At 39.1% G+C, this 72089-nt stretch overlaps 2 protein-coding genes and 1 long non-coding RNA gene across 3 annotated transcripts; 1 reads left to right on the top strand and 2 right to left on the bottom strand.

Moving 5' to 3' along the window:
* Window positions 1-13925: 13925 nt before the first annotated feature.
* On the bottom strand, window positions 13926-15048 carry LOC116206431. The gene is made up of 2 exons (XM_031539305.1): window positions 14349-15048; window positions 13926-14089 (listed from the first exon to the last, which is right to left on the bottom strand). Exons 1-2 carry the CDS (start codon window positions 15046-15048, stop codon window positions 13926-13928), a joined length of 864 nt encoding a protein of 287 aa, XP_031395165.1.
* A 15632-nt stretch (window positions 15049-30680) lies between these two features.
* Window positions 30681-31839, top strand: LOC116197223. Its single transcript, XM_031527300.1, has 2 exons — window positions 30681-31027; window positions 31290-31839. Exons 1-2 carry the CDS (start codon window positions 31017-31019, stop codon window positions 31600-31602), a joined length of 324 nt encoding a protein of 107 aa, XP_031383160.1. The 5' UTR covers window positions 30681-31016; the 3' UTR covers window positions 31603-31839.
* A 382-nt stretch (window positions 31840-32221) lies between these two features.
* On the bottom strand, window positions 32222-33106 carry LOC116192634. The gene is made up of 2 exons (XR_004154117.1): window positions 32922-33106; window positions 32222-32523 (listed from the first exon to the last, which is right to left on the bottom strand). It is a non-coding gene; the product is annotated as an uncharacterized LOC116192634 (long non-coding RNA).
* Between the last annotated feature and the right edge of the window lie 38983 nt (window positions 33107-72089).

Genomic DNA, 72089 nt, shown 5'->3' with positions numbered 1-72089 from the left:
ATGAAACACTATTGGCATGGCTTATAACACTAACAACAACACTCACCCGACTTGTTTGATGAATATGTTCAAATTTGAATTAATGAGTATGATTTACATACTTGAATCTCATGATCTATGGGCACTACGATTTTCTAGCCATAAAGTTTGTATCTTTTTAATCTAATTGGAGGTATATGGAATTATCTATGACCATCTACTGTGGTTTTTCTCTATTTTCAAAATTCTTTTTCACGTTGAAGATAAACTAAGGCCATATGCATCCCAAAGCAAAATAACAATCAGATTAAGACCTTTGTTTTTCAATGGTATGGAACACTTCTCTTTGTGTCTTATTCTTGTTTTTCACCTTTTTAATTATATAATACAATAAAACAATTTGATGGCTTATTTATTTTACAATTTCAGGTTCATTTGGTATTTTTCTCATCCTTCGACTTTGTTTTTTGACTTTCATGAAAATGAAATATTATATCAAAATTTTTGGTATATCTTTGACCTTCATTAAGTTGTGTTCGATTTAGTTTAGTTTTTTTTTTTTTTGTAATATATGTAGGTGTTTTTACATGTGCAAGTGCCAATGGAGCTATCATCGTGGATCGAAGGAAAGTTGCTAAACTAGTTGAGATGAGGAAGAGAACAAACAATTTTCTTAGAGACGAGGAAAAATGTAAACGTAGAGTGTTCCAGTTATTAGTATAACATTATTTTGTATCGAGAAAAATGTATATTTATATGATAACATTTTGTAATAAAATTTATTAATTTTAACAATTTCACTTGTGTTTTATATATCATAATTTGTGTTGTCCAACAAAAAGAAACTAAATAATAATATGAAATGTGGGAATAAAAAGCCAAATAATCTAAAATGAACTTCCCAATTATCAATATGAATTTTCGTTAGAATTTATCCATTCTACACTAATTAAATAACAATTTGTGTAGTTTACCATGTACTGACGGAATTTTCTCATAACAGCAAATCCTCTTTGTTACTAAAAGATATCTATAGCAACGGAAATGCTACGCTAATGGTATTAGTAGGTCGTTCGAACATGTTCAGGTCTTTACGAACGAACACAATATCCGTTGGTTAAACCCTATATTAACGCTACTTGTGCCAATGGACATGTATGCCATTCTTATATGATATACTAACAGATTTTGGAGTTACACTAATGGAAATCACCCGTTGGTAGATGACAGTTTTGTTGTAGTGAGTCCTCCCACAATTGTGCTGGTATTTGTAAATCTTCACAATAAATGCTTCATTCTAGCAAATATTTTCCATGAGCAATTCTCATCAATGCATAAAACTTCAATGTTCTGCTTATTACTCCTCTTCTACAAAATCTCAAAGCCATGTACAATGACATAATTCCTTATAACCTCTTTAAATTGATATGGACTTGCAAAATCATGTCTTCTTCAAGTGTGATATTAATAACATCACAATTGGCATTGAAATGCTTATACTTCTTCTTCCCGATTTTCACAGCCATCTTTGCATTTGTCTCCTGATAAGCAATATTGGGATTCTCTTTAGCAGCTTCCTTAATCTTCTTCTTCCTTTTTAATGCCATGCTTTTCCTCATTGCAGCAACCTTGTTTTGGAATTCCATTCTTTTCTTCCTTCTAGCAATCAACTCATTATCATCTTCATCACTGACGCCCTCATAAACTTCTATATCAGTATGATCATCATCAGTATCATTCTCTATTCCCGCAACCTTATCCATTCATTCAAATCATGCACATCATCCATGTCATCCATATAATCATCTTCACCATTATGTTTAGCATATATATCATCATCATCCTCATTTCTATCAGCTTCAACAAAAACTCTGATCCGTTCACACTTCCAGCCAAACTGAACTGTTTCCATCACCTCAGGAGTGTTCATCTCCCTCAAACCATCTTCTAAAGAACTTCCAAGAGGTATGTACCACATTCTTTTGGATTCTGCATACCCAAATTCATCAAGCTTGTCCTTCAACACCATACATGACATCCTATCAATATCCGTTGTCAATATAGAACTTGATCCTCCATTATACCTCACTTGAAGGATGAGTTTCATGTACCATCCATGATGTAAATGCACACCAATTTGACTCCCCACCCTACAAATGTCAAAGACAGAGTAATCAATCAAATGAAAATTATCATGGCAGTACACAAAAAGTGACAAGTTCTGATTTTTACACTTACATTCTCTTCAATTGTGGGGTTAGTTGTACAAAATGGACAACAACACAAATGTGACAACTCCTTGCAACAAGAGCTCGCATTTTTAGACAAAAAGCTACATAGTCAATCAAAACTACAAAGGGACAAGAATATATCAGTGTCAACTCCAATCTTCGTCAGTATACTAACCTTCTCGATGAAGAATCCACTCCCTTTCAACGATCAACCCACAAACTTCAAGTTATATCACACTTACAACCCAAATTTTTTTTTATGCGATTGCTCTACTCCAACTCAGAAAAAAAAAATGGAAGAAGGAACCAAAGCACCTATGATCAATCGTTCTTCTTGGTTCACCACTCTTCATCCACCACAGAACGAGCAATCGGTCGGAAATCCTTCCTCTTAGTCCTCTTCCACCACTCGCACCACACAACGATGATGCAAAAGTAGGGTTTATCTCACTCACAATTGAGGGTTTCAGATTAGATAGAAGGAAAAGGAATGAGGGAAAACAGAGGGGAGGAGAAAGGTTTGTGTGGAAGCGAGAAAGACATCAAAAAGGATTGAGAAGGGACTAGGTCCCACCACTTATACACGTGCGTCTTGGCTGGCTTGAAAACACAAGCACGTCAACTTTTCGTCTAATATTTGACGGAATTTTGATGAAATGACACGGCATAAAAAAATTGAGACATATTGTGAAATTATTGGAAAATATGACGTGCTATGAAAATCTACAAAAAAGTTACATATGGTGTTATTTATCCTAATTAAAATAGATTTAATTCCTCCTTTTTAATAAAAATCTTGATAAATGTCAAACTTGCATGCTTACTGAAATCATTGGAAATTATTTTCCTAAGATTGAGAGATGTACAAAATTGCTTAAATTAGATTCTTACGAAACAACTGCACAATATATATAGCAACAAAACGGTGCAACATAATACAAAATGATGGTGTTAATTGAAAAGATTAATGGAATTGCGTGTACATCATATTTTCAAGTGGAGAATCACTAAATATTGATTTGAGGCATAATTATGCACAAGGTGACACTCACTTATCATGAGAGATTATGATTGGATTATTAGGTCGAGAAAATTGACCGATATTCGTCAATTAAAAGACTTGCAAGGGACCAAATTCTAAGAACGTCAAAAGAGATGTTATTAGGCCCATATTTATAATCATCAATGATGACATCTCAACTTGACGCTTGGTACAACTTAAGCTTTGAGTTCAACGAGACAAAGTCTCGTATAAATGATTGAAAACACTATAATATTTTCAAAAGATAACCGTTCCAAGTAAAGTGCTATGTTTTTCCGTAATGAACGGAGAAGGATGAGCAAATGCTCTTAAAGAACCTATAACATATTTTTTTTCTTGGCGTGCTTTAGTTACGGAGGCGCTTCCAATAAAATCATCATATAATGTATGAAGTGGTGCCGCTTTTTGGAGTTAGGGCTTAGTTCTTACAAACACTTACAAAAATGATATTTGCACCCGACATTAATAAGTATTGACTTTACTTTGAGAACTTGGAGGTAAAATAATCTTGTGAGTGATTGACTCCGGATTAGTCAGAAAAGATTGGTGATTCAAAACTTGCCCTACCATGCAATTCAGATTAATTCACGCATGATTTCATTAAGTAGAGGTTCAATCGAAAGATACCTTGCATTTATGCATGAGATTATGGGAATACTACAGGTTTGAAAATGGTAGGAAATTTTAGTGGAATTTTCTAAGTTCAGTAATTTGAAGTCGGCCCACAGTTATTATTTTTTTTTTGTACAATCAAAAAGTGGGACAAATTTATAAATATTGAAAGGTTTTGTACTATGCTGAGAGAAAGAAAATTATTGTATGAAAATGTGTTTGAAAAGGCATACCAGTTAGTTAATAGCTTATTTGCTTTCAAGTGTAAAGTCATCTTTTCTTACTTGAAGGGACTTTTTCCTTCAAAGAGACATAAAGTGTCTTTACAAATAGATGTTTTCCACAATAGAAAGTATATACAGAACATTTTTATGAGAAATTCTCGTCTCCCCTCACTGTCTCCAACACTGATGGCAGTAAGGAGAGAAGAGAGGACCAAGCCCCCAAAACAACGAGCGAACGACCCGAAGAATCTTAGGAATCCATCTAAGTTATTCGAAGTCAGAGAAGAACAACTCAAAGAATGAGTTACTTCTAGAATATAAATTGATTACTTCAAAGATGACTTGCCCATATCCTTACATGATCATCCTATTTATAGAACAAGGACACAAGGACTTTTTAGCTTCCCAAGACACCCCATTAACTCTAATTCTATCTTCTCGGATTTTTCAGGACACAACTCACGAAAATGACAATAACTTTTCCTAGACAATTCCAAATTACGAACAGTTTGATTCATTGGAAACTAGACTTCTAGGGCTTTCCAATGACATCTTATTTGACCATATTTAGTGCAAAAACGACTCAGAAAACTAAGCACAAAATGACTCTTCAGTTTCAGTCCAACAGCCTTTAATTATATTCTAGAACCATTATATGGTATTCTCGTTTTCTCCATCACTCTCCCCCGGTTGGAAGAGACTTGTCCCCAAGTCGGACCCTTCGTCTTCTTCAGCATAGGGCAATAGGTCAGAGACATTGAAAGTCGCAGAAACTCCATAGTCTCCCAGTAGCTCAACCTTATATGCGTTTTCACCCACTCTCTTCAAAATGCGAAAAGGTCCATCAGCTCTAGGCTTGAGCTTACCAAAGCGACCTTGGGGAAATCGCTCTTTGCGAAGATGAATCCATACCAAGTCTCCTTCCTTGAAAGTTGTCGGCTTCCTGAACTTGTTGGCTTGCTCCGTGTACTTCTCATTTTGCCGAATGATCTTCTTGCGAACCTCTTTATGCATACTCCGAATTTGCTTCACTCTTTCTTCAGCATCACTACTAAAAGAGTGATTAATTGGAAAAGGGACCAAATCCAACGGACCAATAGGATTAGATCCATAAACAACCTCGAATAGGCTCTTACTGGTAGACTTGCTTTGAGATCGGTTATAAACAAACTCCGCTTGAGGCAGCACCATGTCCCATTGACGAATATTTCCTTTCACCAAGGACCTTAGCAAGCTTCCCAAACTTCGATTAACCACCTCCGTTTGGCCATCGGTTTGAGGATGATGGGAGGAACTAAATTGAAGAGTAGTTCCAAGCTTTCTCCAAAGCGTACTCCAAAAGTGACTCATAAACTTCGTATCACGATCGGAAGTGATGGTCCTCGGAATGCCATGAAGCTTGACAATCTCTCTGAAGTAAAGATCTGCAACATGAGACGCATCCAAGGTCTTAAGGCACGAAATGAAGTGGGCCATCTTAGAGAATCGATCCACCACCACCATGACCGAGTCTTTGTTCCTTTGTGTCCTTGGTAATCCCACCACGAAATCGATGCTCATATCTTCCCAAGGTGCATTGGGGACCGAAAGTGGAGTGTAAAGGCCCGTATTTTGAGAATGAGCCTTAGCAATGTGACATGTTTTGCAGCGCTCCACATGTCTCGATACGTCTCGGATCATATTCGGCCAATAGAATTGCGCATCAATAAGAGGAAGCATTTTATCTAGGCCAAAGTGACCTCCAAGTCCTCCCTCGTGAGCTTCTTTGATGATGGCCTCCCTCAAAGAACATTGAGGAATGCACAACTTATTGAACTTGAAAAGATAGCCATCATGTACGAGAAAGTCCTTCCAAGGGCCTTTGGAACATTCACGCCATGTCTTGGAGAAATCAACATCCTCCTCATAAAGCTCCTTGATGATCTCGAACCCCAACACTTTTACTTGCATAGATGAAAGCAATCCACACCTTCGACTCAAAGCATCAGCAACTTGGTTTTGAGTGCCGTTCTTATGCTTGATCAAGAACGTGTAGGCTTGTAGGAACTCTATCCACTTGGCAGGGCGATTGTTGAGCTTATGTTGGTTATTAATGTACTTTAACACCTCATGGTCCGAGAAGAGCACAAATTCCTTCGAAATAAGATAATGCCTCCAATTGGCCAAAGCTCGAACAATGGCATAAAATTCCTTGTCGTACGTCGAATAATTCCTCCTCGGTCCATTCAACTTCTCACTAAAGAAAGCAAGTGGTTTGCCTTCTTGAGAAAGAACGGCTCCAATTCCTACATTCGAAGCATCGCAACATACCTCGAAGACTTTCTCAAAGTTAGGCAAGGCAAGAAGTGGTGCCTTCATCATCTTCTTTATTATTAGCTCGAAACTCTTTTGAGCCGCCTCGTCCCACTTGAATACACCTCCTTTCAAGCACTCCGTGATAGGAGCGACAAGAGTGCTAAACCCCGCAATGAACCTTCGATAGAAAGAAGCTAGCCCATGGAAACTCCGGACCTCTTGGAGATATCTTGGAGTCGGCCAATTTACGATCGCCTCCACTTTACTTGGATCCATGCGAATGCATTCTTGAGAGACAATATAACCCAAGAAATTGACACTATTTGTGAGGAAGTGACACTTCTTGAGGTTGGCATATAGGCATTGCTCTCGAAGCATGTTAAAGAGCTCTTGAAGATGCTCCAAATGCTCCTCCACGCTGGTACTATAGATCAAAATATCGTCAAAGTAGACGACCAAGAACTTGCCGAAGAAAGCTTTCAACACATGGTTCATGAGGCGCATGAAAGTACTCGGGGCATTAGAGAGGCCAAATGGCATAACTAGCCACTTGTAGAGACCATCTCTCGTCTTGAATGCCGTCTTCCACTTGTCTCCGGGATGCATTTGAATTTGATGATATCCGCTCCTAAGGTCGATTTTGGAAAAGACCGAAGCTCCATGAAGTTGATCAAGCAAATCATCAAGTCGCGGTATTGGAAAGCGATACTTGATGGTGATCTTATTCACAGCCCGACTATCAATGCACATCCTCCAAGATCCATCCTTCTTTGGCACGAGAAGAGCGGGAACCGCACAAGGGCTCAAACTTTCCCGAATCAACCCCTTATGCAAAAGTTCGTCGACTTGGCATTGAAGCTCCTCATGTTCCTTTGGACTCATTCGATACGCCGCCTTACTTGGGATAGCAGCCCCGGGCACCAAATCAATATGATGTTGGATATCCCGCATGGGAGGAAGTCCTGACGGAATCTCATCGGGCACTACATCCCGAAATTCTTCGAGCAAAGACTTCACTACGGGTGGAATATCCCCTCGTTCTTCATTCTCCTCCAAGAGCACGAGTGCATAAGCCTTCGAAGAACGATCCATGACTTGGAGAAATTGGGATTTGGAGAGATAAGAGCTCCCTTCTCCCGTGACGGCCTTAGACTTGTCTTCCATTCTACAAGGTGCTAGAATAATCTTGACACCTTCCTTGACAAAGGAGTAGGTGTTCTTAAAGCCATCATAAATCATCCTTCGATCATATAACCACGGCCGTCCAAGAAGTAAATGACACACATCTATGGGAACCACATCGCACATAATCTCATCCTTATAATGCGTGCCAATAGAGAATTGCACCAAGCAACGTTTATTGACATGAACGTCGTTACCTTTCTTGAGTCAAGAGAGCTTGTACGGGTTCGGATGAGCCTCCACCTTGAGGTGCAACTTTTCCACCATGGTAGTGGAAATGGCATTCTCACAACTCCCACTATCGATAATGATCGTGCACACTTTGCCATGGGAAGTGCATCGGGTGTGGAAGATGTTATGCCGCAACCACTTATCGTCCTCAACATATGCGGACTTCAAGATGCGTTGAACGACGAGAGCCTTCCCTTGATCACCATAAGTGACCTCTTCTTGCTCAACCTCATTCTCCTCGTCGCCGTAAGTGTCGTACACCGGCTCATCATTAGCTTCCTCCACTAAGGAAATAATCTTCCGATTCGGGCACTCGGAAGCGATGTGACCAAATCCTCGACACTTAAAGCATTGTTTTGATATCGTGCTTGAAGTGTTGTGAGAAGTGCCACCTTGTGCGGGTGTAGCCTTGGAAGAAGAAGCCTTACTAGTCGATGATGACTTCGGAGTCGAAACACTCCCCCGGTTAGAGACCCCGTCTCTTCCCAAGGTCTTATGAGTACTCTTTTCCTTAGATTGCTTCTCCACACGAACAGCCAGCTTGCAAACATCCTCGAAAGTCCAATAAGGTTGCAATTGGACCACGTTACGAATCTCGGATCGAAGACCGCCAAGGTACCGAGCAATGGTTTGTTCCTCGGGCTCCACGATATCGCACTTCATCATGAGATGCTCAAACTCCGCGGTGTATTCCTCTACGGTCAACTCCTCTTGCTTGAAGTTGTAGAGCCGAGAGAAAATATCTTGCTTGTAGCTTGCGGGAAGAAACTTCTTCTTGAGCTCCCGTTTCATCTTTTCCCACGTCACAATCCTCCGTTTTCCTTCACGTTCTCGATGCCTCTTCAAGTTCTCCCACCACACTGAAGCATGTTTTTTCAATTTGATGGCAACTAACTTCACCTTCTTTTCTTCGGAAATGTTCTTGAAGTCGAAGACTCGTTCAACGGTAGCCAACCAATCAATGAAATCTTCTGGGTGCATTTGACCTTCAAAGTCGGGAATGTCGACTTTGACGCCATAATCCTCAAAACGATTCCTCCGGCCAAGTCGAGGAGAAACTCTTTCGGTGGACGAATCAGAATCTTCGTCATGGAAAGGGTTAACCTCCCCAACCTCGCCAACATCCAAACCATGATGTGTCTCGTCACGGTTTCTAGCTTGGAGATGCTCAAGTTGCTGTTGGAGTTGTTGCACTTGCCTCCTCAGCTCATCCATCTCGACATCACGAAGGTCACGCTCCGTGGGAGCCACGTTGACGTCAGGTACTCTACGTCGACGGTTCGCCATGGAAAGAACCATGGCTCTGATACCAATCTGATGGCGGTAAGGAGAGAAGAGAGGATCAAGCCCCCAAAACAACGAGCGAACGACCCAAAGAACCTTAGGAATCCACCTAAATTATTCGAAGTCAGAGAAGAACAACTCAAAGAATGAGTTACTTCTAGAATATAAATTGATTACTTCAAAGATGACTTGCCCATATCCTTACACGATCATCCTATTTATAGAACAAGGACACAAGGACTTTTTAGCTTCCCAAGACACCCCATTAACTCTAATTCTATCTTCTCGGATTTTTCTGGACACAACTCACGAAAATGACAATAACTTTTCCTAGACAATTCCAAATTACGAACAGTTTGATTCATCGGAAACTAGACTTCTAGGGCTTTCCAATGACATCTTATTTGACCCTATTTAGTGTAGAAACGACTCAGAAAACTAAGCACAAAATGACTCTTCGGTTTCAGTCCAACAACCTTTAATTATATTCTAGAACCATCATATGATATTCTCGTTTTCTCCATCAAACACTCTTGAACTGCTCTTGTTTTCAATCTACAGCAAAAAACTTAAAACGAGATTTTGCGATCCTGTAAACATCTAATGGGTGCTCAAGGGATTGATTACTTCAGTGTAAGACGCAGTCGATCATTGCTTCTTTGTATCCGGGAGGTTTATTCTCAGAGATCACGATTACACACTATTTATGATGATGAATAAAACCTTAAGTCGATTATCTTATTTGCTAGTTTTCGTCAGCCTGGAGATCCCGCACCAACACCTTATTCAAATATGAATAAAGGGAGCTCCAATAGAACTTTTGACTCCCAAAGCTGCATACACCAAACAGAATTTAAATGCCCTGATGAGCACAGCATCCATATCTCAAAACTCTAATCAATCCCCTCCTCCACAAATAACACCATGATTGATTTAATTATTTCAAACATGACGTCTACTCCACTAAGGTCGAATTTGATTCTCATCATCTCACCAATATGATAATCAGACACCGCGCTCTTTTTTTGAGTGATGACGACACCCTTTAACATGTTACATAGCTCTAAAACATACATGGATATAGATATGACCGCTAAATATCTGAATAAATCAAGTTAAATGCCAAGAGTGAGACCTAATCGGCACGAACTGACTGCATAGGAAGCAACTACATCGCAATTTAACATTGTGAATAAAGTTGAATCATTATGTTTGAGGTACAAACAACTTGGTGAAGCCAACTAGCTTTGCTTAATTATTATCATAAGTTGATCTAACCAATAATATCAATCTATTATGGGGAAAAAAAAAAGCAAAACGGAGAAAGATGCTTCATTCAGCACAAATTTCACTTTTTCTTGGACAAATTATGTTTCAGAATATGAGATCTCTCATTAACAATAATTTTTTCTAAGATTCTAAATCAGTCACACCAATATTAAATATTGGACGGCGGAGATCACTTCATGGAGGCACGATCCGAGCCTATATAAGCAGCATGAAAATGAACAATTGGTCTCACAACATCAGCACACAATTTAATCCTCTAGACATATATATTACTTATTGTAATCGAGAGGGGGTTTGGTTAGCGTAGGGGGTTCTAATGGGGCTCTCTCTCACTCCAACATTGAGGGGAGATGAACGGTAGACACAGCTGCTAGTTTATGGATACCCTTATCCAGGTTAAGGATGGATACACATGTATCATAGAGATCAAGCGGGAGTGTTACTTGAGTTAGTCGTGGTTACGATAATGTATCCCAATTTCCGGGCACTGGAATAAGGGTTTGCATGAGCTAGGAGATGAGGTTACCTCGATCCTTTTGGTATTGGAGTGAAGGGAGCTCCTTAACTCTCATCTTCTTAATTAAGCTCTTCATTTAGTCTCCTTTGTTTTTCTTCTTCTTCTTCTTCTCCTTTTCGTTTCCTTGCTCTTCGAGGATAGAGATTACAAAAATTTCTAACGGAATCGATCCCCATTCCGGAAGAGGAACAATAGGGACGACCTAGTTCCTCTTCCGGATGAGTTTCAAGTTGTGGCAACCTAACTACATAATGGCAACTCCATCCTGAGAATCAATGATCTGGATCGGAATTGCCATCTCATGCTTTTAAATGTGGCATTTCACGGTTTGATTTGACTGTCCGTCCCCTAACATCCTAATTCCTATATATAGTTAGGTCGTCTATCCTTGTGCACTGCATTATTATCTTTAGCACGTAGGTCATCCATTTTTATTTTTCTTTTCATTTTCAAGAAATGCTTAAGTTATATTAATTCACTTATTCGTGCATTCTAATCTTCTCTTCGTCCTGGGATTTGGCTCAAGATTTTTTATTAGCTTCTTGTTATTTTTAGGGCTGATTGTCCATCAAGCAGCAACTTAATAAGCAACTCAATAATCAATATGTCCTTCCCCATTTTTCTTCTTGCCATTATTAATAAATCACGAATCACTCGAATCCTGAGTTTATGTATATTACGTTGTTCTCCTTATTCCTAATTAACCAAATACAGATTTTACAGTAGTACATCGTCACCAACTTCATTGTTGGACAGCATTAATGGCCAGCAACAGCAAAGGGATTTGGATGATCTAGCTACTGCAGGCTTCTTGGATATCGGCGTTGCTTCACAGGAGTAGACAAATTTGGACTCTCATCGTTGAAGTGCGTTAGGAAGTAATATAGTCATAATGACGATAATCATATGTATAGTCATGGGATCGGGACATTCGTCTTGAATGAATTTCTGATACATCTTCTATAACCTTTCATATATACATATATATCATATATCGTCATCTTAAGAAGGAAATTCTCTACAGGCGCACTGTTATTTCTTTTTCTTGGGTGAAGAGCAGCATATATAGTAATATTTATGATCACGTTTTTCTGCATTAGGGTTGTTAACTGTATAAGAGGTCATAGTAATAGAAAAGAAAGTTTTGGAGTAAAATGCACTTTTCCCCCTGACCTATGATGAGAGTTTGGGTTTATACACCCCGACCTTCAAATTTTTGCAAAACACCTCCTGACCTTACCGAAAAATAAGCAAGATGCCCCCTCAACCAATTTCAGATCAAAATTCCGGCCAAAAAAGAGCACATGCCACTCACATACCAAAATAAAAAGAGTAAAATTGTCTCCCTAAAATAATAAACTAGAAAAAGAAAGCAGCTCAGCGATTGGAATTAGGGCTTCATCTCCTCCAACCCCCCGCGCCTTCTCCAACCCAGCGTCCATTCCTCCAACCCGCACCTGCACCATCTCTGGCGGCGGTGACCCATCCTTCTTGTCGATGAGCAAAGAAGACTGTAGAGTCGACTGTCTCCACGAACCCATCCCGTGGGACCCATCTCCCAGCAGCGACGGTCTCCTCTCCCCGACGCGGTCTCCTACAAGGCTCCAATGCAGCAGCGGCAATCCATCTCCCCACTAGCTCCCCTAGCAGCCATGGCGACCCATCTCCCTGCACGGCCAATCTTCGGTGGGTGTCTACCTTAATTGGCCCATTTCTTTGCTGAATTTATCCTATTCCTCCCCCCCCTCCCCTTCAATCTGCGATTTGATGTAATCGTTATGCAATTCAATGTCGAATTGGTGTTACAATTATCTTGCTTGATGGGTAGGTGTTGATTATCCTGCGATTTTGGTAGTTCCTTTCTGCGTTAAACTAACTGTGAAGGTAGCTCTGCAAGTTATTCCGTTCAGTCTCAGCTGTTTATTTGGGGTTGAAAATTTACACTTTATCTGCAGAAGCAAAATTTACCGAACTGAAGAACATGACTTGGATCATAAAAATGGAGAAATTTGCTCCTTCTGAGGAACTTGCATGAGTTATTGCGAAAGGACCTGCAAGTAAATGAATGGAATGAGCAGGAGTTGGAGGCTATAATCTACTTGCAATGACTACTTTGCCTGAAGCGCAAACACTGGGGCTCCACATTGATGAATTTTGCCAGGTTGAAAAGGCTGCCTATCCTGCAGCAATTGCATCTTGAGTTGGGGGAGTGACCCTACCATTGTCACTAGTGTTTCTGGGTTTATTACTACACTCATTCTGTGAATTATTAGATTATGAATGATTAGTTAAGATTAGTCACCTTAGTTGCCTATAAGCTCAACTGCTGTACTGTTTCGTCTTGTTTAAGCAATAGGTTGTGTATAAGGAGGAACCTTGAATTTTGAGTTCTTAATGAGCAACCACGGAGTTGATGAAATTGTATCAGCTGGTTCAATGGATCAGCGATCGAGAAGCCAATCCCTATGAGAAATAGCTAATTTGTACTAGTAACCTACTCGCACTCATAATTGTTTAATCATCAGCAGAAGGTGGAAATAGAATAGAAAGAATGTCTTCACAAGAAAATTTTCTGATTAATTTCGGTCTACACATTGAACCTGTGAGATTTTCATCATTTATGAGTTATGACACTAAGTGCAAATTATGTAAAAGAAACATGTTGAACTCCTTGAGATTAAACAGGTATTGCCTGGTGAGATTATCCGAACTCCAGATTCTATCAACATTTTGTTTGGCAAAAGAATTATAATTAGCAGTTTTTAAGTCAAAATCAAGAAAATAAGCCAGAATACCCACCACTCAAAATGATTTCAGATTCGCTAGATAGATCAATATTTACATCAATCATCCACCATTTACATCATTGATTTTTCACATCAACAAAATGAGGTCATTCATCCATCCAACCAAAAAAAGAAGAAGCTAGAAACCGTATATGTTTAATCCTTGGAAGAAAAATATATAAAAAAACAAGTACAGAGCTAAATCAGTATGTTCCATAATAAAACAAAAAAAAATCACTTCGTTCTCCAAATTCACTTTGGGTAACAACTTGCTACTGAAGACTGTGAAGCCATCCAATTTCTTCGGACCTCCAATTTCTTCCTTGCATGTGTTGCTGGCTCCGATTCATTAATTGCAATGGCTGTTAATTCCACTGTTCTCTCACTTGCAAGCTTGGCAACAGACTGTTGTGTTCCTTGAAAAATAAAATAAAAAAATTATAGGAAAAAGATACACCAAATTTAGGCAAGCAAAATTAAAAGTTAAACCAACCTTTTTTTTCTTCTTCTCTGTATGGTCACGAAATGATGTAGGGATGTCCAAGCCTAGTTCATCTGTCTTATTGTGTTTCAACGAGGGACAAGTCCTCAAATTGTGCTTCTTCTGCTTACAAACACTGCAGGTCATGACAATCCCCTTCCTCCATATCTTCCCAATATTCACAATAGACTTACCCTTAGCTGTATCTACTACCTTCTTGCCTCCCAAGTTAATTTCATCAGGTTGCTTTCTTCTATTATTCTTCTTGAGCCTACCAGGTAACTTCTCATGTTCTAGAGGGAGCATAGGTGGCATCTCAGAGTCTGGCCAACTATTAGATCCATCAAGAGTAGTCATAAGATGACTATAGATCCTCAAGTAGGTTTCTTTGTGATAGCACTCATCAACATATGCTTCAGGCTCTTCTCCCATGTAAAAAATGGCTGCAATTGCATGTGCACAAGGAATACCATTAAGCTGCCATCTTCTACAAGAACATGTTCGCATCCTCAAATTGACATTCAGCCTATCACCATAAGAATCCTCAGCTTCAAACTTGGCATCTCCATTCCAATGAACAATGAAGTCATTTGATTTCTTCATGAGATTCTCCAAAAATTTCTGAATAGCAAGACAAATCTCCCTTGAATACTTCTTCATTTGGTCCCTCCAAACATGAATTCTCTTCATTAATATTAGTCTCACAGTCTCCAACATGTCAAGTATTGGTAGACCTCTTGCACCAAGAATCACTGCATTAAAACATTCGCACATGTTATTTAACAATACATCACATTTTGATTGAGTGCCAAAGTATGATCTAGACCAATTTGCAGCTAGTCTTTTAGCAAGCCACGAGAAGGCAGCTTTGTCTCTGTCTCTTAGCTCCCTCATCACTGCTTCAAAATCAGAAACCTAGAAGCCCTGACTGCTTTCCAAAGTATATTTTTCAAAACTAACCCCTTGTGTGACTGCTTAAAGTTGCTATACAAATGCATCACACAAAATCTATGTTCAAAGTTGGGCATCAAAGTTTCAACTGCATCTATTAGTCCCTTCTGCTTATCAGACATTACGATCCACAAACCACTTTCCTCTAAGCTGAGATCTTGTATTAAGAGTTGTAAAAACTAGAGCCAGGAGTTCTTCTTTTCCTTCTCAACCAATGCATATGCAAAGGGGTATATGCCATTGTTAGCATCAATTACCACAACCCATAGAACTATGCCTCCAAGATATGTTTTCAAGTGGCAGCCATCAACAAAAATCACACGTCTGCAGCCATCGCGAAAACTTTTTTTCAGAGCTGCCCAACACACGTAAAATCGCTTGAACTTCATTTCATCCCCTACAATTTTGGTATCAATTCTCACAGAAGACCATACTATTGGGCATCTGAACCGATCCCCATATGTCTGACTTTAATTTTAGCCCTGTAAATTTGATACTTGCTAAATGATAGCCTGCATTCTTTTTCATCACCTCCATCATTGAATTCACCATCCAATCAGGATCAGTTTTTATCCTGTCATGATACTTGTTAGCTAGCCACGTAGAATTTGCAGCAATCACCTTATGCTTTCTGTAGCATTTATGGACTCCGTATAGAGTCTTAATCATCACTGTATCGTCATTTGGAAGCTTAGATGCATATAACTTCTAAGGACAGGTCTTGGTTTTGCACTTAGCTTGTACCTTAAACCTGTCATTCTTAGTAAACTTGATGTCCCTTCCGTGCACTCTGGAGTGTTGTCTGATAGCAGCCCTCAGTATGTTAGTATCTGTGAAGCACAGCTCTATTTCAAATTTTGGATCATCCATGTCCAGCTTTGGATTAAACACTTTGTACCCATCGTAAGTCGCTTTTGTGTTCTCTTGGTTGATCTTCTCATAAACTCTCATGGCATTTTTCCCCTTCATTTCTCTCTCAACTGATTGACTATCCAACCCAACCCATTCTGCCTCAAAGTCTATATTGTTCATAAAGTCCAAGTCATCTGTCTGTTCCCAATCACTATCAACCAGCTCCTTAGAGTTCTCTGAATCATCTCCAATGGAAGCTTCATCATCCTCCCCACCATGGTTGTCAGAATCGCGATTCGAATCGTAGAATCGTACGATTCTATGATTCATGAGGGGTCACCGATTCCGATTGCAGGGGGTGAGCCGAGATTTGTGGATTCGGGCCGGAATCGCGCGTTGAACCGTAGAATCATAGAATCAGCCCAAGCCCGGGCCCAGAAGGGGCCGAAGCCCAAGCCCATATTTTTCCCCCCTCTTCCACCCACCCTTTCTTCCTTCTTTCCAGTCGTTTAACCCTAATTTCTCCTTCTTTCCAGTCCAACCTTCGAGCTTTCGAGTCAAAATCTTCCATCCACCTGCTTCTCCGAGCTTCGATTAACGGTCCACCTGTTTCTTCTTCCGACAAGCTAACTTGTCTGAGCTTCCGTCCACCTTCTCCAGGTGACAGAGTGGCGGGTACCTTCTCGGGTCTTGCGGCTACTCTGAGCTTCGACCGAGGGCAGGGCAGGTACAATCTTCAATTCTGATCTCTCATTCTCCCTTCCCCAAACTCATGCTTGCTCGATTGAGTCGATTATGTACAGATTGAATCGAATATGCTCCCAGTCCCTTCCCCATTGTATCTTCAATTTCTGTACTGTCTTAGCAAGTTGAGGGGCGGTGAGTGGCACCGGAATCCCAGGTCACGCAAAGTTGAAGCGGATTCAGCCGTCTCCGACTTAGCCGAGGATTCTGTGGAGAGTACAGGCTTTTCTGCATAAAGCTGTTGACAGTGTTTCTAGAGGAAGAGGTGTGACTAATAATTGGTTATCATTGTTAGAAGGTTACAGTGTTTCTAGTGGGAGAGTTGTGACTGATAATTGATTATCATTGTTAGAAGGTTACAGAAGCAAAGAAATATAAATAGTTGATGTCAATAGAAAGGAGTTTTGGATTGCCCTTATGTAAATTCTGTCGATATTTCTTCATAATGCTTTTGCACATCTAACTTTACACCCGGCTTTTCTGCTTGGAATTTTACCTAGTGTCTTAAAACTGATAGGGCCATAATTGTCTCAAGAAACCAGTCTTTTCTATCGGTGTGTATTGGGATGTGAATCCACTGAATGGAACCATCCAAAGTAACTCGTGGTAATTTTATAATTATGGCCATATAATTTTATAATTCTGGCCATATAAGCCATAATTGATTTGTTGGTTTGTGATTTTTATTTGAATGACCAATGATTAATTTTTTTTCTCAGGAAAATATGCTACATATATATATATATATATATTATTTTAATTACAAGTAGAATCTTACGATTCACGATTCTACGACCCTCGACTGATTCTAGGTAGAATCACGATTCACAATTCTACGACCCTCGACTGATTCTAGGTAGAATCGCGATTCTGACAACCTTGCTCCCCACTATCATTATTGTCCAAAACAACATCCTCAATATCCATAGTCACATTTCTAAAGGGCTCTTCATGTAAATTAGAAACATCAATTCCCAGATTAATTTCTTTAACAGCAGTAGGTTCATATGACTCAGAAAAACTAGCATGACAACTCTTCAAATCAGATGCACCCTCAATATCCATAGTCACATTTTCAAAGGGCTCTTCATGTAAATCAGAAACATCAACTCCTAGATTAATTTCTTCAGCAGCAGTAGGTTCATATAACTCAGAAAAACTAGCATGACAACTCTTCAAATACGATGCACCTTCACTAATATTACTATCTACCTTTTGATGCTCAATAAAAATCCCAACAACCCTCTCTGGATCGGCAAAGTCAGACAATTTCATTACATCATGGTCATGTTCCATAAGCTGTAAAGCATTACAATTATTTGCCCATTCCCTACTGAAGTAAAAAGCAGTAAATTCTGTTACTCCAACTTTTTCAGCCATATCATGAATTTCTATCATAGACATCTCATCACCCTCACAGTAGTCAAAGTAGTTGACCTTTCCCCCAACATAGCACCTCGAGTAGCCAATGTTATAAAACCAACTGGAATGGTGCATCTTAATGCTGAAGAAGTCGTTGTTATCCCTTGCAAAAATTCATAAAGTGTTATTTTCAATATATGGAAATAACTAAGAAAAATCAAATGAAAACAATGATAAAGTAAGAAATTAAATAAAAACAATTTCAAAAGAACATATTAGTGTCTTTCTTCTTTTCCATATTATAGTAGAGGTACAACAATAATAAAGTAAGGAATTAAAAAACAAAATGCCAGAGTCCCCATTTCAACAACCAAAACAAATGCATATATTAAAGATGGTCCAAACAACAGATCAGTACGTGTCTTTCTCCTTTTCCACATTAAAAAATCAACGCAACCACTTTTTCTACTATGTTTTGGAAACTTGTAGGACCACAAACTTTGTTATTCTTTTTGATATAAGAGATGCATATTCTCTCTCATCTTCTATTCCATTCCACGAAAAAGGGAAGCTTCAAGAATATTAAACTGACCATATTCTGGAGTTGATTTTTCATGGTTTCCATTTCTCAACTTCCAAACCATCGCAATCTGTCGATTGAGTCTTGGTATGTGCCTACAAGAAGAAGAACTACAATAAATATTCCTTCATGTTGTCCATTCATTTAATAGCAGGTCCTTTCTCAATAACCCATGCAAGTTCCTCAGATGGAACAAAATTCTCCATTTTTATGATTTAGATCATGTTCAACACAGATGCAGAGCTGCCTTCACTGGTTCAACACAGAGAGGAACTACCAAAATCGCAGGATAATCAGCACCTACCCGCTGTCTGCAGTGAAGTCTAGCGGGGAGATGGGTCGCTGCTACTGCACTGAAGCCTGGTAGGAGATTGCGTCGGGGAGAGGAGATTGTTGCCGCTGGGAGATGGGTCGCACATGATGGGTTTGTGGAGACGGTCGACTCTGCAATCTTCTTTGCTCGTCGACGAGAAGGATGGGTCGCCGCTGCCGCCGGAGATGGTGCAGGTGTGAGTTGGAGGAATCGACGCTGGGTTGGAGAAGGTGCGGGGGGTTGGAGGAGATGACGCCCTAATTCCAATTGCTGAGCTGCTTTCTTTTTTTCTTTTTTCTTTTTTTTTCGAATTTATTATTTTAGGGAGACAATTTTTACCCTTTTATTTTAACATGTGAGTGGCATGTGCTCTTTTTTGACAGGAATTTTGATCAGAAATTGGTTGAGGAGGCATCTTGCTTATTTTCCAGTAAGGACAGAAGGTGTTCTGCAAAAATTTGAAGGTCGGGGTGTAAACCCAAACTCTCATCGTAAGTTGGGGGGCAAAGTGCATTTTACTCGAAAGTTTTGCGTAGACATTTCGCCCAGAAAAAGAAAAAAAATTAATTAGACAATTTTCCTCAAATAATTAATTTAATAAAAAGTTATTACTTAAATTTCAAGAATTCTGCTAATGTGTTATTTTTTCCCCTCTCCGGTTACGCAAACGGCAATGGATGGATAGAAGAGAAGAAATAATATATGGAGAGATTCAAACAGGTGACAATGGATACAATTAGTCATGTCTCTACCATTACAACACTAGCAAATTTGTAAAGAATAATATATGGATATGAATATAAAAATCGAACTCATAATCTAAGTTTCAAGTCAAGAGCAATGATTCTGCACCAAATCTCATTTCTCTTTATAATCTTTAGTTAGTTTTGTGTATCTCTTTGTACTTATATATATATATATATATATATATATATATTATATGGTTTGGTCTTTCGGTGCCTTATTTTAGTGCGTTGATCAAGCTCAAGCCGACAGCTTTTCAACATCTGATCTGCTGTCGACTTTGTCACTTGCAAGATCAAACGAACCACATGAAGAAATAGTCTCCGCCGAACAAACGGCCTGAACAACCATATTGCATTGAGCAGCTCTATTCCCTTTTTTTTTTTTTGCGAACACTTTTTGTGTCTATCTGAGTGCTAATATCTATAGATTTCCACCATCCAATTCTAATTACCATTTTCTTTTTACTTTTTTAGGGAAATCATTCTTTAGTAAGTCTTGATGAGGATTCATTATTATATCCTCTTTCTTTTGGGTGCTTTCACCCAAAGCATTGTATACATGCATACATACGTCACTCATCACATATTGCTGATTTTCTTTGGGTGTTCTCACTTAATGCTATGACAGAAATTCCAGTAATAAGAAAAGCCAAACCCAATGCCTCTAATTCATTTCAGACAAGTTTGTGACTGTAATGAACTCCTTTCTCTAATTTTCCTTTTCTGCTGTCCTAATATTAATACTAAGTTCATATGTACACTTAATATATGACTATCATTATGGTCATATATATATATATTAGACGTGCGTTCGTGTTATGTGCAAATTTTTCTAAAACTAAAGCAAAACTCGTCACTTGCAGCAAAATATTAGGAGATAATTCTACACTAAAAATATAGATAGATATATATGAGGCAACAAATGTGCATGGCAAAGTTTTATATCCTGTGAACCAACCGAAGCCAAGCAAGAAGCCTATATATGCGCTATATAAAAGAACATTTTGAAAAAGTTTGACTAGCTGTAAGTCCCCCCCCCCCCCCCCCCCCCCCCCCCCCTCCCCAAAGAAACCAAAAGCAATCAAATGAGGGTGTTGCGCAGTAACGCATGCCCTCGCATGTTGATTTAGAGGTTGTAGGTTCGATATCTAGTAGGATTACCAATACCCCTTATTAGTTATTTATAATTTTTCTTTCATTAAACCGACTCCTTCACTCCTCTAAAATGCCTGAAAGTGAATTCTTCTGACTCACCGCTATTTTGTCCGCGTAATTGTCGATACGTGATACTGACTAGATGAGAGACTCCCCGAAATTGGCGTGGTACGTATGATGGAGTCGTCACTAGTTAATTTAGGCTAACCATAAACCTATGATTCCTAAATAGAGCACGACACTAACCACCTAGATTTTTTGTCAGTCTTCGGTCCAAAGAAGCTAAGCTCGGGGGTTCTATTACGGGTTAGAAACTCACAAACCAATAACCTGCCCTAATCGGTACTCTAATTGTCTAAAGTGCCCATTTTTATTACTTTTCCGAGTTGAATAATCCTAATCTCGTGGTCTTCGTCATGTCTTCGTCATACTTCTCTCGATTCACGCATCATGAACTCACCCTTCTAACCCCGCTCACAAGAGTTATCAAATTGGTTCATTCCATCACACAATCATTGCATTCAATTCTATTTAAAGTGCCTAGGAACCAATTTGGAAATGTAATAAAGGCGTGAGGGCTGTTCTGCCGATTCTAGAAAACTTTTGGCGCAAATATGTAAAAAAAACGAAAACTGCGCAAAAGCACAAGTAAAATGCCCAAAAAACACCCAAAATGCCCAAGACTCAGAGATCACAGCCCAGGGATCATTCTGAGATTGTCCCACCAGTTCTGGGACTGATTCGCAGCTCAATAAAGCCCCGTGGGCCTAACTGTAAAAGTCGGAAACGTTTGCAAAATACTTGTGAAATGCCCAAAAATCAATCGAAAGGCCCAAGACTCGGACCTCACAGCCCAGGGATCATTCTGAGAATGTCCCACATGTCCTGCGGCAGATTCACAGCTCTGTAAAGTTTGGGAGCCAATCTGTAAAAATGAAAAAGTGGGTTACACCACTTCAAAAAAGCCTAAAAATCACTCGAAAAACCCCAACTCAATGTTTACGGCCCCAGGATCATTCTGGGAGTGTCTCTCAAGATTTGGGGTCCGATTTACAGCTCGGAGAAGTTTGGGGACTAATCTGTAAACTGGAAAAAGTTTTTGAGAACGCATGTAAAGTGCCCGAAACTTATTCAGGAGTCCCAAACACCCAAATCAAGACCTGGGGGGGTCCAAAGGACGTCCCGAATATTCTGGGGTCACTCTGCAGTTCTGTAAAGTTCGGGGACCATTATGTAAAGTCTGGAAACGACACGGGCTGAGTTGAAATCGAATGGAAATCGGGTTTTTGGGATGGAAAAACACGTTTTTAACCTCAAAAAAACGTTTGGACTGATTCTGGGGGCTCAGAAAAGTTCGAAAGGGTCTCTGGACTGACTTGTAGCGGCCTTAAAAGTTTGTATAAGGGAGCTGGGGGGGGGGGGGGGGGGGGGGGGGGGGGCGCGGACTGACTTGTAATGTCCAGAAAAGTTCGAAACTAAGTGTGTAGTTCCAAAACTCGTGGGGAAGCATGAAAATGATTTGGGGTTGAATCGGAAATCGGGTAGGGGTTTGAAAACCTACTGTGCTAAACGAAAATGCGGAAAAGTTCGAGAAAAACGAGTTGCTAGGCACTTAAACACTCAAGCACGAAGGTATGAACTTTTATCGGTCCTAAGAGTCGGTTCTAGTGATTATGCATGATAACCTACTCTTCTCTCCCATCTCTCGGCTTTTCTACGTAAAAAGAAAAAAAAATTGAGCACAATACATACATGCTCACGCACACACACCTCCTAGAGGTCTAGCTACCCATAATCTAACAACCGAGACCCGACTATTAGCCACATGATTTTATTATAAGTGTTCGTGGGGAGTCTGATTTCACCAAGTCGCTTTATTCACATCCCAAACCGGAGTTTTAGAAATTATACCTAAACCTTAAATTGGAAACGCGGGAACTTAGGGAATCCTCCGAGGAGTCGGAGAGTATGATGCCTAGGCGTCGGAGAGTATGATGCCTAGGAGGGGGAGTCGGGCTTGAGTGGAGCCTCCAAGGATTAGGGATGGACCGCCTTCTCGAGCTCTTGACTTCTCCTCGATTGGGAACCTACAAGGCAATCGTTAAGGAAATCGAGTGTTTGGTGTGTGGGAGGGGATGTAGATGAATGTCAGCTCTTTTTCAACGAATGAGGGGAGCCCAAAAGTCCACCTTGCTGAAAATTCATCTTCTATTTATCGGGGAAAAGTGGTTGGAGTCATTTTGCTAGCTTTTTAAAAGTTATGGGATGAAAAACAAAAAATTCTTTAAATCTAGGCGCTTCTATGACGTCACAGCACCCATGGCGGGATGGAGGCGTGGGTCGTAACCGCGCCCGGCCTCTCGATGAGTCGTTTTCCTTCGGTGGTCTAATTTGCAACTTTTTCAAATCTAATTTAAATGTTCTCTCTAAAAATACCCTTTGCCCTTGGAATAAATAGGAAGCCCATTTTGACATTTTTCGATGTATTTTCTGGTGTTACTTCATCTGAAAATATATTTTAAATTCTGAAAAATATTTTTCTCTTGAAAATTAGTCTCAAAACATATTTGAACATGAGAAATTAATTTTCCCATTCCACTGTCTCCCAAAAAGTGATAGAAAAATGAGAAAAAAATTTGTTTTTTCGAAAATACACCCGCGATGACGTTTTTCGCTATGCGAGAATATCGATTTCTTGATCTTGAACTCTTTCCCTATTAGATAAAATGTGGAAATTAAGGCATTTGCATTTTTATCAGTCAAGAGTAACTATGGTGTCGAAATTTTAAAGAAATTACAGGTGGTCAGGTTCCAAAATAAAATATCTAGGAATTACGTGCTATTTTGAGAAATTGCGTTTCCTGTGTGTGGACCCGAAAAAAATGTTGGCGACCACCGTATTGATTTCAAAAAGGCGCCGAACGCTTGAGGATCTGTATGACGGATCAAGAAGGTCGTCTTCTCACATTATCCTCCAGTGTTTTCTTCTCGTTTTAGGTCCGCTCTTAGATTGATAATGTGCCCGGGGCTTGCCCCCAATGGTGACCGAGCCTGAGTCGGAAAAAGGTGCTTACAGTTATATGATGCGTGATAATGGTTCAATCAATAGTTCTCTTTATCTATGTAAATCAAATTATGATCACATGTTGGGTCGACCTATTCAATCCCAACCAATATCCCTCCAGACATTAGGCTTCCTTTTCTTATATACTCTACCTATGTCATGAGCGTGTGATATCGGATTATTATAAGAGTAAATAGGTAATTTGGTTCCTGACTTTTGCAAGTTACGTCAATCAGATCTCTGACTTATTTTTTTATATAAATTTGGTCATTGAGTTTGTCAATTTGCATCAATTTGATCCCCTACTTTCAAATTTACATCAAATAGGTCCTTTCTACATCAATTACATCCTCCACTGAATAAAATTATACCAATTACATCCTCAGCTGAAAAAAATGACATCAATTACATCCTCCACTAAATAAGTTGGGTTCTTTGTGACGCAAAATACATCAAGTAGGTCCTTTGTGGTACATCAATTCCTTCCGTCAAAATTAGTTTGGAGGTATTAACTAAGGAGTATGTTACATCATTTAGATCCTTACTTTTGTTTTTACATCATCCTTTTTCCTTTTTATAACGGAAAATTTAAAAAAATAGTGGGGGAGCTCCGTTGGAAGCTCTCCACATCAGTAACCTTGCCCTTGGGGGAGGTCACCAGAAGGGCCAGTACCCTCCGACGACCTCCGATGGGGGCTCCTTCAATTTTTTTTAAAGACGGCGAAACGACGTCGTTTTGAGTGGTGGACTCAAAACAAAGTTGTTTCAACCTTTAAAGGGACAAAAACGATGTTGTTTTGGGTCCATCCCTCTAAACGACATTGCTTTTGTTGTCTTTCTAAAAAAACATATATATATTTGAGGGGGAGCTCCGGTGAGGGCTTTTTCGTCGGTGATCTCCTCCCCAGGCGAGTTCGTCGAAGGGGGCTTTGAAATGGGGGAGAGTTTCGACAGGGACTACCCACTATTTTTCACTTTAAAATTTTTTTTTTCTGTTAGAAAGGTATAAAGGAAAAAAAAAAGAATGGATCTAAACAATATAACATACTCCTCAGTTAACGTTATAGTTAACACCGCGATGACGGAAGAACCTAAATGATGCACCAAAAGAAGCTCTTTATGTATTTTGGGTAAAAAAGGACCCAATTGATGTAGCGATAATTTAATTGATGCAGTTTCTTTTAGTGGAGGATGTAATTAATGTAATTTCCTTCAATGGAGGATGTAATTGATGTACAAGGACCAAATTAATGCAAATTGACAAACTTAAGGATCAAATTGATGTAAAACATAAGTTAGAAATCCGATTGATGTAACCTGCGAAAGTCAGGGACCAAATTGCGTATTTATTCATTATTATAAATGCAATTACTATATATATATCAGTGAGTGCCCTTTTCCTTTGGGAGAGAAGTATTTCCTTTTTTTTTTTATAAACGGGATAGAAGTAATTTCATTATGCAAAAATACATTGTTTCCGTTATCGCAAGTACTTTTCCAAAGCAGCAAAATTCAACTCTTTCATTTAATTATGGTAAATTATTTCTTAAAAATTACAAATCAATTATAATATATAAATTCGGGGCGCGGGGAAATGGTTTCGTCACGCAAGGTTAATCATAAAACCCGCAATTCCAGATAATGGACTTCTTCATTTTCAACTAAATGAGCTATTATGATAATTTATTTGTCTATATTCAACAATTTTTTATACTTTTCCGTATTATTTGTATGTATTTAGTATTATTTGAATGTATTTATATATAACTATGAGTTTTCTTGAAAAATCAAAAGTTTTTTGGATAATTTACATAGACTCATCAAGATGCGAGATATATTTTCAAATTCAATACACTAAATATCCTATAAATAGACGACATATTTCATTTCGTTTGCATAATCTTTCTATTCGTTTTTTTCTACCCTTTGAAGTCATAGATGATTTCACTCTATACATATAAAATTTGCATTCTTAAAAGATTATAGTAAGTATTTCCTTTTTGTCTTATTTCACTTTTTTTATCCCACTCACTATTTATTTGACATATTTACTCAACGCATACATTTTTTCTATTTATATTTTTTCGTAGCATATGTATTGAAATATTACCGCACAACGCGTAAATATCAATTAGTTATTTATTAAAAAGAAATACATAAAACTGCCAACGTAAGGGGCAGGTTAAAGGGTTAGTTAGTTATAATTTAATCACTCACACAAACTGAAAGTAGGAGATATTATATATATATATATATATATATATAAATTTCGCATTAACAATTATGAATTTAAATCAAGTCCACGTGCCATTCTCCTTTCCTATGATTACTTGAAAATAATGCAACGAAGATTAAATGTTATGTGACGGAGATGGACGACTGAAAATTTATAATTAAATTATCAACCATATCATGTGGTAAGGATATCGGTTAACTTCATAGAATCTTCTAAAAGGCTTTCGCAAACTGGAAGTTAGGCCTACGTACAAATCGAAAGCGAGAGAGATCGATTGCTCATAAGCATGATACTAACGATGCACCAACAGTTACAAATTTAAACCAATTTCATGCGTCATATGCACTTTTCCTAAAACTAACAGAAATTAAATGGTGAAGATTCGACGCTATGTAATATTGGAAACGAAAAAATCACCTAACAATTTTAGGAAATTTAATATCAATATTCTCAAACTAGTCAATCCCATGAGCATACATAATATGAACCAGAATTAGTGCCGGCAGTTATATCTTAATTCTTATGATATGGGAAATCTATAAATTAGTAATGGACCATAAATGTAAGCTTGGAAAGCTGGATACAAGAAAAACCTTAATATCAGCACAGATTTCGCTGCAATCTTACATATATATATATATATATATATATATATATTTGGGGGGTAATATGCAGTCTCACAATTTGATTGGTCCAAATCCAATCTAGAGATACCCTTAAATAAATAACAATAAATGCACCCCTTGAAGGAGAAATATTCTTGCCATATATATATACAAATAGGATCACCAATATATACCCAAACAAAAGCCAATCAGTCTCACCTTTCTCTGTAAATTTTAGTAGCGAATGACAAAGAAATATTCTGGGAATATATATATATAGATAGAGAGAGAGAGAGAGAGAGAGATCAGGTCTTGGCTTCGTGGCAAGGGCAAGAAAGGGGAGCTCACTTCACTCCAAAACTAAAAGGAGACGAGGGTGACTTCGATTGCTATTTCATGGATACCCTCTGTGTGCAAGTGAAACTAGGATCTGAGTGCTTGATTGCTGTTCATGCACGTCGAGGGTTTGCATGACATAGGAAACGATGTAGCCTTGATCCTTTTGGATTGGCGTGAAGGGAGCACCCCGCATCTTTGCTTGAGGGGCTGTAATGATTCAGGATATATATATATATATATATATATATATTTATGTTTCTGTATTTGTGTTTGTAAGTATGATGTGTATCGCATCGCAATTACAGGTTCGGGGCCGTCTGTCAATAGCATTCAGCAGAATCTGGCAACTGTACCGGGAAGTGATGGAGATGTTCAATAATTTGTGATAGAGAGGGAAAGGATGGAAGAGTAGATAATGAAAGCAACATATAGGCAGGGAGCAGCAGCTTGTATACATTTATTTACGGATCATATATATATATATATATATCTTTATGAAAATAAAAATTGTAACACCCACTAAATAATTTTTTTGCCTTGTTAAGCATTTCCTTATGTATAAGCTAAGCAACTTTTTTCAGCGATTTGGAAATTTCAATCTCTAACATACGAATGTTAGGTAGATTTATTGATATTCCAAGCCGCTACTTCCCTCTATCTTCCAGCGTAATTGAATTCGAATTTGACAGAGATATTTAGTATACTTGTCATCATATATTATATAAATTTGACTACCCCATAATAAATGGGGGTATAGTAGTCAATTTCTTACTAATATACATAGATTAATATGTCATATAAAATGAAGAAACTGCTGATTCAAATCACTTAATTATGAAAATTATGAATATTTATAATTATTTAAATAAAAATCATTACTATGAAAAACTGAAATCACATGTTGTCATTTTAATAGGAAATAACTATTCATAATGTTAGATAAATCGAGAATATCTATAATTTTATAAATTTAATTTATTCAAATGAATTTTTAAAATTATATCTATTATTTTTGTTTCAATAGTAAATAAATTTTCATAATTTTAGAAAAGTTAAGAATATTTATAATAGTATAAATTTATACTTATTAAAAAATTAAAATTATAACTACACTTATAATAGTCCAATTAAGTAATCTCTCACGGAAATAATTGAGTCGTTTAGCTAAAATCATTCAAATTCACGAAACTTAATATTTAATATTTGAGTAAGAGTAGCACAATGAATAGCATAATAATTTATATATTTTTACATATATCTAAATAGATATTTCACTCCCTCTTACTAAAGAGTGGTCGAGCGGTAAAATTATATAAATAAAATATAATCTAATAGGGTGTATATATGCCTTATGGTCAATATATCTTTGTGGAAAGATATGCATATATTATATATGTGGTAGAAATAAATTGCAGTCAATAAATTTATTACCTTAATTACTATAATATTAAGAAAATATTAATTTCCACCTCTTAATACTAAATAAATTTGTTTCAAATGATAAACTCCACTAAATTGTTTGCATTAAAAAGCCTCATAATATTATTTTACCATCAATATCAATTCAATCTAAATTTTACCACTAATGCCATCAATTGATGAAAGAATCATAAATTAAGTGACAATTAAGAGAAATGGCATTATCATGACTATGAAATTTGAATTATTTTAATTGCATAGTATTGAGGTAGTACTTGTTGTTGATATTTGATAAATTACAATTACGAACCAAATACTAATGTTGGCGAGCATGTAATATGTAACAATATTGAGAATATTTTTTCAAAATAGTATTGTATTTTTTTTCCTTGCTCGAAAAACAAATATTGTAGCATGTACCAGGGCGGACTTTACATTCTGTTGTTTCAAATTTAATATCTATAGTATATTTTCTTTTCCTATTTTATTGTATGTCCAATTACTTAATTAAAAACATAATAAGTAACATCACACTATTACCAGGGACATTACAATATTATAGTCCTTTTAACCGAAATAATACAATACTTTGTTTAAAGAGTGAAACTAACTGTAACTTAAGCCCACACAGAAACTAAAAACAAGAGATAGAGATCACCTATTCGCATATCACAGTTCTTGCGATATGCAAAATCCAAAATCTACAATGGCCCATAAATGGAAATTTGGAAAATGGAGGCAGAAAGCACCTTCTTAATTTCATACAACACCTTGTATTTGGAAGCATAATGCGCTCCGTCACTAAAATAAAGTAGTTTATTAGCAGATAAATGATCAATTTTAGTTCTAAAAAGTCACTTTTAACAACTAAAATATTTTTTAATCATGCATATATTTAGTTGCCATGTCTTTTAGCTATGGAGTTGTGGCAAATAATATGCAACTAAGTTTTTTTTAGTTGCTAAAAAGTCACTTTTAACAACTAAAATATTTTTCAATCATACATATATTTAGTTGTCGCGTCTTTTAGCTATGGAGTTGTGGCAACTAATATGCAACTAAGTTTTTTTTAGTTGTTATAGGTTATACCAACTACATTTTACCACTTAGTAAAGTGAAAATGTAGTTGTTAAAGAATTGGTTGCATTTCAGTTGTAACAGCCTAGTAACTAAAAAAATTGACAATTAAATATATGTATGGCTGAAATATATTTTAACTGTTAAAGGCGACTTTTTAGCAGCTAAAATTGATCATTTAATTGCTAATAAACTATTTTGTTGTACTGCGTCTAATCTTAGTTCGAACCTGATTGGCCCAGTAAAGGAGTAAATCTTTTTAAATAATGAATTTAGTCCATTCACAGTATTCTACTACAAGACATTGTTTAAGGTTTGGTTTAGGAGTGTTGTTAGTGAAAGAGAAATGTCGAACTAGAATTGCTAACAATATTTGCATATTTTCAAAAGTTATTTAAGTGTTTGTTATGTATGATATAAATTAATTTTGTGGTTTCTGATAAAAGATAAAATTCCTGACAAATACATAAATAAAATATAAATTATTATTTTCTACATAAATTATTATGGTACGTTATATGTTCTACATGAATAATTAACATATTTGATCAACAAAATCATATGATATAATCAATTATAAATTACACATATCATACATTCCATGTAATTTGATAAGTTATGGGAAAACGACCGAAAAATTCTGATCAGTAAAAGGAGCTAGAGGATGAATAATTGAATTTAGGAAATGAAGGGTATAAAATCTGGAAATTAAGTTTATCGAGAAACAAAAAGGGAAATTGTCACAAATATTAATTGCGGTAGAATAATCAATCCAAAAAGCAATATTTCCCTGTTCCAAATTATCAACGATGGGACTCAAAAGGAAGAAACGCCGTCCAAGGAAGAGTCCACCACACTCCTACGGGGTCGACCCACTAGGGTCATAATTAATTTGATTGGTCAAAATTCAATCTTGAGATATCCTTAATAAATAACCATAAATGGACTCTGCTGAAAGAGGATAATCCATCACATATTTAAGGACAAAATTGACAATGTAGTCCCTAAAATATACACCTCACTGCAAGTTCGTCCCTGAAATTTATTTTGTGTACTAATTGGTCCGGACGTTGCGAACGTTAGGACGAATTGGTCCTTCCGTTCGAAAAAATGAGAGGTCCCTGACTGAGATTGCCTCTGGACGCCGTTAATTGCACTGTTGATCGTCCCCTCAAGTGAAAAGGCTTCCCGCCCCTAATTGCCCCAAATTTCTGTTCGATCAAACCCTAATTGAGCTTGTTGCTTCCACTGCAATCATCAAATTCACACAGACGCCTCAAGATTTCTGCAATTGAGAGTGTCGCCCGTGATCTTCCGAAGTTGCAATCGTAGTTCTTGGTCTTTTTCCGGTGAGCAGCATCTGGGATCAACCGCTGCGGGAGTTGGCTCGCGCTCGAAGGTTGTTCTGCTGCGTTGCACATGGGCAGGAGGTCAGTTCAATTCCTGATTGTTGGTCGTTTGTGCGGTTTTGAGTTGTTTTTGGGGGGTTTCCCGGGACAAAAACAACCATGTGCAAGGTGCTTGCGTTGTTTTTGGGGGGTTTTCCTAGATGCTCTCTCATTACCAAGGTGCTTGGGTCGTTTGTCTTGATTGCTGGTTTAGGCTCTATTATAAGATTGCATATAACATAACCTCAGGCTTATAGTTGATTTATTTGGTTATTCATTTGATATTCTTTTGAATCTTATGCTGATGTGAGGTTGCAGTTATATGTCATGACGTGAAGCTGCTGAAGGAGAGATTCAACTCGGGTGTTTCTCTCAGCAAGTCTATTTCCTTTGGGCAAACAAGTTGCATCTTAGCATCCTCGAGCTCGTCCATCAATAGCAGTGCATCCTCAGATCGAATTCCTGATTATGGAGAGACCTGCAAAGCTCCAAATGATAGTAGCCTGGAATCGTCAATTGATGGTTCATCCTCACGAAAGGAATCAGAAGACAAGAACATCGCTGGAGCAGAGCAAAAAGAGCTATCGGATGAAGGGTGGGAGCTCTATGAGAATTGATGGAAGTTGATTGCAGGCAATGAAATGAAAGACGGGAATTTGTTAATAATCGTTTACGGTTCGGTTTGGTAGAGTACGAATTGGCATTTTGTACAGAGAATAGATCCAGAATAATTGACTGAGTCTTGCGTTCTGTTTCCTTTTGCGGGTGGTTGCTGCTGTTTAACTGATACTACATTGATGGAAATGTTCTTTGACTATCTATATACATATAGGCTGCATGTTTATTTTTTGCTATATAGTGTTATGCAGTACTTGAGCCGAATGCAATATAAAATAACTTTAGTGTCTTGGCAGCATAACAAAGATATTGTTTTGACCAGACAGTTGTTTCTTTTAACATCGAATGAATCTTATGTAACTTTTGTGAGCTTTTTAGTTGGTGAATCCAAAGATCGGAAATTGCTATATGGAATACATACGAGTTTGCACTGCTGCCATAGATCGTTTTCAATCGCTTTTACGTGCGGCAATTACACTACACCAAACTCAGTAAAGAGTACAAGCCTTTGAGATACAATAAAGTAATAAAATGAGTATTCAGTTGTACGCACAAAAACTTGATCTTTTCTGTTTCCTCTTACTGATGATTTTATGAACAAGAGCATTATTTCTGACAAAATCCTAAGTCCATTCCGCAGTGTTCAATTGAAAACAGAATCATACAAAGGCCTTTCTACTCATCATCCCAAGACTGACAAGACGAGATATACATATAATACAGACACCACGGAGTACGAAAGCTCCGCGACAAGCTGGTATATCCCCACACCAAAACAAAACAAGGCAAGAGTTTGACCAAACTAGCAGCAATTACAACTCTCTTGCACACTTTGTCGCTTTTAACACATCTTTTACTCAAGCTCTGTTCTGGCAAAATCATGTGCTTCATCCGTCTCCCAATGCTTTCTTTATGTCCGCCTGGGTCAAGTGCATCGAGGGCAATATGGAGCAAACATAACGAGTAAGATGACGAAAACTAGATGGCAATCAACTCAACTTTGCAATAAGCATACAAAATGGTCTACAAATGAGGGAAATTGTAAAACACCTATAGACCAAAACATTGCTGACTGACTTGTCAATGTTTACACTCATACATGCATAATATGGATGGACGTACATACAGAGAATTCAAATATTAGGCATGGTATTCAATATATGCATTTAAACCAGATCGATTGAAAAGTTGAATGATATGTGGGTCATGTCTTAATTGTCATGGACTCATGGGATCAACGATGGTGAACACACCACCTATATGAACAATTCTACTCTGATTCTCGACAAGCATCTCTGCAGAGAGGGAGAGAGTATACCTCAATAGCTAATGGGCAGGTAGTTGGACCATAGCGCTTGATGACTTGCCCTTCCTTGTTGACCAGGAACTTGGTGAAGTTCCATTTTATTCTAGAACCAAGAAATCCACTTGCATTTGATTTAAGGAACTTATACACCGGAGCTGCATTAGGTCCATTCACTCGCACCTAGAAATTGCAAGTACATTGAGAAAACGGCTGTGAAGAGAAATGCGTGAAGAGATAAAAAGTTCCATTAATCTTCATTATGGCAATAGATTTATCAGGAGAAAAGCACGAAAACAGAATCTCGATAAACTTGCTTATTTTTTTTCCTCATAAGTCCATTTCTATCTCTGGAATTCAGAAGTTCGAGCACATTCAATCAATCAATACCAATGCCACACGATCCGGTTAGGTTACGTATTTGCCAAATCATCACTCGGAATATCGGGCCCTTTATATTACTTTGCAAGGAAAATATGCAATTGGTTATCCAACATTAAGCTCATGATTTGCTAGTAACAGGAGAAGGAAAGGCAAGGAGTTTCCCTGAACAACCATGTGCAAACCCCCAAAAAACAACCCAAAACCGCACAAACGACCAAAAATCAGGAATTGAACTGGCCTCCTGCCCATGTGCAACGCAGTAGATCAGCCTTCGAGCGCTCGAGCCAACTTCTGCAGCGGTTGATCCCAGGTGCTGCTCACCGGAAAACGACCAAAAACCACGATTGCAACTTCGGAAGATCACGGGCGACACTCTCAATTGCAGAAATCTTGAGGGGTTTGGGTGAATTTGATGATTGCAGTGGAAGCAACAAGCTCAATTAGGGTTTGATCGAACAGCCATTTGGGGCAATTAGGGGCGGGAAGCCTTTTCACTTGAGGGGACGACCAACAGTGCAATTAACGGTGTCCAGAGTCAATCTCCGTCAGGGACCTCTTATTTTTTCAAACGGAATGACCAATTCGTCCTAATGTTTGCAACGTCCGGACCAATTAGTACACAAAATAAATTTCAGGGACGAACTTGGCGTGAGGTGCATATTTCAGGGAACAAATTGTCAATTTTGTCCATATTGAAGGACACTAACATTATCATATATCCTATTGAAGAGTCTTTTTGATATTTAAGATTTTCATTTTATTGTATTGGTCCTTGAACCTCTCTCCTAATAAAAAAAAATCCTTCAGTCTCTCGTTTCTCTTTTATATTTCAGGAAGAAGAGAGGTGGAGAGTGGGACAGGCAGGGAGCAACAACTAGCTTGTGCATATTTATGGATCATATATCTACTTATGTGGCATGTCACTAAATCGTAACGCCCACCAAACAAGGTGAGGGAAACGCTAGCAGTAAGCTCTCGTCGAATGAACGGAGGGCTCTCATCCACGAGAGCCCTATTATTATTATATAAGCAATATTTGAAAATAATTGACAATCAATAATTGCATGTGAAATTTTCGAGATTAAATAATAGGTCTTAAGAGAATAACACTTACTAATGAAGAATTATACGGGGCAATGATCATTTTGAATCCTATTATTTTCTCTCATTAATTGTTTTAAAATATTTAATTATACGAATAATTGGTTTTCTTTTCATTTCATTTATTGCTTTAATTAATAATTGTTTCCGATATCGAGAATATAATTGATGAACATGAAACATGAAAGGACATTGCATCACCACCTGAGGGAAAGGCTAGCGGTAAGCATTCGTCGACGAACGGAGAGCTCTGGTTCAAGGGAGCCTACTATATATATATATATATAATAGATATTGTGCAGACAGTGACAAACTCAACCGAATTACATCGGTCATGTATTTTCTTTTCATAAAAACAAGCTGAAAAGAAGTACTGATTATTAAATTTTATGCCACGAGACACATTTTGAAAATTATTAATTAATGTATCAATTACGTAATGTGACTCGCAAACAGTTAACCATATAGAAGACTCTTTTAAATAGTTTAAATAGTTGTAATGAAAAAGTCTTAAAAGTAATGAGTATATCATGAGCAATGTCACAGGCTAATATGATTCTTCAATTCCTCTTAATTTTTAGTAATATTAAAAAAAATAATGTTGATATAAATTTCTTTTTATATGTGTCTGGTTATACAGTATCACGTGATATATCCATTACACACAATATCTTCTTGTAACTTAGTCCACCATAGAAACCAAAAACAAGTGATAGGGTCTGCTTATGAGCTATCAGATATATACTAGTGACGCGGTAAAGGCTATGAATTTAAACTGATTTCTTTTGCCATTCACCTTTTGCAAAACTAACTAAAAGAAATAACGAGAATTACATGATATGCTGCAGAGACAAATCGACCCCCCAATAAATGTAGAAAAAGTAATCAATTTTCTCAAACTTGTCAATTGTACCCTATATTTCTTTTGGTGAAAGTGAATCATAACCTTTGAATATATATTTCTTGAAACAATATTAGTGGCAATATATCACAGTTCTTGTGATATGTCCACAATCTGTAATGGATCGTAAATGGAAATTTGGGAAATGCAGACAAAGAGCAACTCCTTAATTTCAGCAGAGAATTTGCAAGGATTACAACCTTCTTTTTTAATATATTACACCTTATATCTTGAAGTATAATGGGCCCCATCTAATCTATGTTTGTATCTGATAGGCTCACTAAAGAGGTAAATCTTTCTAAACAATGAATTTTGTCCACTCGCAATATTCTACGTGAGACTTTGCTTAAGTCTTAGTTTGGAAGTGTTGATACTGAAATAGAAATGCCAAACCAAAGTTTCTGAAAAATAATTGGTTATTTTTTCAGTAAGCAATGATTGCGTATTTTCAAAAGTAATCTAGGTGTTTCATATTTTATTGTTTAAATCTGCTAAAAGCAAATATTTGATATAATAAGTATTAGAAGAATTAATTTTATGGTTTCTGATAAAAGATCAAATTACTGATAAGTACAATAATAAAATATAAATTAGTATATTCTACATGGCTAATTAATATATATGAAAAAATCATATGACATAATCAATGATAAATTGCACATCATATATTACATGTAATTTGCGGGAGTGTGCTTGAAAATGATGTACAAGTTATGGGAAAACGATAGAAAAATTATGATTAATAAAAGGGACAAGGTCAAATTTGGTCATCAACCTTTAACTCTTTTTCTATCTTAGTCCCCTGAGGTATGTATAACCATACGCTTTTGGCGAGCTTCAACGCCTCTCCTGGGCAACATGCTCAAGCCCCTACGTTCCATTATACACATCCTCAGAACTTATATCATTAATACCACAGATTCCCTAGAATTACCTCGGATCGAATATCTGAGCGATATTATTCTTTTTGATGTGCAGGATCCTCATAAGAGGCAAGCACAGAGCATACTCAAATTCTTTCTGATGTGCAGGATCCTCATAAAAGGCAAACACAGAGTATACTCAGAGTTAGCTCCTGGTATTGAAGAATTACTTCGAACTCTAAGAACCTCTTCTGCCTGAAAGAGGAAAGCTTAGAAGGCCATGAAGAGAGTATTTCAGAAAGAAGAGTTTATTGCCCGTTCTGATCTGAAAATTACAGAAGACGAACCCGCAATTTATAGGCGAGTGTCGGTAGAAGAAGACAAACAAAGAACAGGAAACCCCCTGCTGTCATGCAGGATAGGTCACGGGCGCGAAAGTTGCGCCGGTTACACCAAATGAAAATATTTAACGCTACTACAGTAACTGCTACAGTGACTTTGCTACAGTGACAACCGACAAAATAGTAAATATTTTTAGGCTGAAGTAGTTAGATCGTCTCCGCTTTCGATGGAGTCGTCACTGCTGTTGTAATCACTGCTTAAGACCTTTTTGTTGACCATTCTTCTCTGCTTGTCTTTTATCTCGTGCAGAGCCCAATCAATGTCTTCAATGGTCAAGTCATCATCCCACCATTCACGTGCATGTGACTGTGTAGGTAAGACAGGCTGAGGCCAACTATCGAGATTATGCAAATTTGCAGTTCCACTTGGTCCTGCCCGGTCACTAGCCTGGGCTGCCTACTAGGTTTGGTCAATAGGAGGATTGAGATCCAATTGCATGAGATTTTCCAGTTGCATGAGGGCTTATGGATCAGAAGAATATGGGTCTTGTGAGTCAGGATGAGGGATAGAGTCAGGAAGATGCTGATCTTGAGAGGCGGGAGGAGGAGCTGGATTCTCCTCATTGTATTCTTTTAAGGCCTGCTCAAGACTGGGCCAAGTGCGCTAATAATCCCCTGGATAGTCCCAATCCATAGGAACTTAGGCTGGTGGCCATATGACCTGTGGGACTACGCCATTCTTTTTACAGATAATCCGTTGGAATTCTCTGTATGCAGAGTCGTTATCTAGGATATCTGTGAGCAAAGTTTGCCAAACCTCTGAAGAGTAAGTCCGTTGAAACTCTGATGGCTCTCTTTAGGCTCGAGTGCTTCTTCTCCTGGGGGGGCAACGTACCACATCTGCTGGAACATAACTATAACATGTCTTTCTCCATATGGCATTGGCTTCACCCTTCTTGCTTCTTCAGTGAAAAGTTCTTCCCATTGCTGAAGTGGTTTGAACCATTCGAGGAACTGGATAAAATGAGTGTCTGAATTCCTTTCTTTAGTAGAGTAGCTGATCATATTTCGCACAGCAACTTGACGGCCGAAAAACCCGAGCATTTCTATTAGCTTGAATTGGATGCCAATGGTATAGCAGTGGCATGCATACCAATAGAACCATTTCATGTTTCAGGATACGGCGCAAGTACGGAGTATCGGAATGGATGGATGTACGGGAAGTGGGGATGCATCCTAAAAGGAAGGAGAGTGAGTCATCCATAGTATCGGAATATTCTCCATTGATACCGCCAGAGGAGGTTGCGTGCCTCAGTCTGAAACTGTTTTTCTCGTACTAGGCCATGGACTTCAGGGGGTAATGTCCCCCCTTATTCTTCCAAGGCTTCTCCAATGAACACCTGCTGCTTGGTTTTGGGCTAGTAGAGTTGTGAACTGCAGCCTTGAGAACATGTAGATTACAGGCAAAACTTGTAGAGTATGCCGAGTCAGTGCTTATTCCTTCCTTGACAAGAAGTCCACCAGCGTATTGTGTTTCCCTTTGATGTGTTTGACTTCAAAGTCAAACTTAGAGAACCATTCTGCCCACCTGAGCAGTTGAGGGTGAGGCAGTTGTTTCTGCTTGAACTGCAACATCTTGGGGAAGCTAGACATATCCATTTCCACGTGGAATTTGTATCCCACCAGGTGGAACTCGAACTTCTTTATCCCATTCATGACCACCGGGATCTCCTTGAAAGTGGAGTGATAGTGTTGTTCTGACGGCTTGAACCTTCCACTCCTGTAGCCACAGATATGGCGCTTGCCATCTAGTTCTTCGAGTAGGACCGTTCTCCAGTATCTGTCACTTGCATCAGTATGAAGAATCCTTTTTCTGGTGGAGGGAATTTGGAGTGGGAGCAGGGACTACAGTTGAGCCTTAAGCTCTGTAATTACTTTTGTCTGGTTTGGACCCCACGCAGGGGCGTCCTTCTTCAGCATCTTTTCCAGTGGGCGAGTGAATTTGGCTATCTTCGGAAGGAAATCTCTGAGGTAGTTGACTGTGCCAAGAAACTATTGGATCTGCTTCTTGGTAAGTGACTCCTCAGGGTACTTGAGTAGCTTCCGAGCCACATGTGGCTCTGGTTGGTACTGGCCATTGGCAAGCTGCATGCCAAGAAAATTGATCTCACGTTGGCCAATTATCGTTTTCTTCTCAGAGAGCATGATCCCATAGTCTTGAATAATCTCTGAGAATCTTCGGAGCAAAATGATATGGGTTTCTTCTGATGGGCTGAACAGAAGGATATCATCAATGTATACAAGGGCCTGGTCCATAATAGGAGCAAAGACTCGGAACATTGCCTTCTGAAACAGCGACCGAGCTGTCTTGAGCCCAAAAGGCATGACCTTCCACTGGTAATGGGCATTTGGGATACAAAACCCAGTTTTGGGCCTGTCTTCTAGATGGATCCCGAGTTGCCAAAAGCCCGCCTTCAAGTCAAACTTCGAAAACACCTTAGTCTTTGAAAGGCTAGAGAAGAGAGCCTGTTTGTTCGGCAGTAGAAACTTGTCATCCTGTAGGAAGTGGTTGAGGGGCTGGTAGTTGATGACCAGCCGCAGCTTTCCTCTGACTTGCTCAGACCGCTTGTTGACATAAAAGGTCTCACAAGCCCATGGTGCATCAAAGGGCTCTATGAGATCTTGTTGGAGTAACTCAGCACATTCAACAGTGGCAAGTTTCTGATGCTCAGGGTTCATTCCTGAGTGACTGGCTTTAGTAGGATTGATGTCCTCGTTTTTCTTGAATGGCAGTTTGACAAAGAACTGCTCATTTTTCCATAACGGATGAGGACACTTCTTGAGGAACTCAGAATGGGAGTCCGCACAAGAATGGTGTTTTAGCTCTTGCACTAGTTCACTAAGGATCTGTTTGACTTCATCATCTTGTGCCATGAAGAGTCGAGGAGTTTGCACATGCGGTTGAAAGTAGTGCTTAAAACGGACTCCTTCTGGCGTCATCCTGAGCTTGTTTACTTTAGTGATGATAACCCAGTCGATGACGATATCCGTCCTGGGTAGGGCTGAACCCAATACCCTTGTAATGAGATAGCATCCAAGAAAAAACTGAATCTTGAGGGGTCGGCTGATGAGGTGAGTGGAGAATACCTTGTTGGAGGCGGTGCTGAAAAGCTTGATGTGTGGCTTCCAGCATTCTTTGGGTAGTACCTCCGGGTTCATGATAGTCTGGGCAGCTCCAGTGTCAAGGAACGCAATAACCTTGATAGGTTTCGTGTACTTAGATGTGAAGATTGAAACTGGAACGTGAGGAATTGAATTCACCAAGTTAATCATTTTAGTATCCCCTGTTGCCATGTAGCAAGTGTCTGAGTCAGACCCTGAAAAGTTAGAGTTTGAGTCAGTAAGAACTTCTAGAGCTGCTATGGAAGATGGCCCGGCTTCTTCATCCGGAGAGAAAAGGGATTCAACATCATCTTTTTCCAATGAGATCCCTGTTGCATTTTCTAGTTGCTGGACGAGCCTTACTCCTTGCTTCGGGGCCCTTGGACAGTTCTTAGCGAAGTGGCTTGGTCGATTGCAGATATAGCACCTAGAGGATTTGTACTTTCTTCCAGACCTGCGCTTCTTCCTCAGGTACTTCCATTTCTTTCCAATATATCTTCTGGACTTTGCTTTTGACATTTTCCACTTCTTATAGTGCTTCTTCTTCTTTGTTGGGTAGCTACAATCTTTCTCCCTGCTTGAGCACTTGATGTACAACTCGGGCCGTTTACAGGCCTTCTCCATTGACTTGTCTCCCTTTAGTACTTCTTTGATGGCTTGTTTCTTCATGCAGGCATCTTCGAGGGCCACGTGAATCTCCTGCTGGATTTCTTCAACAGTACAGTCAATAACTCTTCTGCCTCTAGCCTGTAGTAATCTTTCCGCTTCTCCTGCCAATGATGCAGGAATAGAGGATAGAAATACTTGCTTCAGGGAGATGTCTGCTCCGAGCTCATAGAATAGCCTTACCATGTGCTTGAAGTGTAGGTTCAGATGCTTCCTCTTGTAGGAACAACACTTTCTTTCAAAGAATTCTTTTCGTTTGAGTTCTCTGAGATCTCCAGGATGTCCCACAAAATAAACGTGCAGGATATGGATTGCTTTTGTAGGGCCACTTACAATGAATTGGACTTGTTCGTGGTCTGCCAGTCCAATCTACCAGTTTCGTAGAGTCCTAGTAAACCGAGATACGAAATCTGTCATGAGCTTATGGTTGTCACAAACTGTGAGTGCTTTATTAGTGAGATAGGCCAAAAACTCCTGGAGCCTGTCTGGCCATTTCAAGTAGGGAATATCGTCTAGAGTAAGAACAAAATTTCCCTTGGTTGGTGCTGCTGGTGCTGCTGCTTGTGGTGGATCCGCCATTTTAGATCTGGCGTTGTCCGAATCAACTCTATCTCCCCTTCCCATCATCTTTATCGGGGGATAAGAGCTTTTGTCTCCCATGAGTCTTTTAACTCCTCGGGAGAGGTTTCTGATGATTCTTCCTCTGATACTGAGTCAGATGTTTCTTCTTTAACCACCATCTGACTTTCTTCACATTGCTCCTTAAGAAAGGAGCTCAGAGGATTTTCCTTAAGGAAAACCATAAAGGCTCCCTGAGGATCTTCTTCTTCATCACTTTCGTTCTTCTTTTCCTTTTCTTCTTTTGAAGGCTTTGAGACAGACGGAACTAGTCCTGGAGGAGTTTGATACACCTCCTTCTTTTTCTCTTGGCGTCTTTGAGCTGCCTCTGTAGCCTGTCTTGCCCTTTCCCGTATTTCCACAAGTGTAGCCTTTTTAGGCTGCTGTACCTCTTGAGAAAGAGGGAACAGTGAGAGCCTTGCAGGCTTACTTCTTTCTTCAAGTGGTCTCTCCAAAAAGTTGAAGGGGCTTGTGGTCGGGGAAGTTGGCGGCGATGGTGCTGGAGTTCCAAAGAGAATCGCAATTTGGTTTTTTAGTTTGCGAATCTCTTCCTCTTTTCTATCCAGATCAATCTGGAAGTATGAGACATCAGGAGTGTTTTCGATCTCTTTGAGTCTCTTCTGTAGTGTCCGGAGGAGTGACTAGGTCTCTTGATGGTGCCTGTCAACCTTGCCATCAAGCTGGCTGACTTTTGCCGTTAGTGAGTCCACCTTAGTCCCAATGAACGAGAGTACACGGTTTTGTGAGACCGCGTTTTCAGACTGCCAATTAAGAATAGCCTCCTCAGAAGTGACAAATCTGGGTCTCCCTTGCTCATCTCTCGAGGTTGGATTTGGGACTTTAAAGGCATGAGTATGCCTCCCTTCGCCATCAGTAAACTGTCCCAACTGAGGAACTATTCATCATAACCAGGCGAGGTTGGACGGAACATACAGGCGGGAGCTGCCTGTGGAATAGCAGCGAGTTCACCTTTATGCTCCATCTTGTGGACAAGCCTCTCAGAAAATGAACGCTGGCACCATATCCTTGAGATAGTCCCGAATTTCTTCAAGATTTTCCCACTTCTGCTTTCTAACCCACTTGAGAATGGGCTTGTAGCAGGGTAGCACCTTTTTCTTCTTCTTTAGAATGGTTGATAAACTATCGTCTGCACTCGGATCTGGATCTGGCTTGGGATCTGCTTTCTTCTGTGCCTCCTCAGAACAAGGAGGGCCTTTTCATTTTTTCCTATAGCGGACATCACAGTCGCCACAGTTGCAGATATCCCAATAACAGTGTTTTCCTCCAGGTTCACGGAAGAAATACATTGGCATCCCATTACCCTTAAAAGAGAGAATAGGGGCATTTGTTTCTGCACCTTCGGGTTGTCCCACACTCCTTCTTCTGCAGGCTGCATCATCATCATTGTTTGGAACATGGGAGGAGCGGATGGCTCTAGGTTCTCAACTGGACAGTGGTCAAATGAAATCACAACCTTTCCATCTGGTCTTTTCCCAAACTTAGGCTCGGAGGACTGGATCGGCTAAGCATTTTGATGGAGACGCTCATAGTTGATGACCTAGGTCTCTAGGAGCAACTTCACAAGGTCTACTCTGAAGATCTGTCTGGCAACATGGACGCAAGTGGGTGCGTTAATGGAATCCATAGAAATGATGAGGGCCTCCTCGGACCCTGGGAGCGAAAGATCCAGAGCATGGTTCTGGACTCGGTAAGCCATCTGGTAGTGAAGGGTGGCCGCCACAAAGTCTTGAACCTGTGGGGCTCCAGTGATCTGGAGCTGGACCTTGAGGGCTGTCAAAAGCCGCGACTCTGAAAGAACCATGTTAAAGTTAGGAAACAGGGTGACAAAGACTGTCCCCAAGTTAAGGGTAGTCTCTATCGTCCCTATACAGGCATGCTGGTACTCCAGAAATCTGGTATCCAACAAAGCCATGCGTGCCACGACGAGCTAACCCTTCCTGCCATGATAATTGAGGGCAAGTTGGATTGCGCCGAAGTGAAGATGGGTGTACCCCTGAGAGATCCACTGTCGTGGAAACTCTAGAGGGATTTGGAGAGTCACGAACTGTTCAGCTTCTGAGGCCTGAATAGGATGCTGGTCAAACCTCGTAGACTAAACGTATTCCTTGTTAGGTATCCCTCCAATTTGGAGGAAGTTTGGCTCAAATTTTATTGGGCTTTTATCGGGCTTTAATAGGCCCAAGGACCCACTTTTGTTAGGGTTTATTTTTCAGCAAACCAGCTGAGGAATAGTAGCAGCAGATCAGCACAAAAATACAGAGAGCAGCATAGCTGTTTTTTCAGCGCGCAGCTGAAGATCAAACCTAGATCGGAAGGGTAAAAGAACTCCGATTGGGACGAAATTTTGACAGAGGCTTCACGACGTGTGGGGCTAAGTTCTGAACGGTCAGAATTTCTATTCGAACTCTATACGTGCTGTTTCAGTTGACTTTGTAATCCAACCAGTGTGGGTGACGAATTTAGTGTTTGGGTGATCCAAGAGAGTGTTTCTCTTGAGTTTGGTGATCCAAGGATTTACCCTTGATGAAAAGACATTGTATAACCTTCATTCATAGTGGATCATTGATTCGGAGTTGGTCCCGTGGTTTTTCCCCACGTCGGGATTTTCCATGTAAAATTCTTGGTGTTCTTTTCCTTACTGCTTGTTGGTTAATTTGATTAGTTCCTATCTTGATTACACTAGTAGGGGAGGAAGATTAATTGCTGCATTATTGTTTGGTTGAGTACATCCCTTCCCAACAAGTGGTATCAGAGCCTCGGGTTAGAGAAGTTCGAGTTTTTTTAGTGTTTTCGAGATGGAGGAGTCTACAGGATCTATGTTCAAGTTGAATGCAACCAACTACTCTATATGGAAGTCTCGGATGGAGGATCTTCTATTTTGCAGGGATTTGTACGATCCCATTGAAGGGGATTCCGCGAAACCCAAAGATAAGGATGACAAGGCTTAGGAACGCACAAATCGGAAGACTATTGGTTTGATTCGGCAGTGGATAGACAATAGTATTTATCATCATGTTGCTCAGGAGACAAATGCGAAAACTTTGTGGGATAAATTGACAAATCTCCACGCGAGGAAGACTCCGCAAAATAAGGCCTTTCTCATGAAGAAGTTGGTTCATCTTCGTTACCAAGATGGATGTGATATGGCTGTGCACATGAGTAATTTCCAGGATATTGTTAACCAATTGACGAACTTGGAGATAATACTACCCGATGAGCTGCAGGCTTGTCTACTTTTAGGGACTCTACCGGATAATTGGGATACACTTGTGGTTGCATTGAGCAATTCTGCACCAAATGGGAAACTATCGTTGGCCACGGTGACAGATAGTTTATTTAATGAGGAGACTAGAAAGAAAAGTTATGGGATTTTCATTCGGTCTGAAGCTTTGGTTATTGAACAACGGGGGAGAAGTCAAAACAAAAATTCCTCTTCCAAGCATGGTAACTCACATGACAAATCGAGGGGTAGATCAAAGTCAAAGACGAGGAAAGTGGTCACTTGCTATCACTGTGGAAAAGAAGGACATTACAAAAGGGAGTGTAGAGCTTTGAAGAAAAATCAGAATGGCAATAGTGAGAGTAAGAAGGAAGAAGGCACTACAGTAGTGACATCTGATGGAGAGATCTACATCGTTTGTGATGAAGCCTATGTGAATTTCACGTGTCAGGACTCTACTTGGGTTGCAGATACAAGTGCCTCATTTCATGTCACTCCTCATCGGGATTTCTTCTCATCTTACACTACCGGGGACTATGGTTATGTGAGAATGGGGAATGGACAATCATGCAAGATTATTGGTATTGGTGATGTCTGTCTAGAGACAGAGCTTGGCTGCAAGTTGCTTCTGAAGAAGGTGAGGCATGTTCCATAAATTCGCCTTAACCTAATCTCGACGGGTCAGCTTGATGATGAAGGCTACAGTAACGAATTTAGCAATGGGAGATGGAAGCTCTCCAAGGGTTTGTTGATTGTGGCACGGGGTCAGAAGACCGACACTCTCTACAGGTTGCATGCCAGACACAACTCCGGTCAAATTAATGTTATTGAGGATTATCCTATCGAGCTATGGCACAGGAGACTTGGGCATATCAATGAGAAAGGTATTCAAATTCTTACCAGAAAGCAGTCTTTGCCCGTTAAAGGTATGCACTTGAGCACTTGTGATCACTGTTTAGCTGGTAAGCAGAGGAGAGTTTCTTTTGTTAGAAGTCGTCCCTCTAGATGCGATCATATACTTGATCTTGTGCATACTGATGTTTGTTTCATGTCGGATAGATCTCTTGGTGGTGCTCTCTATTTTGTGACCTTTATAGATGATCACTCCAGGAATGTTTGGGCTTACCCTATAAGAACTAAAGATCAGGTGACTGAGATTTGCAAGAACTTCCATGTAGTAGTGGAAAGAGAAACGGGCATGAAGCTGAAATGTGTCAGAGCTGATAATGGTGGTGAGTATAGGGGTTGATAAGAGAGGATTTGTCCATGAAATGGGTAAAATTTAGACTCGATTTTATGTTGTTTTCATGGTATCTGATGCTTGGATGACGATTTCTAGGAAAACTTGTGCAAGAAAAGAATTGAAGGCAATTTGATGCATATTCGGGATGAATTGGAGACCATTGAAGTATCAAGATGAAACTTGCAAGGATATAAGGACTTCTGGTTAGTGGTGCACCACGTGCACAACCGATTTTATTTTGGGGGCTTCGACAGGCCTTGCCAAAATTTGGAGCCGTTGCCGGGGAGGCAATTTAATTCTCTTAATTGTTGAGCTAATATATGCCCCGTTCTTCTCATACAGGTGAAATTATCTTTGATCCAGAGATCGAGAAGACCGCAAGGGCGAATCGGAGAGCCAAAAGGCTAGCCGACGGGCTTGTGGAGCCAACCTCTTCTTTCAGCGACAGTGAGAGTGAAGAAGAACAAGAATTGACTGCAACCACAATGGCTAGAGAACGAACATGGAGGGAGCTAGCAGCTCCTGACTTGAACCAACAACCATTGTGTATTACATACCCAGAAACAGAGGCCGCCTTCGAGCTGAAATCAGGACTGATACACCTTCTACCTACCTTCCACGGACTTTCAGGAGAGGACCCACATAGGCATCTCAAGGAGTTCCACACCGTGTGCTCCACGATGAAACCCCGAGGGGTGACAAAGGAGCAGATTAAGATGAGAGCTTTTCCTTTTTCCTTAGCTAACAAGGCCAAGGATTGGCTCTATTACTTACCGCCGGGGTCCATCGCTACATGGAACGATCTGAAGAGACAATTTATCGAAAAATTCTTCCCAGCTTCGAGGCTAGGCACCATCAGAAAGCAAATCGGTGCCATTCAACAATTCTCGGGTGAGACGCTATATGAATATTGGGAGCGGTTTAATCAACTCTACGAGAGCTGCCCCAATCATCAAATCTCAGACCAGCTCCTGCTCCAGTATTTCTATGAGGGTTTGCTCCCTATGGATAGAACCTTATTAGAGGCAGCAAGTGGAGGAGCATTAGAGGATAAAACATTACGTGAAGCTCGAGATTTGATCTCTAGAATGGCAGCTCATTCTAAAAAATTTGGAGGTAGACAAGATTCAGTTTCTAGTAGAGTGAACGAGGTGGGAAGCTCGAGCCTAGAGGGCCAAATATCAGAATTAACAACTTTGATGAAGCAAGTGGTATTGGGCCAAGTACAAAACACCAAGAAATGTGGCATATGCTTCCTCCAAGGCCACACCACCGACGCTTGCCCACAACTACAAGATGAACCCGATTCGCAAGCAAATGCCATCAGCGGGTTCTCAAATCAGCAAAGGCGGTACGATCCATACTCCAATCAGTACAATTCGGGATGGAGAGATCACCCCAATTTGAGATATGGACAGCAGAATCAGCTGACACCACCACAAGCTTTCAGATAGAAGAAACCCGATCCTCCACATAACCAGGAATCAAACTCTTTGACATCATTGGAAGACATCGTGAAGAGCTTAGCAACTAGAACCCTTTCATTTCAAAAAGAGGCAAGGGCGAGCATTCAAAATCTAGAGAATCAAATGTCTCAACTCGCCACCACCGTAAGCAAACTAGAAGGTGCGAAAGGGAAGCTACCATCCCAAACGGAAATAAACCCAAGGGAGAATGCAAGTGCAGTCACGCTAAGGAGTGGGAAGGTGTTGGAACCTGCAGTTCCTTCTAAAAATCGGGCACAAGACAAAATTGATGAAGGTGAAACAAAGAAAGAGAAGTCGACCGACGAGACGAAGGAAGACATCATTAACACTCCCATCCAAAAGATAGTCATTCCTCCACCATTCCCAAGTCGATTTGCGAGAGCTAAGAAAGAGAAAGCGGAACAAGAAATTCTCGAGACCTTCCGGAAGGTAGAAGTGAACATTCCTCTACTTGACGGGATCAAACAAGTGCCCAGATATGCTAAGTTCCTCAAGGAACTATGTACCAACAAGAGGAAGCTGAGTAAGGGCGAAAAAATAAGTGTGGGGGAGAATGCATCGGCCGTCATCCAAAGGAAATTGCCACAAAAGTGCAAGGATCCAAGTATGTTTACCATTCCATGCACTATAGGTGAGAAAAGAATTGAGAAGGCCATGCTAGATCTAGGTGCATCCATAAATGTCATGCCTTTATCCATTTACAGGACTTTGAATTTAGGGCCTTTGAAGGACACTAAAATTATCATTCAGCTTGCTGATAGGTCTAATTCATACCCTGAGGGAATGATTGAAGATGTGTTAATTAAGGTCAATGAATTCATCTTTCCCGTAGACTTTTATATCATTGACATGGGTGACAAGCACAATTCTAACTCGTCACACATTTTGCTTAGAAGACCATTCATGAAAACGGCCCGAACAAAAATCGATGTGCATAATGGGACACTTTCTTTAGAATTTGATAAAGAAACGATTACATTCAACATATTCGATGCTATGAGACATCCAGATACTTTGGAATCTATATCTTGTATTGATGTAATTGATTCGTTTGTTCGAGATGTAGCAGAACAGATTTTTGTGCAGGATGAGGTCGATTGGGCAATCCAACAAATCAAGGATTATGATGCCCAATGGGAAGAAGATGGAAGAGCAAAAGATTCAATTCAACCTTTAAAATCACTTATAGATGTGTCGATAAGGTTTGAAAGTTCAGTTTTACCATTACCGACTTCCACTGATCGGATTCTCCCTTCTATTGTGCAGGCCCCCAAGTTAGAATTGAAGAAGCTTCTAGAGAACTTGAAGTACATTTATTTGGGTGAAAAGGAGACCTTACCAGTCATCATCTCAAAGGAACTAACAAAGGTACAAGAAGAACAACTAATTCAGGTTTTGAAAGAGAACCAAACAGCCATTGGATGGACGCTTGCAGACATCAAAGGCATAAGTCCCTCTGTGTGTATGCACCGAATCTTATTGGAGAAAGATGCACAACCAAAGCGAGACCCACAGAGGAAGCTTAATCCAACAATGAAGGAAGTCGTTATGAAGGAAATACTTAAGCTCCTGGACTTAGGAATTATCTACCCCATATCAGACAGTCAATGGGTAAGTCCGATACATGTGGTTCCTAAGAAAACAGGACTCACCTTGGTGAAAAACGAGCGGGGTGAGTTGGTTCCGACAAGAGTGCAGAACGGGTGGCGAGTGTGCATTGACTACCGAAAACTTAATGCGGCTACTAGGAAAGATCACTTTCCTTTGCCTTTTATCGATCAGATGCTTGAAAGACTAGCTGGTAAGTCATACTTCTGTTTTCTCGATGGGTATTCGGGATATTACCAAATAGTGGTAGCACCAGAAGGCCAAGAGAAAACAACTTTTACCTGTCCGTTCGGTACTTTTGCTTATCGTCGTATGCATTTTGGATTGTGTGATGCCCCTGGAACATTCAACGTTGCATGATGAGTATCTTTTCTGACATGATAGAAAACTGCATAGAAGTGTTCATGGATGATTTTACAGTCTATGGGGATTCTTTTGATCGTTGTTTAGCTAACTTGTCCAAGGTCTTGCACCGTTGTATTGAGTCGAACCTAGTACTTAACTATGAGAAATGCCATTTTATGGTGACTCACGGTATAGTTCTAGGTCATGTGATATCTTCTAGAGGCATTGAAGTTGATAAATCCAAGGTTGATCTAATTTTAAATCTACCATACCCATCTAACATTCGAGGTATTCGAAGTTTTCTTGGCGATGCAGGTTTCTATCGGCGATTTATAAAGGATTTTTCAAAGATAGCTCAACCATTGTGTCATTTACTTCAGAAGGACACTGATTTTGTATTCGGAAAGAATTGCAGGGAAGCGTTCGATAAGCTCAAGGAGCTCCTTACATCAGCTCCAATCATCCAACCACCTGACTGGAAGCTCCCTTTCGAAATCATGACCGATGCAAGCGACTACGCTGTAGGAGCTGTTTTGGGGCAACGAATGGATAAACACAGCCATGTGATCTATTATGCCTCCAAAACCTTGGATGCAGCGCAGCGCAACTACTCGACCACAGAGAAGGAGCTTTTGGCCATTGTATTTGCATTAGAAAAGTTTCGATCATATCTACTGGGATCGAAAATTGTTGTGTTTACTGATCATGCTGCACTTAAGTTCTTATTGGCCAAGAAAGAGTCCAAACCTCGGTTAATTCGTTGGATCCTTTTGCTGCAGGAATTTGACTTAGAGATCAAGGATAGGAAAGGATCTGAGAACTCTGTGGCAGACCACCTGAGCCGACTTGTGCGAGATAAGAACCCCTTCCTATCTCCGACTCCTTCTCAGATGAACACATCTTTCACGTGCAAGGAGAAGAACCCTGGTATGCCGATTTGGTAAACTTCATTGTAACAGGTACATTTCCCCCTGGATTAACTAAGGTAAGACGGAACAAGCTGCGTAGTGACTCTAGATATTACATATGGGATGAACCATATTTTTGGAAGTTGTGTAGCGATCAAGTCATACGTCGTTGTGTTCCCAACAATGAAATTCATTCCATCCTAGCACATTGTCATTCATATGCATGTGGTGGGCATTTTGGGCCCAAGAGAATAGCTAGGAAAATTATGGATAGTGGATTCTATTGGGAAACGTTGTTCCGTGATGCACATGGATTTTGTAAGGGTTGTGAAAGGTGTCAAAGAGTCGGGAATATATCTCGTAGGAACGAGATGCCTCAAGTGCCCATGCTATTTCGTGAAGTTTTCGACGTTTGGGGCATGGATTTCATGGGACCTTTTTCTAGTTCATTTGGTTTCAACTACATTTTGCTTGCCATTGATTATGTCTCTAAATGGGTTGAAGCAAAAGCTACTCGGACTAACGATGCTAAAGTTGTTGTAGGATTCTTGAAGTCTAACATCTTTAGCAGGTTTGGAATTCCACGAGCCATCATAAGCGATCAAGGAACCCACTTTGCAATCGCTCCGTCGAAGCATTGATGAAGAAGTATGAAGTCCATCACCGTGTAGCCACCACGTACCATCCTCAATCCAATGGCCAAGCCGAGGTGTCCAACCGGGAAGTTAAGAGCATTTTAGAGAAGACGGTCAACCCATCAAGGAAGGATTGGAGTTTGAGATTGGATGATGCGCTTTGGGCCAACAGAACTGCGTATAAAACTCCAATAGGTATGTCACCATACCATTTGATTTTTGGGAAGCTTTGTCATTTACCGGTTGAAATTGAGCACAAAGCCTTTTGGGCGGTCAAACAATGCAATATGGATTTGAGGCATTCCGGTGAGGAAAGAAAATTCCAGTTGCAAGAACTGGAGGAAATCCGCCTTGAGGCATACGACAATGCAGCCATGTATAAGGAACGCGCTAAATTGCTTCATGACAAGGTACTCCTTCGGAAGGATTTCTCCATTGGCCAAAAGGTATTACTCTTTGATTCAAGATTGAAACTCATGCCCGGTAAGTTACGTTCCCGGTGGAAAGGTCCTTTCGTGGTTTATAATGTGTTATCTAATGGGGTTATTGAAATTTAAAACTTGGAGACGAACCAAATTTTCAAGGTGAATGGACATCGATTGAAACCTTTTGTCGAGAATTTTGCAGTGTCTCTGTTGGAAGAAATGCGTTTATCGCACCCCATCTACATGGATTAGCAGGTCAACGGCATCGTCGAGCTAACGACATTAAACTAGCGCTAATTGGGAGGCAACCCAATCTTGAATTTTCCATTTTATTTTAGTTTCCCTTATTTTATTTATTTATTTATTTATATATATTTTTTTACGCGGACACATTGCACTGATCGAGTCTCATTCGGTTCTCTAGGAACATAGTCCACTTCCTACCTCTTCACTACTGCCGCAACGCCTAACTCTCCAGCTACCCATGGTGATCCAACACCCGCACCTGGACCGCTACGAGAAAGAACAGAGGCGCCAAGGTCGGATGTTGGAACGCATCCCTATCACCGTCACCACAGCCCCACCAGTCGTAGGGGAGTCTTGTTCCTCTCTCTTTTAGCTTGTGTCTCTCATTCTGTTTTATAGTTTGTGTTTGCATCTTGCATATTGTGTTGTGTTGTCCACATGGAGGACCATGTGAGTCTTAAGTGTGGGGGGTTTTATTCTATATGCATATCACTTACATCTCATTGACATTCACATGTTGCATTCTAGATAGTTGCATACTCATGACATTTGCATGATAGGGACCCCCATATGATTAGCAAGATTATACATGTTTGAGTGAGATTAGCTTAAGTCATGTGATAGATGAATTGCCTAAGAGAATTAGCCCATAGCTCGAGTTGTGAATCCGGTACCGAAGCGTGTTGATACAGTAAATAAAAAAAAACACCTATGTGAGGTCTTGGGCCAATGATTGATACACCTCTCTATCAATCATTTTTTTTTCTTGAGTGTGTCATTTCATGATTAAGTACTCTAGAACTTGCTTGGAATCTTGTTGAAATTTGTTTAATTGCAAGCATGGAAATGATGAAGGCATAGGATTATCGATTGAGCCAAACAACCTGCCCATCATGTTTATCCCCTTAGTGAGCCCCTTTGAGCCTTGATGATGTGAGCCTTTCCTTTCTTCATCCATATTGCCTTATCCTAAACTATGCACAAGACGTCTTTTTAGAAAAATCATGTTCCCTTTTTCTTCATGATCATAAGGAAAGTCGAGCATTTAGCTTAGATGAATGGGGGAAATGAGTGGTGAATATTTCGTGTGCGAGAACAATGGAATGAGGTTATTCATTCTTAAAAAAAAAGTGAGGTTATTTATTCTTTAAAAAAAAAAAAGGAAAAAAGTGCTCATCCATATCGGTATCAATTGCACATCATCATGGGATCTGGAATATAGGGAGAAAAGTGTTGATTTGTTTGAATCGTATTGTAATAGTCAAAATGCTCTGCTTTTCGTATGGTTGTCTTGTGCTTATATGAACCCGAATTTTTTCCACCTCTTTTTGTCCAAGCTACATTACATTCAGAAAAAAGTCCTTCAGATTCATGCCTTGCAAGTTATTTATAGTGGAGATGAGATGTAAAAGCAAGCTTATGGTAGTGCATTCTCATGAAATTGGATTTGAGTGACTAACACATAGACTAATCACTTGAGAGAGAGCGCATACACATCCCTAGTGAGGATTTACTATGTCAACATGTTAGGCGACGTTTCTTGGAGTAAAAGGGAAGTTCATTTATGCAATTTTATGCTCTCAAATGATTTAGTTGTATACTCATTTGGGTATGTATCGTCTTGTTAATACTGGGGAGCTAGATTTTTCTTTGATATCTTACTCGAGGACGAGCAATGTTTAAGTGTGGGGGAATTTGATAAGAGAGGATTTGTCCATGAAATGGGTAAAATTTAGACTCGGTTTTATGTTGTTTTCATGGTATCTGATGCTTGGATGACGATTTCTAGGAAAACTTGTGCAAGAAAAGAATTGAAGGCAATTTGATGCATGTTCGGGATGAATTGGAGACCATTGAAGTATCAAGATGGAACTTGCAAGGATACAAGGACTTATGGTTAGTGGTGCACCACGTGCACAACCGATTTTTATTTTGGGGGCTTCGACAGGCCTTGCCAGGGGTCCTTTCGAGAACTATTGCAGGACTCACGGTATCAAACTTGAGAAGACGGTACCGAAGACACCACAGCAGAACGGGCTTGCAGAGAGGATGAACCGCACAATTGTTGAGAGAGTTCGTTGTATGCTTTCTCAGGCGAAACTGTCTAAGTCTTTCTGGGGTGAGGCAATGAGGACAACGATTGATCTTATTAATCTTACACCGTCAGTTGCACTTGATGGAGATGTACCCCAGCAGGTGTGGACCGGCAAGAAAGTATCATACAAGCATCTCAGAGTCTTCGAGTGCAGGGCATCTGTTCACATTCCTCGATATGAAAGATCAAAACTCGATGCCAAGGCAAAACAGTGCATCTTCTTGGGTTATACACATGAAGAGTTCGGGTACAGGTTTTGGGACCCTGATAGCAAGAAGATCATCAGGAGCAGGAATGTTGTCTTCTTTGAGGACCAGACAATCGAGAATTTGCAAAAGTTAGAGAAGGCCAGAGTAGGCAATCCTCACGAGATCTCTATTCCTGTACCGGTTGATGTAGAGCATCCAGTGGAAGAGGTACCTGGTGAGTATGAAGAAACCACGACTGGGGGGTGAGATTCCTCAGGTAGATGATGATGTGACTACGGATGATACAGGCTCGCAGTTACAGTTAGAGCTTGCAGATCTACTTAGACGATCTGATAGAATAAGACGACCATCTACAATATATCCGCCTCATGAGTATGTGCTGCTGACTGACGGGGGAGAACCTGAGTGCTATGGTGAAGCTGTGGCACATGAGCACAAGGAGCACTGGTTGAAGGCGATGAATGAGGAGATGAACTCCTTGTCTAAAAATCACACGTATGACCTAGTGAAGCTACCGCAAGGTAAGAGAGCATTGAAGAACAAATGGGTCTACAGGTTGAAGACAGAGAACTCGGGACCTCGATACAAAGCTCGACTGGTAGTGAAAGGTTTCAACCAGAAGAAAGGACTTGACTTCGAGGAGATCTTCTCGCCCGTTGTCAAGATGTCATCGATCCGAGTTGTTCTCGCACTGGCAGCTAGCCTGAATTTGGAGATCGAGCAGCTTGATGTAAAAACAGCTTTCCTGCATGGTGACTTGGAGGAAGAAATATATATGGAGCAGCCTGAAGGATTTCGAGTTAAAGGTAAGGAGCATTTGGTGTGCAGGCTGAGAAAGAGCTTGTATGGGCTTAAGCAAGCACATCGGTAGTGGTACAAAAAGTTTGATTCTTTCATGTTGAGCCATGGCTACACACGGACAACTTCAGATCATTGTATGTTCGTGAAACAATTCTCGGATGGTGATTTTATCATTTTACTGTTATATGTGGATGATATGTTACTTGTTGGTCATGATATGAGCAAGATTGCAGAGTTGAAGAAAGAGCTCAGTAAGTCATTTGCCATGAAGGATTTGGGACCGGCAAAGCAGATCCTTGGAATGCATATTTCTCGTGACATATCAAGTGGAAAAATTTGGCATTCTCAAGAGAAGTACATCGAGAAGATTTTGGATCGGTTCAACATGGGTAATGCTAAACCAATTTCATCACCACTTGCTTCTCATTTCAAACTTAGCTCGAAGCAATGTCTTACAAGTGAGAAGGAGAAAGAAGAGATGAAGAAAGTTCCTTACTCATCAGCTGTAGGAAATTTAATGTATGCCATGGTCTGTACAAGGCCAGACATTGCTCATTCTATTGGTGTGGTTAGTCGTTTTCTCTCCAATCCGGGAAAAGAGCATTGGAATGCAGTTAAGTGGATCCTGAGATATCTCAGAGGAACATCCAAGGTGTGTTTACACTTTGGCACTGGTAAGCCGGAGTTAGTGGGCTACACGGATGCGGATATGGTAGGAGATATCGATTCCCGGAAATTCACTTCGGGATACTTGATGACTTTTGCAGGGGGAGCTATCTCATGGCAATCAAGGCTTCAAAAGTGCATCGCTTTGTCTACAACGGAAGCCGAATACATTGCGGTGACCGAAGGTTGCAAGGAGATGTTGTGGTTGCAAAAGTTTTTGCAGGAGTTGAGCTTGAAGCAAGAAAGGTATGTTTTACACTATGATAGTCAAAGCGTCATTCATCTTTGCAAGAATCCCACTTTCCATTCGAGGTCGAAGCATATCGATATCAAGTTTCATTGGATTAGAGATGTGTTGGAGTCCAAGCTGGTGAAGCTAGACAAAGTGCACACTGATAAGAATGGAGCTGATATGATGACAAAACCTCTCGCTAGAGAGAAACTTCATGTTTGCCGAAGTATAGCCGGTATGCTCGAAACCTCCAAATAGTCGAGATGAGGAGTTTGTTGGGTATCCTTCAAATTTGGAGAAAGTTGGGCTCAAATTGTATTGGGCTTTTATCGGGCTTTAATAGGCCCAAGGACCCACTTTTGTTAGGGTTTATTTTTCAGCAAACCAGCTGAGGAATAGTAGCAGCAGATCAACACAAAAATACAGAGAGCAGCAGAGCTGTTTTTTCAGCGCGCAGCTGAAGATCAAACCTCGATCGGAAGGGTAAAAGAACTCCGATTGGGACAAAATTTTGACAGAGGCTTCACGACGTGTGGGGCTAAGTTCTGAATGGTCAGAATTTCTATTCGAGCTCTATAGGTGCTGTTTCAGCTGACTTTGTAAACCACCCGGTGTGGGTGACGAATTTAGTATTTGGGTGATCCAAGAGAGTGTTTCTCTTGAGTTTGGTGATCCAAGGGTTTACCCTTGATGAAAGACATTGTATAACCTTCATTCATAGTGGATCGTTGATTCGGAGTTGGTCTCGTGGTTTTTCCCCACATCGGGGTTTTCCACGTAAAATTCTTGGTGTTCTTTTCCTTACTGCTTGTTGGTTGATTTGATTAGTTCCTATTTTGATTACACTAGTAGGGGAGGAAGATTAATCGCTACGTTATTGTTTGGTTGAGTACATCCCTTCCCAACATTCCTTGACCCAGTGAGAAGACCGTCGGATGAGCTGTTTGATAGATCTGATGGGAGAGAAAGAAGGTTGTTTAGAGAAGACGGTATAAGGGTTTATGAGAGGAAGATCAGTAGAGGAAATCTTATCGTCCTCACTGAGATATGAAACCTCATAGAGGGCGTCAAGTTTACTTCCGAAGGACTTCCGGAAAGGAGTCCCAACGGAAAGGCTCACATCAGTAACTGGCGGAGTACTTTCAGTGGAGGAAGTCATGGTGTTTGTAAACTCCAAGCTTAGGAGGGAAGAATTCTTTAGTAAATCAACAAAACCAGGCTCTGATACCAATTCTAGGTGAGGTTAGGGAAATGCAGTAGCATTAACAGCATAAGCCCCTGAAGTATGTATAACCATACCCTTTTGGCGAGCTTCAACGCCTCTCCTAAGTAACATGCTCAAGCCCCTATGTTCTGTTATACACATCCTCAGAACTTATATCATTAATACCACAGATTCCCTATGATTACCTCGGATCGAATATATGAGCGATATTATTCTTTCTGATGGATTTTCATTGGTCAAAATCCAATCTCCAGATATTCTAAATAAATAACCATAAATGCACACCCATTGAGTGAGAATAATTCGTACCATATATAAGACCCAAGGTATTATCATGTATCCCCAACCAAGAGCCTTTCAGTAACACCTTTTTCAGTTACAAATATATATATATATATATATATATAAGTAGAGAAGGGGATATATATTTATATATGCTAATATATTTTTATATATAGAGATGGGAGCTTGGTAAGTAGACGAGGCAGGGAGTGGAGAGCTCATCTACACTGCAAAACTGAGAGGATATGAAGGTGACTTCGATTGCTAATTCATGGATACCCTCTGCTTGCGAGTGAAATTAAGATCTGACATACTGCATCTTTGCTAAAGTGATGTTCTTGCACGTCGAGGGTTTGCATGACATAGGAATCGAGGTGGCCTTCATCCTTTTGGATTGGAGTGAAGGGAGCTCTGCATCTTTGCCTGATGATCATACCGACTAGAAATATTTTTGTATATTTGCAGTTTCAAGAACTGTTTTTTTTTTTTTGGAAAAGATTCCGTAAAATCTAGCAACTCTATATGGAAGTGACTGAGATGTTGCTTCCGACTTTGATACAGACGGAAACAGCAGAAATTTAAGGATCGAATATATAATAAAGGTGAGATATACGGTTCTTAATTATCATAAGTCAAGCTATGAGTTATCTTTCAATTCTTTACGCCCGTTCTATATAACTGTTTTTACTTTGGTTATCTATGATATGATCGCACGTGTGCCGACTTACTACATAATCAATTCAGGAAGAAAAGAGGAGGACAAGCAGAAGGCAACGGCTAGCTTGTGTACATGTATGGATTGTGTTCAAGAAGAAGAGAGGTGGAGAGGAGGACAAGCAACAGCTAGGTTAAGTACGTTTATGGGTCATATATCAACTTATGTGGCATGTAATTAAATTGTAACACCCACCAAACGAGGTGTTAATTATTTGCCTTGTTAAGCATATGAGTCTGATTTGATTTATGCATAAGCAAAGCAACCCTTTTCAGCAATATGGGAATTCCAACCTCTATCATGCTATGATTGAATGTTACGTGGATAAATGAACGACTGAAATAAAGTTCAAATTTAAAGTGTCAACCATAAAATTAGACCAGCGCCAACGATTAAAGACTTTTGATTAATTGCCTTAACTCGTTCTGTATAGTCCCATACACAAATCAAAAGCACTGAGAGAGGCTGCTGTCACATAAGACTCTTCTTAATGTCTTAACTAATTATAAGTTTCTCCTCGGACATCAGGATATTAAGAAGGGGCATAACAATATTAACAAATAAAAAATCAAATAAAATACATTATCTATGATTAATATAAAAGTGTGGAGCTCACCATTTTGTTTCTCCACATTTTATTTTCTAAAATGCCCTTGCTCTTTTCTCAATTGCCAAAACTACCCTTCCTGATAAAAGTGTGAAATTCCTTGTATTTTGCACTTGAAGAGCTAATGAATGGTATCTTCTCATCATTAAATTCCTTCCTTTTTTTTTTTTACTCATTTTACTCTATTTTCTCTCACACCCATTCACCTACACCTATTGGTCCTTTTTTTTTTTTTTTTGCTCGGTAGCCTCCACCCATTATTCATTGAAACTTTCGCCAAAGCATTGAATCGCCTTTCTACATCTATAACTCTTTATAAAAGAGTGAAGTTCACTGAACTGTTTCTCAATTTTTTAATTCCGAAAATACCCCTGATGATTACATAATATTACCATAAGTACCCCTCTAGAAAATGTCTAGGTCCAATGTTTTTGTGAAACCAATGAATTAAAAAAAATAAAAATAAAAACAATAGGCACTATGAGAAACAAATAAATATTATATCTCTCTTTACATAAATAAATAAAAAAAAACCAATGAATTAAAAAAAAAACTCCAACAGACACTCTTAGAAAAAAAAGATAAGATAAATAAATATTTATTATACTTCTCTTTACATTTAAAAAAAAAACTAATGTTTCCAATATTTTTCCATTGCCAGTATCCCCATTCCCCTTTAGTTCTTTTATTTGCCCTCCCATTCAACAGAAGAGACGCATCTGTTGATCTCTTTAAAAGTGGCGACCCTTTTGCTCGAGCAAAATCCGTCCCGCTCTTTCCTGCGTGACTGCCGTCAGCTATTCTCCTCCTCCGCCCAGCGTCAAGCTTTCTGATCGTCTCAACCACACCCATCCAATCGCGCCAGTCTCCCCATCCCTACGCTCTGTTTTTGTGCGACTCCGCCATTGATGGCCACCCCCCCCCCCCCGACCCTGGCCTGCTCATCCTCCAAACACCGCCTTGTCGCCCCGCCCGTAGGCGCTCCCCCTCCACACTGTTGCGCTTCAGCATTTGGCATATTGCGTCTTGCCCCTCTCCACCCAAGGGATGTGTTCCCCCCTTTGGAGGTGTCGAGCTTCTTAACCATTTCTCTCGACCCATGGCCGATCGTCCCAATTTAGCAGGGGCTTGCTTAAGATACTAATTCGATAGAGATAGAACAACACATCCTCTCCATTTCTCTTCCTCTCTTTGTTCATTTGGAACGCCCCCACCACGACTACAATGTGCCCGGCAAAAGGCCTCTGACAGTTGCTTTGTTCTTGGCATGCCCGCCCCAACTCAACACTCGCAGGTCAGTGCCCCTCTGCCTGCCAATTTTGTTGCGTCTGATGTACGATAGTAGAAGACAATATGAACGAAAAAGCAAAAGTGACACACGGAATTGATTACCCAGTTCGTCAGTAATTCTGACTACGTCTGGGGGCGCCGCCAAGTCAGGTATATCCACTATTTTTTTAGTTAGAGTTACAAGAGATATAAACAGCTGTTTTAAAGGGAACAAACCCTAATTACATCCCCAATGAGCCGAATACAATATGGATCGCCGATCTCGACCGGGATTCACAGTACTTCAGGCTCCATAACTTAACAATCTCCCACTTGGAGACTGAACACGAATGTAATTATCTCTTCATCTTCATAGTCAACAAATAACCCATAAATGACGGCGGCGCCAATCCTCGAACTCTTCAAGTTCCAAGGCCAGTTGAAGCCATGCATAGCTTCAACTTCTCTAGGTCACAACCTTAGTTAACATGTCAGCAGGATTCTCGCTTCCACGAATCTTCATCAGTTGCAAAGTCTTCTTTTCCAAGAGATATCGAATGTAATGATACTTCAACTCAATGTGCTTCGTTCTCGAATGAAAAGCTGGATTCTTAGCTAAGAAAATAGCGCTCTGACTGTCGCTGTAAAGAATACTGTTCTTCTGCTCTTTCCTCAGTTCACACAAGAAATTCTGCAGCCATATCATTTCTTTACTAGCCTCTGTCACTGCTATATACTCTGCTTCTGTAGTAGACAAAGCCACTTTCTTCTGCAACTTAGAAGCCCAAGAAACCGATGTACCACCGAAAGTAAACATGTATCCGGTTGTACTCTTCCTTTTATCAAGATCACCTGCCAAGTCAGCATCAACATAACCATTCAAAACCATGTTCTTGCCTTCGAAACATAGAGCCCTCTCTGTGGTACCTCGCAAGTATCTGAAGATCCACTTTACTGCTTCCCAATGTTGCTTACCCGGATTACTCATATATCTGCTCACAACTCCCACTGCATGCGCAATATCTGGTCTAGTACACACCATAGCATACATAATACTTCCAACTGCTGAAGCGTAGGGAACTTTCTCCATATGAGCATGCTCTGAATCACTTTTAGGTGAATCCTTCATTGATGGCTTAAAATGGCTACCCATAGGAGTACTTACTGGCTTTGTTGTATCCATACGGAATCTCTTCAAAACTTTTTCAATGTATTCAGCCTGTGAAAGGAACAGCTTTCCTGCCACTTTATCTCGATTAATCCTCATACCTAGGATCTGTTTAGCCTCTCCAAGATCCTTCATCTCAAACTGTTTGGACAATTGCTTCTTCAACTTATACACCTCTTGAGCACAAGAGCCTGCTATCAACATATCATCAACATATAATAGCAAAATAATAAAGCTATTGTCAAACCTCTTGAAGTAGCAACAATGATCAGCATTGCATCTGACAAATTCGATCTCATGCATGAACCCATCAAACTTCATATACCACTGTCTCGGGGCTTGTTTCAATCCATACAAGCTTTTTTGTAGCTTGCACACAAGCTCACTGCTACCTTCGGACAAGTATCCTTCTGGTTGCTTCATATATATGTCTTCGTTAAGATCACCATGAAGAAAGGCTGTTTTTACATCCATTTGCTCTAACAATAAATTCTCTGCAGCAACTATGCTCAAAACTAATCTGATAGTAGTTAGCTTCACAACAGGAGAGAATATGTCTGTATAATCAATACCTTGTTTCTGCTGAAAACCCTTCACAACCAACCTTGCCTTGTAACGCTTGTTTCCATCCGCCTCTTCTTTAATTCTGTAAACCCACTTGTTATGCAATGCTTTCTTACCCTTTGGAAGCTCAACTAGTTCCCAAGTGCTATTGGACATCAAAGAATTCATTTCATCTTCCATTGCAAGCTCCCACTTGCTCGAGTGCTCGCTCTGCATAGCCTCAGCATAACATTCTGGCTCAACACTATCAGTCAACAGAAGATAGTGTAAAGAGGGCGAGTACCTTTCCGGTGCGTGATGTTGTCTTTCTGATCTCCTCAACGGAACTATCGATGTACTTGGTTCTGCCTCAACAACCTCCTGGTCATTCTGAATTTTGCTAACACGTGAGTTTGGAATATCCAATTCAATAAACTGAGGGCTTTTAACCTGAGTACCTGCACTATCAATGTCTGGTGCACCCGACCTGTCTTTGTACAGAACATGCTCATTAAATATGACATCTCGACTTCGAATTATTTTCCGATTCTGATCATCCCAAAATCTATAACCAAATTCATCACCGCCATATCCAATAAAAGTACACTTCACAGATTTTGCATCCAGTTTGCTTCTAGCAGTAGCATCAACATGAACATACGAAACACAACCAAAAACTTTGAGAAATGATAGGTTTACCTCTTTACCACTCCAAACCTCTTCTGGTATGTCGTTGTCCAAAGGAACTGATGGACCTCTATTAATTAAGAAAGCAGCAGTGTTAACTGCATCTGCCCAAAATGTCTTCGGTAACCCACACTTCAATCGCATGCACCTAGCACGTTCATTCAAGGTTCTGTTCATTCATTCTGCAACCCCGTTTTGCTGAGGGGTTCCTCTGACAGTTTTCTCCATGCGAATGCCATTCACAGCACAGTACTCTTTGAACTCATCGAGCTCATATTCTCCACCATTATCAGATCTCAAACACTTCACCTTCAGGCCTGTTTCATTTTCTACCAAAGCTTTCCACTTTCTGAAAGCATCAAAAGCGTCAGATTTACGTTTAAGAAAATAAACCCATACCTTTCTCGTGGAGTCGTCAATGAAGGTCATGTAACATGATGCGCCACCAAGAGATGTGACCGGTGCTGGTCCCCATAAGTCACTATGTACCAGCTCCAATTTCTGCTCCTTCAAGGTTCTACCAGCCTTCGAAAAACTGACTCTTTTCTGCTTCCCGAATACACAATCCTCGCATAATCCAAGCTCAACTGTTTTTAGACCTGGTAGTTTGCCCTTTGAACATAACTGTTTCATCCCCTTCTCACTCATGTGGCCAAGTCTGCAATGCCACAAATCTGCATCGCTGTTTGCACTGGCGAGTGCAATGTTATCATGGTTGTTCATGGTCATGTACAGTGTACCCTCCTTCTTACCTTAAGCCACCACCATGGCCCCTTTGATTATTTTCCAGGAACTAGAGCCAAAGGACAGGTTATAACCCTCGTCATCCAACTGCCCTACAGAAATCAGATTCCTCTTCAAACCAGGAATGTGCCTCACACCACGCAACTGCCATACGAGTCCATTTGGTGTTTTAATCCGAACATCTCCCTTCCCTGCGATCTCCAAAGGCTTATCATCAGCAAGATAAACCTTACCAAAATTACCAGAAGTATAATTCTCCATAATATCGGCATTAGGGCAAGAATGAAACGATGCTCCAGAATCCAAAACCCACGATTCCAACGGACTGCTGACACTCAAGATCAGTGCGTCACTAATCTCCTCTGTTGCCACGTTTGCTGAGTTGTCGTCTTTCCTTTCCTTTCTCGGTGCCTTACACTGATTCTTGTAATGACCACGTTTCTTACAATTCCAGCACTCAATTGAACTTTTGTCTTGTCCTGACATAGATTTACTTCTCGACTTCGATCTGCCTCGATGCGAATTCCCTGATTCTGATCTGCCTCTATTTTCTATACTCAAAGCTGATCCCGAAACTTTCCCTGATTCTTTTCTGCGAATTTCTTCACTAATTATCAGATCTCGAACTTCATCAAACTTTAATTTCGCCTTCCCCGCTGAAGCACTAACAGCTGTGACCGTTCCGCTCCAACTTTCTGGTAGAATCGACAATAAAATTAGGGCTCTTACTTCGTCATCAAAATCGATAGCCACTGAGGTCAATTGAGTCGTTATCAAATTGAACTCATTCAGATGTTCGGCAACAGCAGTACTCTCCGACATCTTGAGGTTAAACAGCCGCCGCATCAGATGAACCTTGTTCGCCGCTGACGGCTTTTCGTACATATCGGCTAAAACCTTCAATATACCTTTGGTGGTTTTCTCCTTCGCTGTATGAAACGCCACGTTCCGCGACAGCGACAGACGAATCACACTCATCGCCTTCCTATCCAACACCTTCCATTCCGCTTCTGTCATCCCGATCGACTTATCCTCTAGAGGTTGCCACAAATCTTTACCGTAAAGATAATCTTCGATCTGCATCCTCCAAAACCCGTAATCCGATCCATCGAACTTTTCGATCATCAATTTTCCTCCGTCCATCGTAGATTGCTCCGATTCAAACCCGAGCTCTGACACCAATTGTTGCGTCTGATGTACGATAGTAGAAGACAATATGAACGAAAAAGCAAAAGTGACACACGGAATTGATTACCCAGTTCGTCAGTAATTCTGACTACGTCTGGGGGCGCCGCCAAGCCAGGTATATCCACTATTTTTTTAGTTAGGGTTACAAGAGATATAAACAGCTGTTTTAAAGGAACAAACCCTAATTACATCCCCAATGGGCCGAATACAATTAGGGAACAAACCCTAATTACTCGACCCGGATTCACAGTACTTCAGGCTCCATAACTTAACAAATTTCTCTTCAGACCGATTCTCATTCTTTGAAGTAATTGTTGCGCCTTGTCTTAAGAATGAATTATCTCACGTCTTCCTCGCCCCTTTTTTTTAGTTTTTCATATTGCCAATTCTATTGATGTTTAACACCCTTATATGTTGTTGTATCTGTGAGTGTTTTAGCCCTGATTTTGCTGGTAGATATCTTATATAGTTTGACATATGTGCTTATAAGATCATTATGTATTCATGTGTAGATTAGTTGGTTCTTTCACTGTGTCCTGCTCTTTTGAAAAGGAAGTCAAGTAAAATCAGATTGAATATTTTTATAGTGATGATATTAATGGCTTTATATTTACATCTTTCAATGTTTTTACAGTAATGATAATAATGTAGTCATATCTACATGCTTAGTTCGCTTTGTTCTTTGGTGTCCTTTTACTAAAAGAAAATTAATAGAAATACTAGCCTTATTCACGTGTTTTCTTTTGCCATTTTCTTCATGTTCTACAAAAATAATTGGGACTAACATTGCATAATTACTTATTAAAGGGTTAATACATTAATTAACAATTTTTTTTGTTTTTGAAAACTTTTTGGTTTGGAATAGTTGCTTTATTTGGTTACATTTTTATTTTGTAGGTTGTTTTCTGTCAATTTTTTCTTAATAAACTCATCTAGAAGTCATCGAGCTTTCTTTTTTGTTCATTTTTCTTATCTTCTCCATCTTCTTTTTTTCTGAGAAGACCAATAAAGCGAGAGCGAGAGAGATGCTTTGGGAGAACAGAAGGAACTGGAAGAGGGAATGATGATGGGGCACCTTCGATCCCATTCTGTCGCGTGCCGAAGCTGGGTGGGATCTGCCATATCTTGTGATGCTCAATATCACAAGATAGAGTTGTTCTATTGGATCAATCGCTCAAGAACTTTGGCTCTACTTGTGGTGAAAAGTAGCCAATTCAAAATTCAGATCATTTGTACACAAGTAAAATTACCTATCTGACTTTAAAAGATTTTCTAGGAAATAAATCCCTTTTTTGGGAGGAAATGAACTCTTTAAGTTTAGGACTTAATTGTCTTATTTAAGCTGTTTCTACTTATGTGCTTGTTCCTTATGCAAACCCGTTCCTTTGACATGGAATGACAAGGTATATTTCCCTTAGAATTGAGGTGCTTTTGCTATTGTTTTTTGATGTATGTGAAACTAGTTGGTCTATCTTCCTTTGAATGCCTATATAGCTTATTATTGAGGAGTTTTGGATTAATCTGATTATTTCGGTAAACCTACTAAACACTTCAAACTCATTCTGTTCTTACAAATTGCAGGAAAAACTATTGTTGGAGCGGAGCGTTCTATAACGGTTTCTCAAAGTCAAGGTGCGTGTCTTATTTGCTTGTAATTGTATTGAATTGGGTTCATCTGATACTTGTGGTATTCCGAGATGTATTTGAGATCTTTAATTGAGCGGTAAACATGCCTCAGATAGTTATGATTTGTGAATATTATTTGATTTATGTTGTAATTTTTTTTAAATTTAATTTATGTACAACCATGGGGGAGGACATTTCTGAATTAAAGAGTTGATTTTTTTTTGCTCAATCAAGGAGTTTTATTTTCTTTAAAACCGACATGTAATTTCACTGACTGAATTCTTATCTTGTGATAATGGACACTGCATTTGTTAAATGACTTGGCCAAGACACTTTTGTAGAATCTCCTATGAAAGTTCACCTTGGCTAAGCATAAGAAGACTCAGACTCAGAGAATTGTCAGTTGCTTGGCATTAACTGCTTCTATTTCTTGGGTGCATTCCTAGAGTGTCTTTTATTGCGTGGTTGGTTATGTTAGATAGATTAGCAACGAAGGATAGGGATGGAAAAATGGGGTGTTTTACTTGGATTAAATGACTGTATTATGTTAAACATGAACACTTTGCAGAAGGAAGCACAATAGATATAAGCGGTCTTCACATGCAACGCACGTGCCTTCTTACTATAAGCCTAAAACTCTGTCCTGCACATTAACGTCCAAAAGCAAGTGAGAGATGCCACCTATGATCCACAATAAATTATAATATCGTGCAAATGGTGAAAAACATAAACAGATTCCATCTGTCATGTATTCTCTCTTCATAAAAACAAATTGAGAATAAATGCGATGCAATGAGACGAACTTTCGGAAGTTCTTAACTAACATTTCAATTAAGTTATGTGACTAGCGAACAGTTAATCATATAGAGGACTCTTTTAAACATTTTATATAGCTGTAACATTTTTTTTTTTGGCTAGCCTGGGGTTTCCGAGCTTCGCCCGACTAATCCCCGAGGCTTTGTGAACCTCTGTCAGCGCACGGAACGGGTAATCACGTCAAAGGCGCTCCGGTGGCTCTAAGGTGTTTCGAACCCGAAATCAGATAGATACTTAAATTCCTCCTTACTATTAGGCCAAACTCCTTGGATTTTAAATAGCTGTAACTTAGGCCTACACAGAAACCAAAACGAAGTGACAGAGTATGCTTATGAGCTATCGTATATAGTAGTGACGTATTAACGGCTATGAATTTAAACTGGTTTCGTTTGTCATTCTATTTTTGCAGAACTAACTAAAAAAGATAACAAAAATTAGATGTTATGTCGCAAAAGACAGAACGATCACCAAATAAATCTAGAAAAAGTTATAAAATTTTATTTCTTTCAGTGAAAAGAATCATATCCTTTTAGTAGACATTTTCTATTCGCCCAAAAAATATACATTTTCTGAAACAATATTAATGGCAAGCAGATATATCACAGTTCTTGTAATATGCATAATCCACAATCTGTATATTGTATTTAGTTTTAGAGTTAAGTAGGGTTGAGTTTTGATTTTAATTGGGTTGTAATGATTGTATTGTTAAATTATGAGAAAAAGTGTGGAAAAAATAATGAATAGTTGAGAGAATTTAGATTAAAAATTGAATTGAATAGTTAAAAAAATTGAAGAAAAGGAAATAAGTAATAATTGTATTATTGACTTTTGTTGTATATTAAGTAGAGTTAAAGTTAGATTTAAAATTTTAAAAACTGACCATAAAATCAAACGGACTAATGTCCCAGAAATGGAAATTTGGGAAATGGAGACACGGAGCAACTCCTTAATTTCAGCAGAGAATTAATTGTAGTATTACTACTTTTTTTAATATATTGCACCTTGTATCTGGAAGAAAAATAGGCCTCGTATTATCTGAGTTTGAATCCAGTTGGCTCACTAACTAAGTAAATCTTTCCAAATAATGAATTTTGCCCATTCACAGTATTCTAATGCGAGACCTCGCTTAAGGCTTGATTTGGTATTGTTGTTATTGAAAGAGAAACGTTGAAATAGAATTGCTGTAAAATAATTACTTACTTTCAAAAGCAATATAAGTGTTTCATATTTTATTTTTCTAACCTGCTAAACGTAAATATTTGATATAATAAGTATTAGAAAAATTACTCGTGGTTTCTAATAAAAGATGGATGCAATGCTGATAACTATGGATGCAATGTTGATAAGTTTTGAGAAAACGACAGAACAGTTATGATTAATAAAAGGAGCTTGAGGATGAATGATTGAATTTAGGAAAGGAAGTGGAAAACACCGGGAAACTGAACTTATCCAAAAACAAAAGTGGGAAATTGTCAGTAAAATTAATTGCAATGGAATAACCAATTCTCAAAAGCCATATGTCCCGGTTTAAATTATTCACGGTGGGAGGAGATTTCGTGGGAAAAAGAAATAGCGAAAAGCAACAATAGCAAATAAAAGGTGAAACTTACCGATAAATAAATAAATAAAAGGTGAGACTCAAAATAATGAAATGCCTTTAGGAAAGGTGTGGAACCAACGAAATATACCCATGTTATATGTAGCCTCATAATTTTGATTGGTAAAAATCCAATCTCCAGATATCTTAAATAAAATAACCATAATGCACCCCCATTGAAAGAGAATAATTTGTACCATATATAAGGACCCAAAGTATTAACATATATCCCCAACCATAAGCATTTCAATCGTACCTTTCAATGTTATAAATATATATATATATATATACACAAACATTTTTATATTTATATATAATTGGATAAGGGGAGAAAAATTATATATATGAAAATATTTTTATACAAAGAGATCAAAGAGCAACGTGGGTAGACGGGGCGCGGAATGGAGAGCTCATCTACACTGCAAAATTGAGAGGATATGAAGGCGACTTCGATTGCTACTTCATGGATACCCTCTACTTCCGAGTGAAACTAAGATCTAATTTACTTCATCCATGGTAAAGTGATGTTCTTGCCTGTTGAGGGTTTGCATGCCGTAGGAATCGAGCTAGTCTTGGTCCTTTTAGATGGCAATTAAGTGAGCTCTACATATTTTCTTAAGTGATCGTACTGACTCAAAAATTTATATACATGTTATTTTTATATATGTATTTGCAGTTTCAAATACATTTTTTCTGGCGATGGGATTCCGCAGAATCTATCAACTCTATATGGGAGTGACTGAGATGTTGCTTTTGGGTTTGACACAGAGGGAAACGTAAGAAATTCTAGGATCGAAAATATAATAAAGGTGAGTTATATAGTATTTAATTATCAGAAGTCAAACTATGAGTTATCTTTCAGTTCCATACTCCCATCCTTTTATAGCTATTTTTAGTTTGGTTATTTATGATATGATCACAAGTGCAGTATCGGGCTTTCATTTTTCAGGAAGAAGAGACGTGGCCGAGAGGAGGACAAGTCAGGAGCAACGGCTAGCTTGTGTACATTTCTGAATCATATTCAGGATGAAGAGAGGTGGCAAGGAGGACAAGGACAGCAAAAACAAGCTTGTGTTTATTTATGGATCATATATCAACTTATGCGGCAAGTAACTAAATTGTGACGCCCAGTAAACAAGGTGTTAATTATTTGCCTTGTTAAGCATATGCGTATATGATTTTATTTAGGGAAAATAGCCTTATATACGGAGTCTAACGGTGTGCTAGATCCGAGAATAAAATGGTGATTCGTGCTAAATCGCGACAACTTTTAAAAACGTGCTAAGAATGGAAAATAAGGTAAAAATCGTGTTATATGAAACTATTTTTTCTTTTTTTATTTGAAGATTCACCGTCCAAAAAAATCTGAAAATTAGTGTTGAGCTTTATAATAATATCAGGAACATGGTTTAAAAGTTTAAATTATTTTTTAGATCGGACGGTTCACAAAAACAATCAAAATCAAAATACCGAAAAAAATGGGTAAATATTTTTTATCTGAAAATTCACCACCCATAAAAATTTGAAAATATGTGTGAAGCTTTCTAATAATATCAGGAACATGGGGTAAAAGTTTCATCTCGTTTTGAGATTGGGTGATTCACAAAAACTATCAAAATCGAAATATCGAAAAGATAGGTAAATATATTTTATCTGAAGATTCATTGCCCATAAAAATATGAAAATCTGTGAGGAGTTTTATAATAATGTTAGGAACATGGGAAAAAAGTTTCATCTCGTTTTGAGATCGGACGGTTCACAAAAACTATCAAAATCAAAGTACCAAAAGGAATGGTAATTATTTTTTATCTGAACATTCACCACCCAAAAAAAATTGAAATTTTGTGCAGAGCTTTATAATAATATCAGGAACGTAGGGTAAAAGTTTCACCTCGTTTTGAGATTGGACAATTCACAAAAGCTATCTAAATCACAATACCGAAAAAAGATGACAATATTTTTTATCTGAAAATTCACCATCCAGAAAAATCTAAAAATTTGTGTGGAGCTTTATAATAATATCAGGAATATGGGGTAAAAGTTTCATCTCATTTTAAGGTTGGACGATTCACAAAAAATATCAAAATCGGAACATCGAAAATATGGGTAAATATATTTTATTTGAAGATTCACTGCCCAAAAAAACCTGAAAATCTGTGAGGAGCTTTATAATAATGTTAGGAACATGGGAAAATTTTTCATCTCATCTTTATATCGGACGGTTTTCAAAAACTATCGAAATCAAAGCACAAAAAATAAGGGTAATTATTTTTTATTTGAAGATTCACCGTCCACAAATTTTGAAATTTTGTGTGGAGCTTTATAATAATATTAGGAACTTGGGGTAAAAGTTTCACCTTATTTTGAGATCGGACGATTCACAAAAACTATCTAAATCACAACACCAAAAAAAGAGGTAAATATTTTTTGTTTGAAGATTCACCATCTAGAAAAATCTAAAAATTTGTGTAGAGCTTTATAATAACATCATGAACATGGGGTAAAAGTTTCACCTCATTTTGAGATCGTACGGCTCACAAAAACTATCAAAATCAGAACACCGAAAAGAGTGGTAAATATTTTTTAAAGGGAAAATAGCCTCATGTAGCACAGTTTTTACGTTATTTTCACTTCTTAACACGTTTTTAAAAGTTATCACGATCTAGCACGAATCACCATTTTATTCCCGGATCTAGCACACCGTTAAACTCCGTCTAACGGTGTTTAACAGTTTTTAGACAGAGTTTAACGGTGTGCTAGATTCGGGAATAAAATGGTAATTCGTTCTAAATCGCGACAACTTTTAAAAACGTACTAGGAAGTGAAAATAAGATAAAAATTGTGCTATATAAGGCTATTTTCCATTTTATTTATGCATAAGCCAAGCAACCCTTTCTGTAATTTGGGAATTCAAACATCTATCACGGCAATCGTTTCTCTCTAAACTTAATTGAAAAATGAATAACGATGATTGAATATTATGTGACAAAATGAACGATTTAAAGTTCATATTTAAAAGATCAATCGTATAATTAGACCAATGCTAGTGAATAAAGACGTTTGATTAACAGCTTAACTATCTATATGCAGTCCCATACCCAAACCACAAGCACTGAGAGAGGTTGCTTTTGTGGAACTCTTCTAAACAACTAATTATAACATGGTTATTGGGCTTCAGCATATTAAGTGGGGGCATGCCAATAAAAATATATATATATAACTTTGTCTGGTACGTAAACGTCCAAAAGCAAGCGGGAGAAGGTACTTTTGATCTATAATAAACAATAACTAGCCATCACACCCACACGTTCCGCGTGAGATTATTATTCATGAAAATACTATTTTTAAAAATATTAATTAGTTTATGATTGTATAATTTAATTTTTGATAATTTGCAAGTTAACAATTAAATGAAATGATAGGAGTTATTTTAATAAACATTCAGATAATTAAAATTACAATATAAATTTATCTCATACATTATACGATTCACTTAATATTTTTATTACTGCATTTTGTTTTGAAACCTGCATTTATATTATTACGGTAGAGTCTTCTGCAGCATTTTACTTTTTATCAAATTAGGGTAGTTATTTAGTAAAGAACCTATGAATTATGTATTGAATATTAATCATTTTAAAATCTTTATTATTATTATTATTTTCAAATATGATTTTAAATGTAATTTATGATCCGTGAAACATATAAGTTCTTTGAAAGATTTATTACTACGTAAAAGATGAAAAATTATAAAAATTCAAATATCTTCTACAATTTCGATTTGCAAGAGAAACCTTATTTCTTTCAAGATGCGGCTCTTTTTTTTTGTTAGGTCAAAGATGAAAATGGGAGTTTGGACAATTATTTATTTATTTATTTATTTATTTTAGTTTTGATTTGTAAGAGAAGTCTATTTCTTTTTTGAGGCAGCTTTTTTTTCTTTATCTCAATCAAAGATAGAAATAGAAATAGGAGTTTGGACAATTATTATTGAATTTGTTCTTTTAGTTTCGATTTGTAAGAGAGTTTACATGCTACTCTTTTTTTCTTTTTTTTTTCAACCAAAGATAGAACACGGGAGTTTGTACGATTATTAGTGAATTTTTTTTCATTTCCTTGTTGGTCAATTTATTTCCATAAGTAAATGAAAGGTAATACAATGGTGAGTTGACGGTCTTAAATTTTATCGGGCTTACATGGGCTTGGGCTCAAGTTTCAACTTAAAAGCTGAGCTTTTAAGTTGAAACTTGAGCCCAAGCCCATGTAAGCCCGATAAAATTTAAGATGGTATCAGAGACCATGGTAATGATCATGTGGGCGCGTATGCGCAGGAGCCCACACCACACCAGTGAAGTCTGATACCAGAAGTAGAAGGCTGGCTCATAGTTGTTGATCCCCCTCACCCGAGTGTGGAAGAAGTAGCCCACCTCGAGGCAGTTAAGGCCCGAGTCCGGAAGAAATGAGAGACCGGCTCGAGGGTAAGTTTTTGAGGGCGGATAGTTAAGGTTCACGTGGCCCGTGTAGGCAAATCATGAGAAA

Source organism: Punica granatum, chromosome 1 (assembly GCF_007655135.1).
Source record: "Punica granatum isolate Tunisia-2019 chromosome 1, ASM765513v2, whole genome shotgun sequence".
Lineage (NCBI taxonomy): Eukaryota > Viridiplantae > Streptophyta > Magnoliopsida > Myrtales > Lythraceae > Punica > Punica granatum.
This window is presented reverse-complemented; position numbering and strand designations above follow the sequence as displayed.

Coding starts and splice junctions, on each gene's coding strand:
- LOC116206431 (XM_031539305.1), bottom strand. CDS start 15,048: ATGAGGGAGCTAAGAGACAGAGACAAAGCTGCCTTCTCGTGGCTTGCT. Junction 14,090..14,348: donor GGTAGTAGATACAGCTAAGG/GTAAGTCTATTG, acceptor TTATTTTTCAAG/GAACACAACAGTCTGTTGCC.